Genomic DNA, 72,089 nt, shown 5'->3' with positions numbered 1-72,089 from the left:
TGAACGTACAATAACAATATCAATTGCAAAGAACGCCCGCAGTACCAGATTTTTCATCTTTTGTTGAATATACGTACCCTTGGATAAATATATCATAGGGATAAATCTTTTAATCAAAAGTTACGTAACCAAGGATTAAAGTTCTGTTTTTCAACCTCTTTCAATCTTTGATTATGTAACCTCTGGTGAAATTTTCACTGAATGTTTTTTTATAAACGAATAAGCATGCAAGCCTTTCCATGATGAATCCTAGAAAACTGGTTTGTTCGATACATATGATAATTTGCCTCAACACCGTTTTCGTCGTCAAAGTACATCATTTAGTTCAACTGCAACGCTGATGTTTCAGAAAGCACCTTTCGTTTTGAATTGTACTTATCTCTAATAAATATATTATTTTACTACACCTGCTTCGTTTAGCTGCAGAAATTAAAAGAAAAAACACAGTAGGTAATAATGTCTACAAAGAGGTTATACCATTGTATGAAGAGGTCCAGTGGAAGCAAACATAAGACATTGAATGTTAAACGTAATTATCATTTTCTCTGCTGATGATCAGACAAAATCGAAGAATATGTTATAGCAAACTTTTAATGTCCTTTTAAATCTTGTTAGTACTGATATGGAACAGGTAATAGTACTGAAAGACATTACGATTCCCTGGTTTTATTATAAATTCTGTTAATGTGCGATAATCATTTTTGTATTATAATTTGATGTCAATACTGTAGTGAGCAATTTTTTTTCAAGTTTATATGAGTTGCCCTCAATTACGATACAAAATCAAAAGTATTTGATGCGTGAATAGTTGAAAGAAAGCTCCTAAACTGTTCTTAGAAATATTGCCCGAATTATAGAGTCATGGTTTTTTTTTTCGGGAAATGTACTTTCAGTGTTTTCAAAAGCTTACCTTCCGACGGATAGCACTACAAACATTGGCCATATATTCAGACATTTGAAATGCATTTGTTCGGAAACACTAAATTTATAAGAGTTTTATTTTCATTTTCTATCTCTGTTTCGATACCACTGTTTGCTGACTCTTATTCTCCGAGGGAATCGTCAGCTATGTAGTCGGTGCGTCTATACTTACATGAGTTTCAGCATATTTTCTGTTTTTAATTTCCCGCTGATATTAAGGTTTAAACTCCCTTAGACAAAATTAAGCTTAATTGAATTTGGCTATTCTTTTATTTTCCTTTTGCTAATACAGTTCCTAACGTTTCCACGTATCTTTATATCCCGGACTTTCTAATGTTAAACTTTGTGTGTTCCTGATGAAGGTTAGTTAAGAAGGGCGCTTCGGACGCACGAAATACAACTTTTCATTAATAGCTCTCATAGGAAAATATTATGTCAGAAATATCTAATTCAAGATCCGATATAACGTTCATGAACCAGATCGGATTATCCTAATTTCAGTCATAACTCAATCAAACACGTCTTATCACACTTAAATGACTTGCTTCGTTGGCGTAGGTACGGAGATAAATTATGATTAATATGATTGTAACGATGACATCTATAACAGGCTTGCAATTATAAAAATTACTACGTTGTTATCTTAGTTTTGGAGAATATTAAAGAAATAATACTGATTGGTATATTTTGGTAACAAATGAATTTGGTTCAGTCAGAAGTAAAATATTTACTTACCATTAGTGAAAAAAACAGTAAATAACCATATTGCCTGGGGTATCCACTTTACCATTTTCGATTGAGAATTCAAAATATATGTGCTGAAACAATTAACATAAACAAATGAATGATATCAATCAACATTTCACTGCAAATAAAAGTTCTTCTCCTACTTATTTTTTGTATTTGTTTTGTGAACTGTTTTGTTTGAAACTTTTATATTGTCAAATAATATGTTAAAATATGGTATTCGATTCTAAATTTGCATTTATTGTTACTTTCAATACTTTTGACGATTTAATATTTGACCTAGTAGTAACATTCCTTAATTTCAAATAATTTTGCAAATATAAAAAATGAAAAATTTCAATAACACAATAATCCATATTTGGATGAAAATATCAGAATGATTATTTACAAAATAAAAAAATGTGGTGACGTTGCGCACGATGTTGGTACTACTTAGCGTTTCACGACGTTCCTCAAAATAAGTCGATTTCGACGATTTCAAAGAAAGTTTCAGGCGTTCAAGCATATTATTGATACTGTTGTGAATTTGGTAACCGATTTCGGTTTGTCTGAAAAAATGCATAAATTTACAAATAAAACTCAAAGTGGTCGTATAGATATTTTATTAATGAAATTCATTTACAGGAGTTGTCAGTCTTTCCAGGCCATAATTGATAATTTTCATTTCGGCAGCAGTTCGCATTAATGAATCCGATACAATAATGTCCAAATTTACACAGATTTATTTTTAATATAAATTAGATTTTTAATTCATATTCTCCTATTTTTTGCATATTTATTCCTTTTGTTGCATTTCTTCCCGTTTCCGTTTCCTTTCTATATTTTATCATTTCCCGATGCTTTCTTTGTCGCAAAATATTTAGGAAGTTAAACATTCGGGACTCATGTTTTAAATTTTCTCATTTCCGTATTTTTGTGGCATATCCTTTGTTTGTTATAATTGCCAGCAATGGGGTTTCTCTATTTTATTTTCTTAACAAAAAAATATACATGTTACTTTTGACGATTTAAAACTTGCAGATAGACAATGTTCCTTATACAAAACAAATATGCTATAAAAAAAAAACTAAGATCCCGATATTTTTTTTATATCGATCTCATTTGGTCAACATTTGATTTTAAACTTAAACTATTCCTTTCTCATACATTGGTTGTATTGTAATTTATACATGTATTTTTATTTTCATTCGAATTAAACTGGAAACAAATAATTACGATATAAAATTAAAAACCAGAGCATGACATCAATTACGTTTTGCGAACATTGGGACAAAACGGCTATATTTTTTAGACACGATCTAAAAACCTTGTTGCCTAACGAAAAAATATTAAACACTATATTGTTTAAAAAGAAAAACAGAAAAACCTTTACCGCCAACTTTTATTTTTTATGATTTAACTATGCTTATTTGATAGACAGCTGGTTAAAACCTCAATTTTAAAGAAAATACAGCGTTTTTTTCGTTGGGACAAGATGGCTATACTTTTTGAAGTCATTGCAATAGAAACTATACGCATGGTTTCCGGCAAAAAATATCATGAACCAGGAGAAAAGTAAAAAAACTTTCAAAATATAATAAATGTTTTTTCTCTCAGCTTTTTCAATTTCACGGTATAAATGCGCAAACCCGAAATATACTTACTTTGCATACGGTTGGACATTTTTCAGACCGTTTACAAAAATAACATTTTCCGGATTACGGTTTCAGTGATATTGATTTTGCTTTAACACGCGAATAATTATAACAATAGCAATATCATTGTTAAGTTTTACGATGATCAGAGAAAAAATACCGTAGGAGAGAAACGGAACTCTGATCTTTTGCACACAAAATGAATACTTTGGACATTACGTTTTTGCGTAAAATTGGGATAATTAAGTGTTATAATTCCTGGTATTTTAAATTTCGGTTCCTTTTTTTCTTTAATTTCAAGTCTAATGGAATGAATTCAATCAGAAATCACTATATTTTTATCGAACTGACCAGTCTACGTATTTATTTTTATGCTAATCTATAGCAAAATGAAATTGGTACCAACATCGTGCGCAACGTCGGTATGATTGACAATGAGACAACTAATCACCAGACACAAAATGACATAGACGTGAATAACAACATGTCACCAAATAACCATTAACAATCAGCAATATCTATTCCGTATAATAAGCCATAAAATTCGTAAGGGTTCCGCGGAACCTAGTGTCTCGCCTACTTTTGCTGTTAATCGCAGGCTCAACAAAAATGAGGAAAAAAATTAATAAAAATATTCCTCTCTATACTATCTTTTGATTGTAAGTAGCTTCTGTCCAAGTTTGGTAAAAATCCAGGATAGTTTATGAATCTAATAAATGTTTTAAAAACTTAAACTGCAGACTGTATGTAATGTTAACTGGAAGAAAAACTAACTCCATTTATAAGTAAAATACGGAAAAAATGGAACAAAATTTTAACAAAATTTCCTTCTCGATACTAGCTTTTAATCATATACAAGCTTCTGTCCAAGTTTGGTACAAATCCAGGGTAGTTTAAGAAAGTTGTTAAAATTTTAAAAACTTTAACCACAGAGTGAATGTAATGTTAACTGGCAGAAAGACTAAGTCCATTTATAAGTAAAATACGGAAAAAATGGAATTTTTTTTTTACAAAGTTTACTTCTGGATACTATCTTATGATCATAAACAAGCTTCTTTCCAAGTTTGGTAGAAATCCAGGACAGTTTAAGAAAGTTATTAAAATTTCAAAAAATTTAACCACAGAGTGAATGTAATGTTTCCTGGCAGAAAAACTAAGTCCATTTATAAGTAAAATACGGATAAAATGAAATTTTTTTTTTACAAAATTTACTTTTGAATACTATCTTATGATCATAAACAAGCTTCTGTCCAAGTTTGGTAGAAATCCAGGATAGTTTAAGAAAGTTATTAAAATTTCAAAAACTTTAACCACAGAGTGAATATTTGTGAACGCCGCCGACGACGACAACAACGACGACGGAATGTAGGATCACTATGTCTCGCTTTTTCGACAAAAGTCGAAGCCTCGACAAAAAGGTCCCGATATAACAAAATGTAAAAACTATTTAATCGACAAAATTATATACAAAACGATAAAAGAACAACAAAAAATATAGACAGTGTTCATCGACAACTACTAAACTGTGGGTTCCTGTGAAGAAAAGCTTGTCTCATCAGATCGACACATCGTTCAGAAACAACGCACAAAAAGACTTAAGACAGAAAAAGAAATGTTGCTTTCAGGGAATGCAAGGATTCCTCTATGCTATTATTTTATTTATTTATTTTCAATTCGAATTGAGTTTTAATGCTAAGTTGTGTAGATACCGTTTGTTATTTGACTTAAACAGATACGAAAGGGCGTCAACGAACATTTCAAAGGGATAATGTAGAAGTACTGTTCATTTTTTCCGAAGTGATTACTTCAAAAAAAGAAGACACATGCCGATTACGTAATATTAATAACATTAAATGAAAATGACGAATCGATCATTTGGATCGGTAAAATGGGGGTACATGTATGGATTTCAAAATTTTTAAATTAAAAAAAAAAGAAACGAAAAAAAAAACATTCAAATCAGCTCGTAATCTGTCTACTATTTCTAGTTTTTATCTTGATTATTTGAAGAAACTTGTATGATGGTACTTCACAATATCAATATATTTTGGTCGATTTCTCCTTTAGAATCCATTTAGGGTCATCTCTTTATATATACTGAAGGCTTTATGCGAACTTTTACCACAAATTACAAAAAAAAAAAACTACTTAGCTGTTTCATAGATACAAAGATTTGTATCACTTTCTATTTTTTACAGTGATGTTGTTTATAGAGCTTGTCAATATAGATACGATCTGCCATTATAAAAAGTAAAATAACAAAAATACCGAACTCTAAGGGAAATTCAAAACGGAAGTCCTTTATGAAATGGCAAAATCAAAAGCTCAAACACATCTAAGGAATGGAAAACAACTGTCATATTCCTGACTTGGTACAGGCATTTCCTTATGTAGAAAATGATGGATTAAACCTGGTTTTATAGCAAGATAAACTTCTCACTCTCATTATATGTTTTGTTTATTGTTTTGTCTTTAAAAAGTTCGTTGGTTTTCTCGTTTGAATTGGTTTACAATTTTGTAAAATTTATCGATTTTTAAAGTCCTTACGACGACATTGAATTAGTTACATCCACGAAATTTGGACTCTTTGTTGGATAATTGTCTCGTCGCAATCATATCACAACTCCTGTTTGTTTATATCATAATACACCGATGCTTATTTGTCAAATATCCAATGATCCATTGCGTTCTGATTTCACCATAGCTACAAACAGAACGTTTTATTGTCAGCCTTTCAGGAATGGCAAATATTCTTTGAAAATTGAAATATTACATATTGTAAAGTGATAATATGTCAATATTTCAATAATTTCATATTCTTTATCAAAGTTATTTTGTTCATGCATTTTTTATATCAATAAATATGTGTTGCACATTCAACATTAATATGGTTGACTCTCTCGATATCTGACACTAAGTCTTCCTTGTGCTTATAGAAAGATAAGTGTACAGTATTTAGTAATCTTAGCTTTTCGGATTGATTAAATTAACTTAAAATTTGATATTAAATATGTTTAGCACCCGCACCTTCATACTTACATCTTTCAAAGATTTACATTCAAACAGTTTTAAACCCAAGAATATTATATTTAACGAAGCCATATGTATAAGTTGATATTTTATTGGGATAATACGGAAGCCCATTAGTATCATACGTAGTTTTATTTTTAAGTCGTTATAACGACTTAGCTAGCATGTTATATCGAGTTTAATTTTTAAGTCGTTATAACGACTTAGCTAACTCGTTATAACGACTTACTTAACTCGTTATAACGACTTTAATTTTTTTAAGTCGTTATAACCACTTAGCTAACTCGTTATAACCACTAAGCTAACTTGTTATAACAACTTAGCTTATTCGTTTTAATGACTTTAATTTTTAAGTCGTTATAACCACTTAGCTAACTCGTTATAACCACTTAGCTTACTCGTTATAACCACTTAGCTAACTCGTTATAACCCCTTAGATAATTTGTTATAACCACTTAGCTAACTCGTTATAACCACTAAGCTAACTCGTTATAACCACTAAGCTAACTCGTTATAACCACTTAGCTAACTCGTTATAACCACTTAGCTAACTCGTAATAACCACTTAGATAACTCGTTATATCCACTTAGCTAACTCGTTATAACCACTTAGCTAACTCGTTTTAATGACTGTAATTTTTAAGTCGTTATAACCACTTAGCTAACTCGTTATAACCACTAAGCTTACTCGTTATAACCACTTAGCTAACTCGTTATAACCCCTTAGCTAACTCGTTATAACCCCTTAGCTAACTCGTATAACCACTTAGCTAACTCGTTATAACCACTTAGCTAACTCGTTATAACCACTAAGCTAACTCGTTATAACCACTTAGCTTACTCGTTATAACCACTTAGCTAACTCGTTATAACTGATAATGTCAGTTTCAGAGAATATTTTGTTTGAATCAGAGTGATTTTTTACAAAGTACGATTTATCCCTCCCTAAGACAAGATACTTGTATCTACGTTGGCCACTCTTTTTTATGAATCAAAGCAGTACCAACTCTTCCAATTTCTCTTTTAGTTTGAAATGTTGAATACTTGAGTAAAGTGTAGAAGAGTCAAATGTTTAAATACTATTGCAAGACGAAAGAGTTTTAGATTGAATGTACTCTAAAAGATCTTTGGATTTTTTTAGTATCCACATCTGATTCATGCCACCTCTAGAATAGGTAGTTTCACAATAACTTTGATGCCCAGCTTTGTTTGCTGATAAAATTGATGTTAATAATTCACAAAGAGGTTTCGTGGAGCACTTGAAAGACCCAGCAATATAACGTTGTTTGTAAGAACATTTATGTAATTTAGATATCCAATACAGTGAAGGAACATCCAGTTCTTCATCTTTGGTTGAAATTCCATAGGGAACATAGAACAGAACTATGGTTATCCAGGATTTCCTCCTGTGTAAGTGTCGTGGGGGGTATATGTTGAGTTCCCAAGTGAATGGTCAATACCTAATTCATTTATCAAGCAGTTTATGTAATGTGATTTTCACACAAAAACGATGTTGTTTGGAGCTTTATCTGCGGGGACAACAACATAATTGTCATGGAGGTAGGCCAGGTGTTTTGCAACATTTGGGTCTTTAAAGATTGATGTAGCATGTGTATTTTAGACCCATTCACTTTTTTTTAATTCAGATTTGTATCAACGACCTCACATCTTAAGTGAATTTGGGTAGGAAGACCTTCAATTTTTCTCTGAACAATTAGTTTTAAATTACATAATGTTTTTGTCACCACACTCAAGTACATAATATATACATATTATCGTTGAGGGTAGGATCTATTATTTTGTAACATTCTTGTTTTTGGAAGAGAAAAAAAACATGACGTCAACATTCTGTGATTATATCAACTTAGAATATAGCAAAGTGCTCTCGACCAATGAAAGTGTAGAATTTGGTGTTCCTTAATTGTGAAGAATCAATGTAAATCGTGTTCTTAGTAAGGGATTATCCTTTTGTTTAGGCCTATTTACAGTTCAAAACAAAGAATTTCTATCAATGAGTCACAACTGCCCGAAGCACATTTATTAGGACTACTGATTGAAAGTTGAATTTTGAAACAAACAAAAATGATCAAAAGAAGTTTGAAGTTTACTTGTGCAGTACAATTGATACCGTTTGTGGTACTATGTGATTATTTAGAACTTTCAAATTACAAAACAAATAAGTAATATCAAAGCAATGCTAAGATAACATAAAGAAAAAAAAACTTAAAATTAGATATAACCTAAATCCTTAGCTATTACGCTTATCAAAACTCAGATTACTGTATTCGCAGTTAGTAAGAATAGTCATTTCCAATATACCAGTACATACAGGAAATTCAATTTACTTTTAAATTTCCTTTGAAAAGCATTTGTTTTCAACATTTAAATTTTAGTTAATTAAGTAGTACTTGGTGTGAAGAGCTGGAATAGAATTGGCTGTGGAATACAATTTAGTTGTAACTCTGATTTTGAATTCATTAAATTGAACTGTAGATAAACAAAAAGATCATTCCTCACTAAAATATTACATAATTTACACTCATACTGACAATTAGGAAACTTATACAATTTCTACAATTTCATTGTAACGTTGTGTCATCTAATGTCTAAAACACAATTTATTAAAATTTCCCAAATTAAAAGTAAGTCCTTACATCACTAAGACCAATACATAAATGAAATGCCTAAAAGGGAAGTCATCCATTAATTATAAACATTACACTGGCAAAGAAACAAATTCTTGAATAAAACCAATCAAGAGATCATTTGAGCCTTGAGCACTTTACAATATTCTAAGTTTGTAAGAGAATGATAATCCCTTTCATCATGATAAGTACTCGCTAACGCTCGTACTTGATCATGAAGAAAGGGATTATCATTCTCTTACATATACACAGAAATTACGTTATAGAGAAAGTCCAAATAACTGTCCATTCCTGGGAAATTGGAGCGGAGGCCCGTAGGGCCGACGCCCATTATTTACCAGGAATGGACAGTTATTTGGACTTTCGCTAACTTAAAATACACCTTAAATTTTAAGAACGAATCTTCAGATTATAACATTTTAAAGAATTTTATTCCATTTTGTAATGGATTTATATTCATTTTCCCCGTGTTGTACCTAATAATCCGCTGGCAAAATTTAAGATAAAGCTGACCATCTACTCACTTAACGAAGTATTTATGAACAGTAGAATAATTACTATAAAAAGATCTTGAATAAAGTTCACCAAGATTTACGTTTTAAGTCATTGGATACGCACGTCTTTCTAGTAGTGGGATTGATTTGTGTCTTTAAGTGGTATTTCGGGAGAGAGAAAAAAACCTAGTATTTATGCATATTTGTTCATGGATTATGTGTAATTTTCGTTTGATAAATATTGGGTGTAGAATCGTCTGAGAAATAGGAAATGGTACAACTAGAATAAATTTCCAGGTATGTAACACTCTAGTCTATGTTATTTAACTAACAAGGGTGTGCTCGATTATAAGTCATATCGGAAACAAAATGTGATTCTATATTTCAAACCATTCTATTAGATGAAATAAAATAAAACAAGAAAACAGTGTTTCATGCATAACCCAACAATTTTTCTTTCCCTTTGCTCATTACAACGAACAAAAATTTTATGCATTTTTAGATGAGTCTTAAATAGCAATACAAGCAAACTGAAAGTATTTTTCATTCTTCCCTATTATCAGAAAGGAAGCCAAAAAGTTTTAGAAAAAAACCCGCATGACTACAAATATTTCTGGATTCCGTTTTGTATGTCTTTAACTTAAGTGGAAAACTACTTTTTAATTTCATTTAAACATTACAACATTAACGCCGTCATTTGCACTGTCGATATAAATGTTATATTTGAAACTGGACATATAACAAGAGTGAATGAATTTGATTACGTTACGCGTTTCTGTTGAAAATTGAATAAAAACCCCGCCCAATATTTAACACAAGCCTTATTCAAATGTTATTTATACCCACTCAAATTCTATTCATTAGTACTATATTCAAATTATAACAACGAACAATCAAATAATATACCGAATACGCCATTTTGACCATTTAAGGTTTCTTGAACTATTATTTATTCTACTAAACCACAATATTATTGTAGAAACTATCCGAGTAATTTTTCTGTTTTTAATGTATATATCAAAATGCAACAAACGATTTTTTGCTGTACTACGGAAGCCCATTAGTATCATACGTAGTTTTATTTTTAAGTCGTTATAACGACTTCGCTAGCATGTTATATCGAGTTTAATTTTTAAGTCGTTATAACGACTTAGCTAACTCGTTATAACGACTTACTTAACTCGTTATAACGACTTTAATTTTTTTAAGTCGTTATAACCACTTAGCTAACTCGTTATAACCACTAAGCTAACTTGTTATAACAACTTAGCTTATTCGTTTTAATGACTTTAATTTTTAAGTCGTTATAACCACTTAGCTAACTCGTTATAACCACTTAGCTTACTCGTTATAACCACTTAGCTAACTCGTTATAACCCCTTAGATAATTTGTTATAACCACTTAGCTAACTCGTTATAACCACTAAGCTAACTCGTTATAACCACTAAGCTAACTCGTTATAACCACTTAGCTAACTCGTTATAACCACTTAGCTAACTCGTTATAACCACTTAGATAACTCGTTATATCCACTTAGCTAACTCGTTATAACCACTTAGCTAACTCGTTTTAATGACTGTAATTTTTAAGTCGTTATAACCACTTAGCTAACTCGTTATAACCACTAAGCTTACTCGTTATAACCACTTAGCTAACTCGTTATAACCCCTTAGCTAACTCGTTATAACCACTAAGCTAACTCGTTATAACCACTTGGCTAACTCGTTATAACCACTAAGCTAACTCGTTATAACCACTTAGCTAACTCGTTATAACCACTTAGCTAACTCGTAATAACCACTTAGCTTACTCGTTATAACCACTTAGCTAACTCGTTATAACCACTTAGATAATTTGTTATAACGACTTTAATTTTTAAGTCGTTATTTCCACTTAGCTAACTCGTTATAACCACTTAGCTAACTCGTTATAACCACTTAGCTAACTCGTTATAACCAATTAGCTAACTCGTTATAACCACTTAGATAACTCGTTATAACCACTTAGCTAACTCGTTATAACCACTTAGCTAAATTGTTATAACGAATTAGCTTACTGGTTTATTTAAGTGATCCATAGATCACAGATACCCCCGCTTAAAGAATGCTTTCTAAAAGTGTAATTACCCAGTATTAACATTGATTAAATGTTAACTGTTTTTCATGTTCAGTATTATTAAACACTGTAAATGATCACAAAATTGAAAGGCAACTATGTTCTATAGATGAGAGTTGGAATACCAAAGGATATTCAAACTGATAAGTCGAAGACAAATGACAAATATAAAAAAAATGATTTGGTGTAATTGCCAATGAGACAACTCTTCACAAGAGACCAAATGACACAGAAATAAACAACTATAAGTCACCGTAAGGCCTTCAACAATGAGCCAAGCCAATTCCGCATAGTCAGCTATAAAAGGTCCCGAAATGACAAATGTAAAACAATTCAAACGAGAAAACCAACGGCCTTATTAATGTACAAATAAATGAACGAAAAACAAATATATAACACAGCAACAATTGACAACCACTGAATTACAGGCTCCTGACTTGGGACAGGCACATACATAATGTGGCGGAGTTAAACATGTTAGCGGGATCCTAACCCTCCCCCTAACCCGGGAAAGTGGTGTAACATTACAACAAATGAACGAACTATACAAATCAGTTGAAAAAGCCATGGCAAAAACAAAAAAGACGTAAAATTGTCAAACAATATTCAATAAAACACCGCAACAACATAGAAACTGAAAAATTAGCAACACGAACCCAATAATAAAAACTCATAGTGATCTAATGTGCTTAGAAAGGGTAAGAAAATCCTGCTTCACATGCGACACCGGTCGTATTGCTCATGTTTATTTACCAATCGATAAAAATGGACCAATACATACAATTTGTCTAATATATACATATCAAAAGTACCGGGCTTTTAATTTATATTGCGCCAGACGCGCGTTTCGTCTATAAAAGACTCATCAGTGACGCTCGAATAAAAAAAATGGAAATGCCTGCCAATTCGTGGTAAGATTGCCAATGATGCCATTGGAATACTTGTAAAAGTGAAGAATAGTTTAAATTTTTTTTTTTAATTATTGCAAAAGAAAAGAAAATTAAACAGTATTAGAAGTTTATTTGGAATACCTGATTCACAACACCTCTAGAATGGCTAGTTTGTGTTGAACACGGCATTAACTGCTGATACAATTGATTGTAATAGTTTGTAAAGCAAATCATTATTATATGAACTGCTCTTTTGTAATCCATCTCATGGTGATAATGTTTTTAATGATTTTATCAAGTGGACCAAATACACTTTGTGATGATCAGTTTAATATAAAAAAGAAGATGTGGTGTGATTGCAAATGAGACAACTCTTCACAAGAGACCAAATGACACAGAAATTAACAACTATAGGTCACCGTACGGACTTCAACAATGAGCAAGCCCATACCGCATAGTCAGCTATAAAAGGCCCCGAAATGACAGTTGTAAAACAATTCAAACGAGAAAACTTAGTTAACGGTCTAATTAATGTACAAAAAAAACGAAAAACAAATATGTAACAGAGCAACAAACGACAAACACTGAATTACAGGCTCCTGACTTGGGACAGGCACATACATACATAATGTGGCGTGGTTAAACATGCTAGCAGGATCCCAACTCTCCCCTAACCTGTGACAGTGGTGTAACAGTACAACATAGGAACGAACTATAAAAAACAGTTGAAAAAGTCTTAAATCATCGGATGAATACAAGTAGTAGTACATCTAACAAAAACAGAGTGGACGTGGCTGGGCACTTATACATCACAACAACAAAAAGACAATAAGTACAGATCTGAGAGTACTCGCAGTTAAAGCTGTTAATTTTCTCCAGGACAACATGTATATTTACGTTTCGGCGATTAAGTTTATCAACAGGTTGTACATGTAGGCATTTCTTTGGGCACCACTTTCGTCCTTTATATAGCAGACTTGTTCCTATATTGCTATGAATCACATTTTATGGCCAAACTCAGTAAAGACCCGTCTACATTACATTTAATTGATAAATTCAACGATTCTTACCGGTTTCTTAATGATATGTTTTCTTTAAATAATCTAGAATTCTCCAAAAAAATATACTACCGAAACTTACCTAAAGGAGCATACTTTAAAACCGAGTATTAACAGCAGTAGTTTTCCTTTCATAGATTAAGGTTTTTCAGTTTCCAAAAGGAAACTCTTTTCTATGGTTTATGACAAAAGAGACGATTTTGCATTCTTTACTGTTAATTTTCCTTTTTCGAACGGTGAAGCTCCATCGGCTCCATCGTAGGATGTTTATATATCCCAACTCGTTCGTTATACTCCTGTCTGTAGTGAGGTTATATATTTCAACGTACCTAATCATCATTGGTAAATTATTAAGTCAGGGATTTCTTTACCTTAAATTACTACAAACATCTACAAAATTCTTTATATACACAGACGTTTGGCTGTACCTTATTAGAAACGCTATTTTGCATCCTTAAACTCATTTCTTAACCTTATCTGATCAATATTGTAATAAGATCTATAAATATTGTGTTTAATCGGTACTTACATCGACTTTGTCATAAAAGAATTGACATAACTAAATATGTACTTTCTATTCAAATGTTTTTTTGGATGTATAAATACAAAGCCACTTCAGTAGTATAGATGTGGTTTTTCAGTCGTATTTGTGGTGGTGGTGTGAGGTGGTGGTGCCGTGACGTCATAGACCGGAAGTGACGTGACCAGAATAGACGTGACCCAAAGTGACGCAACCGGAAGTCATATGACCGGAAGTGGTTCGCGCGCATGTACGACCGGAAGTCGAAGATCCGGATGTGCGTAGTGCGCGTGCGTGACGAAAATCTCGTGATCCATGGGCCGCCATCTTGGATGGCGACAGACATTGCGCATACGTGACTCGAAGTCACGTTTGGTTTCCCGCCTTTTTTTCCAAATTTTCCCGCCAATTTTCAGTACGTGTTCTAAAATGGTCCCGACATTTTTCGTTCTGAAATTCTCGTATGGGTAGGTTGGTAAGTGTTCTCGTGTTTTAACCTTAGATTACAATGGTATATAATTTAGGATTCGGGTTCGGACTGGATCCGTCAATATTCTGAATTGGGGTTCGGGACTGATCAGTTAAAATTCCGGATTCGGGTTCGGAAATGACCAGTTTATCTTCCGGATTTCGGGGTCGGAACGGATATGTTCAGATTCCGAATTTATATGCTTTTTTTCGTGTAACTCACGTCTGCTCGCGATATTTTGTTAGTTTCTCACAGCTGCACTTGAATTTTCTCGAGATACTCACGCCTGCTCTCGATATTTTTAGCTGCTATTTTGCTGCTCTCTTGTAGCTCTTGTGGTTATTTCACTATTATGGAGGGTTTTCTGTTGATGTTGCTGCTGCTGTATGATATAGGGCTGTTTTTATTAGTTTCTTTGATAATCTGGGAAAAGTTCCGAAAAATATTCCCGCGTTTTTTCTGTTTGCTTGTATCGTGTTTCAAGGGGAGATAACTTCATTTTCCCGCGATTTTTATTCACATGAAGTGACGTCATAATGAAAGTGATGTCATGATATTATATGACTGGAGGTGATTCATGAAAGGGAAGTGACGTCATCGATCACGTGACCGGATATTGCGTCATCAATTATGTCACTTTTGTTGACTTTTGAACCAGAAGTGACGTCATCAACCACATGACCGGACGTGACGTCAGACAGTTGTCATGGTTTCTTAACCAACAAAAAAGACAAACCCATAAGTCCTTAAAACGAGTAAGCTAAGTTGTTATAACGAGTTAGCTAAGTGGTTATAACGAGTTAGCTAAGTGGTTATAACGAGTTATCTAAGTGGTTATAACGAGTTAGCTAATTGGTTATAACGAGTTAGCTAAGTGGTTATAACGAGTTAGCTAAGTGGTTATAACGAGTTAGCTAAGTGGAAATAACGACTTAAAAATTAAAGTCGTTATAACAAATTATCTAAGTGGTTATAACGAGTTAGCTAAGTGGTTATAACGAGTAAGCTAAGTGGTTATTACGAGTTAGCTAAGTGGTTATAACGAGTTAGCTAAGTGGTTATAACGAGTTATCTAAGTGGTTATAACGAGTTAGCTAATTGGTTATAACGAGTTAGCTAAGTGGTTATAACGAGTTAGCTAAGTGGTTATAACGAGTTAGCTAAGTGGAAATAACGACTTAAAAATTAAAGTCGTTATTTATAACGAGTTAGCTAAGTGGTTATAACGAGTAAGCTAAGTGGTTATTACGAGTTAGCTAAGTGGTTATAACGAGTTAGCTAAGTGGTTATAACGAGTTAGCTTAGTGGTTATAACGAGTTAGCCAAGTGGTTATAACGAGTTATCTTAGTGGTTATAACGAGTTAGCTTAGTGGTTATAACGAGTTAGCTAAGGGGTTATAACGAGTTAGCTAAGTGGTTATAACGAGTAAGCTTATTGGTTATAACGAGTTAGCTAAGTGGTTATAACGACTTAAAAATTACAGTCATTAAAACGAGTTAGCTAAGTGGTTATAACGAGTTAGCTAAGTGGATATAACGAGTTATCTAAGTGGTTATAACGAGTTAGCTAAGTGGTTATAACGAGTTAGCTAAGTGGTTATAACGAGTTAGCTTAGTGGTTATAACGAGTTAGCTTAGTGGTTATAACGAGTTAGCTAAGTGGTTATAACAAATTATCAAAGGGTTATAACGAGTTAGCTAAGTGGCTATAACGAGTAAGCTAAGTGGTTATAACGAGTTAGCTAAGTGGTTATAACGACTTAAAAATTAAAGTCATTAAAACGAATAAGCTAAGTTGTTATAACAAGTTAGCTTAGTGGTTATAACGAGTTAGCTAAGTGGTTATAACGACTTAAAAAAATTAAAGTCGTTATAACGAGTTAAGTAAGTCGTTATAACGAGTTAGCTAAGTCGTTATAACGACTTAAAAATTAAACTCGATATAACATGCTAGCTAAGTCGTTATAACGACTTAAAAATAAAACTACGTATGATACTAATGGGCTTCCGTAGTACAGCAAAAAATCGTTTGTTGCATTTTGATATATACATTAAAAACAGAAAAATTACTCGGATAGTTTCTACAATAATATTGTGGTTTAGTAGAATAAATAATAGTTCAAGAAACCTTAAATGGTCAAAATGGCGTATTCGGTATATTATTTGATTGTTCGTTGTTATAATTTGAATATAGTACTAATGAATAGAATTTGAGTGGGTATAAATAACATTTGAATAAGGCTTGTGTTAAATATTGGGCGGGGTTTTTATTCAATTTTCAACAGAAACGCGTAACGTAATCAAATTCATTCACTCTTGTTATATGTCCAGTTTCAAATATAACATTTATATCGACAGTGCAAATGACGGCGTTAATGTTGTAATGTTTAAATGAAATTAAAAAGTAGTTTTCCACTTAAGTTAAAGACATACAAAACGGAATCCAGAAATATTTGTAGTCATGCGGGTTTTTTTCTAAAACTTTTTGGCTTCCTTTCTGATAATAGGGAAGAATGAAAAATACTTTCAGTTTGCTTGTATTGCTATTTAAGACTCATCTAAAAATGCATAAAATTTTTGTTCGTTGTAATGAGCAAAGGGAAAGAAAAATTGTTGGGTTATGCATGAAACACTGTTTTCTTGTTTTATTTTATTTCATCTAATAGAATGGTTTGAAATATAGAATCACATTTTGTTTCCGATATGACTTATAATCGAGCACACCCTTGTTAGTTAAATAACATAGACTAGAGTGTTACATACCTGGAAATTTATTCTAGTTGTACCATTTCCTATTTCTCAGACGATTCTACACCCAATATTTATCAAACGAAAATTACACATAATCCATGAACAAATATGCATAAATACTAGGTTTTTTTCTCTCTCCCGAAATACCACTTAAAGACACAAATCAATCCCACTACTAGAAAGACGTGCGTATCCAATGACTTAAAACGTAAATCTTGGTGAACTTTATTCAAGATCTTTTTATAGTAATTATTCTACTGTTCATAAATACTTCGTTAAGTGAGTAGATGGTCAGCTTTATCTTAAATTTTGCCAGCGGATTATTAGGTACAACACGGGGAAAATGAATATAAATCCATTACAAAATGGAATAAAATTCTTTAAAATGTTATAATCTGAAGATTCGTTCTTAAAATTTAAGGTGTATTTTAAGTTAGCGAAAGTCCAAATAACTGTCCATTCCTGGTAAATAATGGGCGTCGGCCCTACGGGCCTCCGCTCCAATTTCCCAGGAATGGACAGTTATTTGGACTTTCTCTATAACGTAATTTCTGTGTATATGTAAGAGAATGATAATCCCTTTCTTCATGATCAAGTACGAGCGTTAGCGAGTACTTATCATGATGAAAGGGATTATCATTCTCTTACAAACTTAGAATATTGTAAAGTGCTCAAGGCTCAAATGATCTCTTGATTGGTTTTATTCAAGAATTTGTTTCTTTGCCAGTGTAATGTTTATAATTAATGGATGACTTCCCTTTTAGGCATTTCATTTATGTATTGGTCTTAGTGATGTAAGGACTTACTTTTAATTTGGGAAATTTTAATAAATTGTGTTTTAGACATTAGATGACACAACGTTACAATGAAATTGTAGAAATTGTATAAGTTTCCTAATTGTCAGTATGAGTGTAAATTATGTAATATTTTAGTGAGGAATGATCTTTTTGTTTATCTACAGTTCAATTTAATGAATTCAAAATCAGAGTTACAACTAAATTGTATTCCACAGCCAATTCTATTCCAGCTCTTCACACCAAGTACTACTTAATTAACTAAAATTTAAATGTTGAAAACAAATGCTTTTCAAAGGAAATTTAAAAGTAAATTGAATTTCCTGTATGTACTGGTATATTGGAAATGACTATTCTTACTAACTGCGAATACAGTAATCTGAGTTTTGATAAGCGTAATAGCTAAGGATTTAGGTTATATCTAATTTTAAGTTTTTTTTTCTTTATGTTATCTTAGCATTGCTTTGATATTACTTATTTGTTTTGTAATTTGAAAGTTCTAAATAATCACATAGTAACACAAACGGTATCAATTGTACTGCACAAGTAAACTTCAAACTTCTTTTGATCATTTTTGTTTGTTTCAAAATTCAACTTTCAATCAGTAGTCCTAATAAATGTGCTTCGGGCAGTTGTGACTCATTGATAGAAATTCTTTGTTTTGAACTGTAAATAGGCCTAAACAAAAGGATAATCCCTTACTAAGAACACGATTTACATTGATTCTTCACAATTAAGGAACACCAAATTCTACACTTTCATTGGTCGAGAGCACTTTGCTATATTCTAAGTTGATATAATCACAGAATGTTGACGTCATGTTTTTTTTTCTCTTCCAAAAACAAGAATGTTACAAAATAATAGATCCTACCCTCAACGATAATATGTATATATTATGTACTTGAGTGTGGTGACAAAAACATTATGTAATTTAAAACTAATTGTTCAGAGAAAAATTGAAGGTCTTCCTACCCAAATTCACTTAAGATGTGAGGTCGTTGATACAAATCTGAATTAAAAAAAAGTGAATGGGTCTAAAATACACATGCTACATCAATCTTTAAAGACCCAAATGTTGCAAAACACCTGGCCTACCTCCATGACAATTATGTTGTTGTCCCCGCAGATAAAGCTCCAAACAACATCGTTTTTGTGTGAAAATCACATTACATAAACTGCTTGATAAATGAATTAGGTATTGACCATTCACTTGGGAACTCAACATATACCCCCCACGACACTTACACAGGAGGAAATCCTGGATAACCATAGTTCTGTTCTATGTTCCCTATGGAATTTCAACCAAAGATGAAGAACTGGATGTTCCTTCACTGTATTGGATATCTAAATTACATAAATGTTCTTACAAACAACGTTATATTGCTGGGTCTTTCAAGTGCTCCACGAAACCTCTTTGTGAATTATTAACATCAATTTTATCAGCAAACAAAGCTGGGCATCAAAGTTATTGTGAAACTACCTATTCTAGAGGTGGCATGAATCAGATGTGGATACTAAAAAAATCCAAAGATCTTTTAGAGTACATTCAATCTAAAACTCTTTCGTCTTGCAATAGTATTTAAACATTTGACTCTTCTACACTTTACTCAAGTATTCAACATTTCAAACTAAAAGAGAAATTGGAAGAGTTGGTACTGCTTTGATTCATAAAAAAGAGTGGCCAACGTAGATACAAGTATCTTGTCTTAGGGAGGGATAAATCGTACTTTGTAAAAAATCACTCTGATTCAAACAAAACATTCTCTGAAACTGACATTATCAAGATGCTTGCTTTCTTGATTGACAACATATTTGTTACGTTTGGAGTACGTGTTTTCCAACAAACAATCCGGCATCATTCACATGGGAACCAACTGTGCACCTCTTTTTGTCGACTTGACCTTTATTCATATGAGGCTTATTTCAGTCAGGAGCTCCTTAGGAAAAAAGAAAAGAAGTTAGCATCAACCTTTAACTTCACTTTCCGCTATAAAGATGATGTTCTCTCATTAAAAATTCAATGACGACGAATATGTTCCAATTGTCGTAACCACAATAACATCTTCTTTTCCCTAAATGTGACCTAACGAACAAGACTTATAGCCAGGTTTGTACTTTCTTGAGCAACACGACGGATGCCAAAAATAAAAACATTACCTAAGACTACATCAGGAGATTTATATTTTTCATGAAACATGCAGAATTTAATAGTAGGGGCTTCATACTTCCATACGGGAGGTTCGGTTTATGCGTTCTTTTCTAATAAGGAGACCTATTTTGTTTTCGAAAGATTTAAAAGCCGTTCGGCATCTTTAAGCAGCCGTTAAAACCCTATGAGTATAGTAATTAGGTAAGTAAGTTAGTTAATTTTTCTAGAGTTGACACATTTGTACAGTTAAAAACTCTTACAACCAAGTATATCGTGTCTGAAACAACAAATCTAGTGTAACTCCACTTTTCCCCCCACATAAGATTTAAAATGCCTCATTTCGGGATTCATTGAGACATTCAAGTATTAAAATGACAAAGTAGCATATTTTACATCTTTATATTTCATTTCAAGTTGGAAATTATCAAAACGTCGTTTATTTAATTCCCGGCACTTTGACACCGTAAAGGGAAATGATTCGGATCATAATCATTTGGGTGTTTAAATGTCGTCACTAAAGAACTTGCGTTCATTTATAAATATGGCATTGGCACACCCCGTTAATGTTCAATGATCTCTCTAATACTTGGCATATTTCTCCTTTGAAAGCGTATGCATATCGAGATTGCTGTTTCTTGTTTTTTAAATTAAGTCAGCAAAAAATTGACAATTAATTTGGCTTTTTATATGGGCATTGTAGGATTGTATGTCAATTATGTTATTTTTTAATAGAAATTGGAATATATTAGGAAAGAAACATCTATTACAGGAAAGATGATATCTTTATCAATCAAAAACAACTTTACTTTTATTCATCGATGTAGTTCTTCAGAAGAAGGGCGTTTGAGGTTGAATGTTGGCATATTTCTTCTTTAAAAGCGTATGCATACCGATATTGCTGTTTCTTGTTTTTTAAATAACGTCAGCATTTTCAAAATTGACAATGAATTTGGCTTTTCTTAAAGGCATGACATGATTTTTTGTCAGTTATGTTATATTTTCTAATAGAAATTGGCATATATAAGGAAAGAAACAGCTATTACAGGAAAGATAATATCTTTATATCTTTATCAATCAAAATATTTTACTTATATTCATCGATTCATAGTTCTTATGGGTTTGCCGGGGGTTTGAAGCTAAGTTGAATGTTGGCATATTTCTTCTTTGAAAGCGTATAAATACCGATATTGCTGTTTCTTGTTTTTAAAATTACGTCAGCACTTTCAAAATTGACAATGAATTTGGATTTTTATATGGGCATGACAGGATTGTATGTCAGTTATGTTAGTTTTTAATAGATATTAAGAAAGAAACAGGTATTACAGGAAAGATAATATCTTTATCAATCAAAACAACTTTACTTTTATCTTTTATTCATCGATGTGGTTCTTCAGGAGAAGGGAGTTTGAAGTTTAATGTTGGCATATTTCTTCTTTAAAAGCGTATGAATACCGATATTGCTGTTTCTTGTTTTTAAAATTACGTCAGCACTTTCAAATTGACAATGAATTTGGATTTTTATATAGGCGTGACAGGATTGTTTGTCAGTTATGTTATATTTTCTAATAGAAATTGGCATATATTAGGAAAGAAACATCTATTACAGGAAATATTATATCTTTATCAATCAAAACAACTTTACTTATATTCATCAATGTAGTTCTTATGGGTTTGCCGGGGGTTTGAAGCTAAGTTGAATGTTGACATATTTCTTCTTTGAAAGCGTATGAATACCGAGACTGCTGTTTCTTTTTTTTTTAAATTACGTCAGCACTTTCATAATTGACAATGAATTTGGTTTTTTATATGGGCATGTCAGGATTGTATGTCAGTTATAATAGTTTTAAATAGACATTGGCATCTTTTAAGAAAGAAACAGCTATTAAAGGAAAGATAATATCTTTATCAATAAAAACAACTTCACTTATATTCATCGATGTAGTTCTTAGGGGGTGTGCCGAGCGTTTGTAGTTGAATGTTTGCACGCTATCTTTGAATGTCGTCCTCTACCATGGTAACCAGGTGGGCAGGTCGTAGACATCAACATTTTTATTTTGGATGAAATAGAGGGTGATCAAAATTGATCCTGAGTAAGAAAGTTTCTTGAGAAAAAGGCCAAATAATTTAAAATTCTTATTATTCTTTTAATAAAAAGATATCCAAATTACCGTAGAGCAGCATTAACCTACCTGCTCATGTGTATTCCTACCAAATGCAAAAGACCCTTTGGCTTTATCATGTATCAATATGAAGTCATAGCAAAGGTCAAAATCTGAAACGTCAAATTACATTTGACCTTGACCTCAATTTCAAGGTCATCAGACAAGGACCTCATATCAAAAGACATTAGGTCTCGACTATGTATAATAATTGTTGATAAATTATATTACCATACATCTTATTTTAAACATTTCAGGGGAGAAAATTCCTAGTAATTATCATCGTACTGCTTTGAAGAAAGAAGTTCCTATTACGACAGATCGCTACTAATAATTTAGTGAAAATCTTTTGTCGATATATATTACAGTTTCTTAGGATTATCATGAACAAGCAAAAGCAAAAACATAGAACATGACCATGACCTTGACCTTTTGACCTTGTTCTCATTTTCATTTTGATGGACTGAAGAACTCAAATCAAAAGACCTTAGGTCTCTTATCACTTATGGTTTATGAGTTACTAATAGATTTTACTTATGTCGAATACATAAAGGGAAATAATTCTCAAAGTAAGTCAGTTTTAAAAGCGTATAAACTGTTTATATCATAAACATTTTTTGAAACAACAATACAGGGGAAGCAAAAGGGTTTTTCCGCGGAAAAGTGGAAAGCTTTGATAATCAGAACGCATCATAAAGGTCTTTACACGGAAAAGTGAAAATACCAAATATTCAGAACAAAATAAATAGGCCTTTCCACGGAAAAGTGGAAAGACCTAATAATAATCAGAACGAAATCAAAAGGGGTTTCCACGGATAGTTGAAAGACTTAATAAAAACCAATTCTTCAGAGAACAATTGAAATCGTTTCACCCGAATTCAATTAAGATAAGAAAATTTCGATAAAATAGTATGTCTGATGTAACAATATAGCTTATCTCACATTGATTCCGAAAATGCAATGTTTAAGGCACTTTTTACATAAATCAAGGGAGATAATAAGCAACTTCCAGGTTCATCAAAGTCACTTTCAGTGTCAAATAATAGCTTACTTTACGCTGATTCCAAAATATATTGTTTCTACATACGTATGTTCGAAATATGATAGATAAGTTGCTATTCTAGTTTACAAAATTTCACTTCTGGTATCACCAGATTACTTAACGTTAATTCCAAAAACTTATGGTTCCAGGTACTTTTGAATGAAATCAGAGCAGCACATTGCTACTTCCGGTTTCTACTAGGTCACTTCCGGTTGACCTTTTCAAGATCATATGCCCACTAACCGAATGCAAAAGATCCTATGGCTTTACCATGTATACATATGAGTTAAAGCAAAGGTTGAAAACTAGAACGTCAAATTTAGCTAGGCGTTCTACCTAAATTTCAAGGTCATAAAGCAAGGACCTCAAATCAAAAGACCCTAAGTCTTTACTATATATGGTTAATGAATTATATCACAATACAGCTAATTGTAAACATAAGAAGGGAGAAAACTCCCATTAAATGTCAACGCCCCTTTATAACCAAAATAGATATGTTACGACAACTAATAGTTTAGTAAAAATATTTTGTCGAAATCGAAATTTCGACATTGACCCTTGACTTTGACCTTATTTCCTTTTTGGTGGACCAAGGACCTCAAATCAAAAGACACTAAGTCTCTATCACATATGGTTTGCAAATACATTATAAGTATATCAAATACAAAAGGGGAATACCTCTCATTAGGAATCTCTGTATCAATTCGGTCAATATTTTTCAAATTTTAAAGGAGAAGACATTATAGTCCAGCGGATATATGAATAATTGATCACTTTATGGTAAAAGCATGAAAGGTGGCATAGTGAAAGATTAAGGGGTATAAACAAAATTCAAATATGAAGCCACGAAAAAAAATCCAACATGGCCTCCAAATTAAAGATGGCCGACATAAGGTATTGGGAATACAACATCATATACTTGAGGAAGTCTACCAATATGCAAGAGTTCAGCAGATATCACAAATTTAGGGAAATACATTTAAGATATGCCAATAATTATTGTTTCCACTTTATAAATACATAATTGATTAAGATGTCGTCCAAATTCAAAATGGCACCGTCAAAAATGTCAGAGTTTGAAGGTATTCACATACATACACTATCAATGTGGTTTAAAATGTCAGATTGGTGAAACTGATCATGTGATGTAGACACAGGCCTATAATGTATTAATTTTACCTGGAGACATAGATTATGTTTTCAAAATGGTGGCAAAATTCAAAATGGCGCCGTCAAAAATTTCATTTTTTTTTTTTTTTTGTAATAATGTGGTATAAAATGATATAAGAATAATGAACCTATTTTTGGATACCAATGCAAACCAACATATTATTTTTTTGTAAGCGGTGATATAAATTATGAAATAAAAATGGCCGATACAATTCAAAATGGCGCCTCTGAGAAGGTATACATTTTCACAGTTATAGTTAATGTTTACATGACTTCAGAAAATCTACCAATGAAAAATATGTATCAAACCCTACAAAAATACAAGATAAGTATTTCCTTTTTTTTCAAAATGGGAATGAAAATAAAACTGGCGCATCAAAAGTAACTATTTGGCATAACAACTTTGTAAAACATATTCAAATTATTGATAATTCAAATAAGATCCAAATGCAGAATAATCAAAATTTAGCATAGTCTCAATCAGTTTCTCTCTCACAGTCCGGTGATCAGTTACATAATGATGTGCATTTCAATGCTGTTCAAGCACTTGTATGCCCCTCGACATCATTTCTTACAGCCACAGTGGGCATGACATTGCAGCTCCTGCAAGCACTGACCAGAATGGCACCCACGTACCTTCAAGTTTTTGCCAACCAAATAAATCTGGTGATGGCATACCGGGATTTGCGACTAAAAAATGACCCCCAAATAACACTAACTTGGTAAGCTGCACGTTTCATATGTTGTAGTAGTGCATCTCGTGTCGGAGGAATATTGTCAATTGTTCTTGTTTTCTGTGTGAATAAATGTTTTCTTCTGACGATTCTTCATATACGGACCATATGTCCCAAGCTGATTTCTTTCCCTTCATAGAAATAGCTGACACTGTGTAACAACAGGTGATGGAATGGAACAGTGGTTAGATTTTGATTTTAATTGCCCTAGAGCACGGCATAATCAATGAACTGAAATATAAGTTAAATCTCTTAAAACGGATTTCCAAGATCATCAATTACATCATTAAAGGACACAATGTCATTTCTGAATGCTTCTTAAAATGATAATGTTTGTTCATGATGAACTTTATTAGTTTCATTACTGTTCACAAAAACATTCAGGCACATTTTCAAATTCATTTACCAACCAAGCCATTTCAGACACAGCAAACATCCACCTACGAAGTGCTCCTGATTTTCCGTTAATCCAACAACACCACCATCTGCTTTAACACACGCATTATTTTGTTCTTGTTCGTGGGCTTGGTCAATAGCCATACAAGATAATTTCTTCTCTGTCTTGTTAACCACAAAATTTCTGTCAACGAATGCTCTGTGAATTTCTGGATTCGTTTATTGTAAATGAAGCATATCACGTAGATGAATTGCCAACCATCTTGAAATAGTTGGTGTTATCCAAAGTAAAGAACCAAGGGATGATCATGGCGAGAGCTTCTAGATATAAGAAGAAGTTAGCCTCACGTATAAATCTTACAAATACCAAAAATACTGTCAATTCGAATTGCAGTATTACATACCAGACTTTAAAATGAAGAGATTCTTTAGATCTTTCCAAACACCACTTTTCGAATTCTAAGATTACCTCATAATCATTCAAAGAATCTATGTACTGGCAGTAAGAATTTGACAATTAACGGTAAAGTGAGCAGGCTGTAAATTTGGTGTGCTCTACGTGAATATGTAACATGCGAAGCCTGCAGAATTTAATCTGCTGTACCGGGTGATGTGATCTGGGCATGTGCTAAATATTAGTTCATCTACTATCTTCACGATTATCACCAAGTGCTTTGAACGAAGACATTTCTATGTGTAGAATGACAAAGTTTCCCAAATCATACATCTGATGCAATTTCAATTGTATTAGTTTTGCTACTGTGAAAAGTGGTTGGTCAAAAGCAACAACGGGAGTTTGACCTCGATTAAGATTTCTTACAGCGCTACGACTAATGTTCAACGAATGTCGTTTCATTGCAACAGGTATAGCTTGCTCGTGAAAAAGAATGGCAGACATTGCTGGTAGTTTATTCCCATCTGGCAATGTTTAAGCATGATAGATAGACCATGAAATGGTTGTCCCAACTTCAGCCTTAACACTTGAATTTTCCGCTGATGTTTGAGCCAATTGAGTTCCCCTTTTAATGCAGATGTGAATGGAGAAATATCAATTGATAGTTCTCATTTCAATTATGGTATATCTGGTTCGCTGAATCTCATTACGGCTGGTGGAAGATTCGAACCTTTCTGGTGAAAGGGAGACTGTCTTTGCTTTGACTGGCATTTTAAATTAGCTTCACATTAGTCAAATGTTTGTAAAACTACTTGAACATCCTTCGGAATATGTTGGAATAAAGATAAACTGGTACCATGCAATAAATCTTTTAATGAAAAAACTGCTTGAAATGTGGTCAATGTTGTCTGCAGCAGACGAAGTTAATACATTTTGCAGTAGATGGATAGGGCAAACAATACCTTTCTGGATATAACGACGAAAAGCATCAGTTGCCATCGAAGCAGAAATTTCTAACACTCTGTCGTAGGAAACAGATAGTCAAAGACGAAGGCAGTGTCTACTAGATCACGTTTTCTAGTCTTGCAGTGGATAATGATTCCCAAATAAGCACACACTGGAGGTTCTCGACCTTTCATATGACGATTGGATTGTTTCTTTGTAAAACTATATATACACCAGAAGCTGTGATATTATTAATGTCGACTTAGAATATGAACTATCCTGAATATCGGGTCCAAACTGAATAGAAATGACCAAAGAAAGCAATGACTGGGGTACCATGGGTACAGAAGCTTTTTGTGTATTTTTATGGATGGCTTCATATTCAAAAATGTTCATTAGCATCATAACTAACACTGTGCAAAGTTTCATGTTTTTACTAAAAAGTGGTCAATTATACCAATATATTGGACTAAGTCTTTTAACTGTAAGCGGCCATTTTGAATTTGGCGGTCATTATGGATTTAGTTTATGGCTTCATATTCAAAAATGTTCATTAGCATTATAACTGACAATGTGCAAAGTGTCATGCTTTTAAAATAAAATTATCAATATATTGGACTTATAGCCTCCTGACTATTGGCGGCCATTTTGAATTAAGCGGCCATTATGGGATTTGTTTTCAGATGGCTCCATATCTAAAAATATTTATTAGCATCATAACTAGCTCTATGCAAAATGTCATGCTTTTACCATAAAGTGATCAATTGTGCCAAAATATTGGACTTAATCGCTGGACTATTACTAGAAAAACAGTGTTCGAGAGATAGCTATTTCAAAAAAAAGTGTTCGGTTAAGCGATGTTACTTCAAAAGCGCAAACTGTTTGATATCATATACGAAACGAAAAAGTGGAAAGACCTACTAATCAAAACAAAATCATAAGGTCTTTCCATTATAAAGTGGAAAGACCTTATATAAAAGACTCGTCATATTTTAATCAAATGATTTTCTACTCCAGACATATATCTTAACTGAGTGTTACAATTATCAGGGGGATATCCATTTTAATACTATTATAGATGAGTTGAAATCTTATTATTTCTCTATATGAATATATCTTTTAATTCCTTTTCAAAAGAAACTGTGAATATGACCTTGATGTCGAGTAATCGGTAAAACTTACTTTGGTCTTTTTTTATATATTAAACAATCTTAAAGATCAAAAGCAGCTGGCGCAACAAGTCCATACATGAGATCACATAATTGAAATTCTTTGTCAAAGAGAGAGTGTCTGTAGATATAATAATATTACCATTTTTTTTACATAAGATAAGCGGTAAAGCAAATCAGTTTGTTTTTATGTGTTACAATTTATTTTCTGGTTTTGATGGTCATGAAGATGTGGCGCAATATTTCTATTTAATTTCCTATTCAGCATTACTGACGACACAATTTTCATAACTTTTATGAATGACTGCAACATCTCAATTTATCGAAACATATGTGAAGGTCAGGATTTTTACAGTGCAATCACATAAAACGTAGGCCAGTAGCAGTTTGTCTTGTTGCTTTTTGTGTACGGAGTGTGAAAAACGACAGCTCGAATGAACGCGACAGATAGTTTTAAAATAAAATTAACTGAAAACCGATAAGAATTTCACCTCACGGCGACTATAGATTATATGAATATGTTTACACTTCGTGCAAATACAATGCAAATGCAAGAAGAATATATTTAAAACATAATACTACTTCCTACGCATAGGTATAACTTTCAAAATATGTAGAACATTTTGGTATTTTTGGTATTAAATGAAAGCGGAATGACTGGTGATCATAGAAGAATACTTCATGGTTGATAATTTTTGATAATGAAATCAAATGCATGAAATAAAAAAGGAGGACATATTTTGTCTGTTTCCCTGATCTAAAGTATCTGTTTTTGGTATTTCGTAGTTTTCAGGAACCAGTACTTAGCTCTCATATGCAATTAAAGATATGTTATTTTTTTCAGTACAAGACAAGGAAAAGGTAATGTTTTAACATGACATATCTTGCCACTGTATTTGAACTTCAGACCAAAGAACTATGAATGCTTGAAATTGAAAAGTTTAACATAGTGCTCAGAATTAGTGGTATGCCACCTAAAACGGGTGTGTTTGTGACCAAAAGCTCATTGTTCTACTTGATGTTTTATATATGATTTATTGTGATAATGGTCAATATTTCTTTGTTTGAAAATTTAGCTAGAAATAGGGGCCATATTGGGGCTTAATTTGATCTTCTCGTTTGTGTCTAGCCTCAATGAAATTGTAAGGGCAGACTTAAACACGTTGTTTATATGTGAAAGAATTTATATATTTAGATGTTTCTTAGTGATGTATTAACTCATAAAATTATGTATTTGAAAATAGAATAAGGTTTCTCAAGTTACTCTTTCGTTTTATGCAAAGAAGTTTCCCACATATGCTTATTTTATCCTGAACAATGTCTCTTCATATCGATTCTCCCAACACATATATTGGTCTATTTAAATTTGACTTCAACAAACAGATATAATGGATTATTTTTAAAGATCATTTAATTAAAATGTAATTCATTATTATACGGTTATATTCTATTCCATATTATTTCCTTGACTGCATTCATATCGATATGATATTCTGAACACACAATAATGTCTGTCTTATTTAAATTTATGAATCTGTTAATTCGTTTATTGCCATTGTGCTACAGACTTTTTAGACATGCATGATTTTTGAAGATTCTTTCTGTTTTAAAAACTACAATACTGAAAAAACAAAGTGTTATTTTAATATATATTATGTGTTTTATTTGAATCATTTTTTGCCCTCAAAAAGTAAAGGTTAAGTAAAGTAACGTAAACTTTAACATGGAAAACAATGGGGCCAAGAATTAGTGGTATGCCACCTAAAACGGGTTTATTAGTGATCAAAAACTCCCAGTTTTACTTGATGTTTTAGATATGTTTATTGTGATAATAGTCGACATTTCTTTATTTGAAAATTTAGCTAGAAATAGGGGCCATATTGGGGTTTTATTTGATCTTCTCGTTTGTGTCTCGCCTCAATGCAATTGCAAGGGCAGTCTTAGACACGTTGTTAGCAGCGTTGGCAGCGTTAATAATGTATTAGTTTTTTTATTATGTCAGATTAAGGGGAACCACTAGTGGAAGGTCAATGCTATTTGGTATGCAGTGGTATTGCATGTAGCATTTGCATTCTAATTGCATGATCACTAGTGATAAGTCAATGATGCAGTGGTATTAGCACTTGCACTTATCAAATCCAGATGGAGATTATTTGACCTAGCCTCCTCAGTCATAGTCTATCGGTTTGGAAACTTTTGCATAGTGTTTACATGTGTTAAGGTCAGTTTAAAGGGAACCACTTATGATATGTCAACGAAATGTTTTATGCAGTTGTATAAGCATTGGCATCTCTCATTTCTAAGGCAATTATTTTATCTAGCACCTTTAGTCATGGTTCTTTAACTTTGAATGTTTTGCATTGTTTACTTATTTTAAATTATTGCTATTTTAATTTCAACATTTGCATTATACGTTCAAAATAACATACAGAGAAGACATATTATTTGATAGGTAAAACTATTAAGGACAATTCACTAATGTTAATCTTGAGATGTGTCTTTTGAATATTACATGTTATAGTGAAAGTGGATTGTAGTCTTCATTCTAATGGAAAATAATCGCGTTGTTAAGATAAAATGATTTTGACTTTATGAATGGATGCACAAACTTTTAACAGTATATCCAAGAATGTATAAAGGTAGGTAGAGAGGCAGGACACGCCACGATATATTTTATGTCTTCATTCTGATGGAGAATAATCGCGTTGATAAGAACAAGGTAAAATGATTTTAAAATACTTTTCGAATATTTTACATTGACTTTATGAATGAATGTGCTAAACTTTTAACAGTATATCCAAGAATGTATTAAGGTAGGTAGAGAGGCAGGAAACGCCACAATATATTTGTCACCCCATCACTACTACAGGTGCAAAGACTGATTGGCTTAGAGTCAGGCTAATGTTTGACAAATTTGAAATTGACAAATTTTACTTTATCTACATTTTGATCAAAATGTCAAAATAGAAAGTTTGGTTTTAGTTACTTCTTTGACAATCCTGTCTTGTCATTCATAATATGATCCTATGCAATACTGATGTATTTGCTCTGCTCTATCTTTGTATTGAATTGTATTTCTAAAATGATTTAAGCACACGTCAAGGCAATCATACCTTAAACAGGCAACAATCGTGTCTCACATGGGAGTATGTTCAAGAGCGGATTAAAGGGGCTACATATATTGTTAATGTATACCCTTTTTATTAGTCCCACTTCTTGTGTTGCCTTGTTGGTGCCCATCCCCCTTTTATCATAATCCTGCATCAGAATCTTGTATTCTTTGCCCAATCTTTGTTTATATATAGGATTGCTTCTGGCTTGACAGTTTGAAAAGATATGTTGGAACTATTCATCATCTCTTTTTACAATAACATTTTACTAAGTTTTGTTTAATGTCTTGATAGTCCAGGAACTGTGCAACTTGAAGTATTAAATTTACATAATAAATAATGAATAAGCTATTGAAAGATTTTGTTTTCCCTTATTTTTTTTTTCTTTGTGTTCTTCTTTTGTTTCTAATTAACTTGTGTACCTGTATGTTTTTTTACTAAGTTCTTTGTTTTTTGGTAGCATATTTTCTGTATAGATATAATTATAAATTTAAAAAATCTAACACGTTAAAAGAGAAGAACATTTTTTTTTTTCAGTTGACTATCGTCTTTTTTTATATTTTTCTCTGTTTCTTACCTTGCAACTGTAGGAAAAATCCGAGTGATCCGAAACATATGTATATATACTGAACATGAACTCCATGGCAACACTTCCGGTCAAACCAATGGCTTATTCAACCATTGTTATTCGTCTAGATAGATGTGAAGGTAAGGATTTTTCCAATACAATTACATAAAAGGTAGGCCAGTAGTGTTTTTTTTCTTGTTGCTGTTTGTGTAAGGAATGTTAAAACGACAGTTCGAATGAACGCGATTGATAGTTTCAAAGTAGTGGAATACCTCTTATGTTGTATCAAGCTCAAATGAACTTCCCTTTGAAACAACACTAAAACCATTTTCAAAAAACTAGTACATATCAAATAAGAATCATTTTGAAACGAAATTGAGCCCGGATTTTCAGTTCAATATTCAACTTTGATTTTTGAAATTAAATACACTTACCCTTTGAGCGTCCTGTATTAGAAGTGAGAAACAAAAGTAGTGGTTTACTGCGCATTTATTGTCACATGACTATTGTAGTCAGACATGGAAATAGTAGGTCAGTTGTTTTTTTTTATATTTTCAATATTGAAAGCATGTGTGTGCATTCTTATATTTATTTTAATGAAAATCATAGTTTATTTCAATCTTATTTTCTTACATTTTATTTAGTACATGTGTTCTTTACTTTGTAGTTTAATAAGTGTATAAATGGTTCATGAAATCTACTTTTTAAAGTATCATGTTCATTTTAAAATAGATTTTTTTTTGTGTTACAACATGTAAATGAATGATTTAAAGATTTGATATATTCTATGCGATAATTTAGTGTCCATGTAGGCTATATCAATGTTTATCTGAGCTCCTTGTTTGTTAGACAAGTATGTAAAGTTAAATTATTGTATTCCAAAACATCCTAATAAACATACGCTAAACTAGGGGTCATATCAGAACTGGTTGCTGTCTGTATCTCTCCTTACATCGAAAAAGAGTGAAGATATTCAGACCGCAATCAAAATCCATAAGTCGAAGAAAGTGTCATTAACAAACGAAAAAAAAAGACATACAGACGAATTACAGTCCTCAAAACATCACACAGAAACGAAAGAATTAACAAAATTTCCACCAAAACAATTTATGCGCTCGAAAAGGTTAGCAGTTCCGGCAGTTATGTATAACTACTGAGGTTTTCAGATTTAATATGATCAGCATGATATCTGAATCTATTTACGCCATCATAGCATAGTTTGAAAGTCACAGAATCTGTATCGCAGACAACGATCCTAGCATAATTTTACCCATTTAACGATATATTCTCTTATCGCTATTTGCAATAAGCTATATGACGGGTGCCATTAAAGATGTAGGAACTACTTACTCTTCAAAAATCTACTGAATGACCAAAAGGCCTTTCATTCAGTATGTTTTGCTAACTCCTTAATTTTCTGCGTAGTGTCTTGTGGATTTTTTCCCGCCCTTTTACTTTTAACCATTGTTTATAAATGATTTATACACTATATTATCTAATCCACATGATAAGCCAAAACACAAGCAATTAATTCTTAAATGAGAATGAAATATGTTAAAAAGTGGATTTGAAAACAAGGTAAAACTTTTAAAACTGCAAATACGGAAATACAGTAATGAAAACGAAATAAATCAAACATAAATTTAGTATAATATTCTTTTAGATTAAAAAAAAATGACAAAAATGTTAAAACAATTTATATATTTAGATGTTTCTTAGTGGTGCCTAAACTCTTAAAATGATGTATTTGAAAACCGAATAAAAGGTTTCTGAAAATTTAAAGTTACTCTTTCGTTTTATGTCAAGGTCACTTGAGTTAAGAAGTTTTCCACATATCCTTATTATATCCTTAGCAGTTTCTTTATATCAATTTTCCCAACACATGTAATGTTATATTTGAATTTAAGACTATATTTAAGGGTTATTTTTAAACATCATTGAATTTAAAGATTTTTCATTGTTATACGGTTATAATCTATTCCATATTATTTCCTTGACTGCATTCATATCGATATTCTGAACACAAATAACGTCTGTCCTATTCAAATTTATGAACCAGTAAATTGGTTAATTGTCAAATAGCTATGGATTTTTAAAACATGGGTGGTTTTTTAAAAATTATTTCAGAACCAACATTATTTCAAAAAAAAACCATACTGAAAAGCGAAGTGTTATTCTAATATATTTTATGTGTTTTATTTGAATCATTTTTGCGCTTAAAAAGTAAATGATTATACAATTTATGTAAGTTTATGCAGATTTGATTATCATAATGACATTAATTTACTGGCAAAAGCAAAATGTAATAGAAAAAAGTATTGGAAAATGCTTGTATCATTGGAGCCATTCATCAATTTATTCTTGATAATTTTTTAATATGTAAGGAACCTTTATCATTATTTCTCACTACAAAATGAGGAATAAAATTAAAGTTTTATTGTTAGTGTTTATTTAATTATCCGGCATAAATGTTTATGACGCTTATTTTTTAAAACATTTTTTGTTTCAAGTATATAAATCTACTGCATAATAGGGTAAAGCTCATTAGATCTGTTTATTTACTTACTTATTCCACTAAACCTTTTCAACACATGGCAATAAAAGGCTGCACTATGAGAAAACAATTAATATCAAACTTTATTAAACGAGACGATTTCAATTTTGAAATTATAAATGTTCCTCACCTTAACACCAATAAACCAACTTCTACCGCGTATGGAGTATACATTTCTCAACTCATACAATATTCAAGAGCTTGCAGCTGCGACTTAGACTTACAAAAAGTTCATCGAAAGTACCAAGACCTAAAAAATAAATATTCAGTGTCCACTTCACAAATAATACAAGATGACCTTGAGTTATAGATTCTCTACATCACTGTCCCAAGTAAGTTGAGGCTTGATAGCACACAAACAAGTTTAATTCCGTCATATTTTTAAGGATCTGTATCAAGCCAATGACTTGTAGTCTAGTGGTTTTCTCACTTATTGTCTGTCATAATTGTTTTTTTTTTCTTTTATTGAATGTCATGAGCTTATACATTGTATCAAGACGTTGCTTTCCTGTTATGAATTGTTTCACATCTTAAAATCTCAGAGCCTTTCATAGCTTACCATTCGCTTTTGATCATTGCTTAGGGTCATACGGTGACCAGTAGGTTACATCTTATCTTTTTGTCTTGGTGGTTCATTTTCTAACTGTTCTATAAACTACGTAAATTTCTGTTTCTGAAGACAAACTGATCATCCTTGGAAATGTGCTCAACAGGTTGTATTTATCGGAGTAAATCCACGTCAAAAGATGAAATAATCATCTCGCTTTGTGAAAGAGAGAGGCGAAAGATACCAAAGGGACATTCAAACTCGTAAGTCGAAAATAAACTGACAACACCATGGCTAAAAAAGTAGTGGATTGTATATTAAATATGGGGACACGGTATTAAGTAGGGGACAACCATGTATATTAATCAAAACTAAATGAATTTAAATAATATTAATATTTAGGAAGAAATTGTAGAACTAAGTATACATTAAATCGTCCCCATTAGGAACGCACGGTGATAAACATTTAGTTTATTTGTAAGAATTGATATCTGAGAATTTTGTCAACTGCATAGCGACATGTTAACTACGTAACGATATTTACTGAAATGTTATGTAGCGGACTGTTGCGTATCAAACGCATTTGCATTTAAAATTATTACTTCTTATTTTAAGATAAAAAGATGTGGTACGATTGATGATACAGGTATCCACCAAAACCAAATGACTTAGAGTTCAGGAAATATAAGACACAGTACGGCCTTCAACAAAGAGAAAACCCTATACCGTATACTAGTAAGCTATAAAAGGCCTCGAAAAGACAAAATGTTAAAAACAACACTTTATTCAATGCCGTACATCCAAAGTGCTTTACTTGATTTACCTATATCAGGACTGCTCAAATATAAACATTTAAAAGCCGGGGACATGTACATATGTAGAACTGTTTAAGCCCTAAATAGAATAGCCAAAGTCATCGAAGGTAAACTTCCTCTGTGGGAGTTAGAACCTTAGTCTCGTAATAATTTCTAAATAATTTCTTAATTTATCAATGTGGAATCTTGATTAAGTATGCTACAAATCATGTCAGAATCGACGCCTTTATAACTGAGCTGACGATAAATATTTCAAATGAGAATATCAACGGCCAGATTAAGGTACAAAACAATTAACGAAAAACAAATATGATAGACAACAACAAACGACAACTACTGGAATACAAGCTCTTGACTTTGGACAGGCAAATACAAAAGGTGACAGTGTTTAACATGTTTACAAGCGTACAAGGACCCTCCCCCATCTCCCACCGAACTGGGGCAGTGGTGTAACAGCACAACATAGGAACAAACTGTAAAAATCAGTTGAAAAAGGCTAATTCTACCTAAAGCAACTTTTTTAATTGTCACAGAAATTGTGCATGATGTCAATCTTCTATAATGAAGAACCAAATTGAATATTTGATATGGGATTTAACATGTTACAAAATGAACCTGTTCCATAAATAGGATTGTATCATAGTGCAGCTTCCTGTTTTGTTTCAGTGCCTTTATCTTAAAACGTGTGAAGTGGCAATTGTAGGTAACCACATTTTGATATCAGGATGATTTATATTTTATCAAACTCCTATTTGATTTGTTTATGCGGTGGACACATACACGAGATAGAGCCGATAATTTGAAAACTTTTACGTATTCATGCTTCAAAATTACTGAACAACTACCATATCATGATTCAATATGAAACATGTAATAATGACAAGATTTCATAATACATTACTTTTTGAAAATACTGATGAAACTTTATGAAGCATCGATAAGGAGTTTACTAAAAAAAGGCAGTTTTCTCTATACTGCTGTTCACATTTAACAGTTTCCAGTGAAATATCTAGATTAGGATTCTTAAATCATTTTCAAATATTTATTTATTGCAAAAGTTAATACGATTCTAGCAAATAAAATGTTACTAGATATATGGCTACGACACAAATATGCATATTTGTTGAAAAACACTAATATGCATTATATGAAAATTAAAACATTGAAAATCAATAGTAGCGGATATTCAAGTCAAAATATTGAACAAAGGCTAAAATATGAATTAAGATAGTAATGGTTATACAAAATCTGTTTCTCTATAATTCTTCGTGAGATCGGTTCTTTCCAGTTGAATATATTTGCTAAGAGTAAACGTTTTTTCCCGGCCAGATCTATTCAGCACTTTTCTACAAATATACTATATGGATCAGTTCTAACCTTTCTATGCCCCCTGAACAATAATGTCGGGGCATATTGTTTTACCCCTGTTCTTCCGTCAATTCTTCTGTCTGTTCTTCCGTCAGTCCCACATAGGGTATATGGTTTGTCCGGCTAATCCCTTCTACGGTTTTCAAGCAAGAACTGGTATATGATGTAGGGTATAAGTACTTATACTAAAGGCGTGCATATTGTCAGGTTTTTTATTTATTTGAATTGCCACCAATGACAGGTTTTTAAACTTGTCATTTTAATGAAACATAAGGCATGTAGGGTATATGGTTTGTCCGACTAACTTCTCCAACAGTTTTCAAGCTAAAACTCTTTATTATGTAGAATAATACTTAAGGTGTGCATAGTATAAAGACTTTGATTTCTTTAAAATTTCCGCAAATGATGTGTTGCTGAATATTTTTTGGCTAATTTTGGTAATATAAGGCATACAGAATACATGGTTTATCCGGCTAATTCCTCATACGATTTTCAAGCTAAAATCCTAAATTTATATGAGTTGTTAGAACATATATTAAAGGTAAGCGTATTGTCAGAATTTTTCTTTAAATTTTCCGCAAAAAATGAGTTGTTGAACTGCTGTCGTTTTTGGTAATATAAAACAAACAGGGTACAGGGTTTGTCCGGCTAACTTCTTTAACAGTTCCAGCTAGAACTTTTATATTATGGTCTTAATTTAAAACTTATGGCAGAATGCTTAACTTTTTTGGCCGGGGCATCACATACTGTGGATTCATTTATTTTCAAGGTTATCAATTTCGTTGACTGAAGAAAATTTGTTTTTTCGTGGATATTTGATTTCATGGTTTAGCAAGTCTGCATACAAGCCTATAGAAAGTTCGTGATTCGTTGAATATTTGAAATCCTGATAAACCTGTACCCACGAAATATTCGAAAATTGGTATTCCGCGAATAATAATGAATCCACAGTATATCTTTTAGACACAAACATTTCAAATCATACTTCAACATCACCGTTTCACTAAATCCAATGTATGTGGCATTATACATATGTATTAATGCATGCAACGGGGACATCATCTTTGTCTAGTCTGTTGTTTTTTTTTTTTGTTTTTTTTTGGTTTTTTTTTTGGTATTTGGTGAGGTTCATGTTGCTCAGTATCTAGTTGCCTGTGTTGTGGTTCGTAGACTGTTGTTTATCGTAGACTGTTGATTGTATCTTAGTTGTTTTTTTTTCCGTTTTTGCCATGTCGTTGTCAGTTTGTATTTGTTTTATGAGTTTTGAACATCCCTTGGGATAATTTGCCTTACTTTCACTAGAAAAAAGAATGTTTCTTAACATAATTTTAGATCATATTCACTCTTCTTCTTCTTTTTGTTTTCTTGTTTGTTTGTATGGTTTTGTTTGTTTGGTATTATTTTGTTTTTGTTTGTTTTGGGTTGTTTTGTTTGTTTTTTTGTCTTTTTGTTGTTTTTTTGGGGGGAGGGGGATTTTATTATTGTTTTGATTTTAGTTGTTGTTGTTTTTTAGATTGTTCCATACGTTAAACAGATATCAACATGAGGATCCATGGTGTATTACTACTCTTGCTAGCAGGTATATATATTGATAACCAAGTTTTAGTCCTAAAATGATCTTTGCTAGAATTATGAATGTTATGTCAATTGGTATTAAACATGTTACATGTAGAATTAAAATTTAATTCATTTAGAACTTGTTTATTTTTGGTTTAATAGTTAATAAATATATTGTATTTAGTTATGAATTTACATACATTTACACATATTTGTCATTAAATTTTCTTTTGACATATCTCAATCAAAAAATGAAAACAACACGTTATTAATTTCAGGCGTCAAACGACGCTCATGAATATATGAACTCATTTTGGGTTACTTATCTTTAACACACTATGCAAATCATTTTAATTCATTGTACAGCTGTCGATGTTATATATGGTTGTTTAACATGGGAACTTGATGGACATTCACTTAGATTTATATGCAGATTTGAGGACGACTCAATGACAGTACATTTAGTTGATAATCATGAAAAAGATGTATCAAGGTGTGAAATAAATGGATCTTCTGGCAGCTGTTCCTCGTTTATATTTGTAAAGGCAATCGTTCAACAGAATTTAGTGACATTTGATATAGACATTAATCTGAAGACGGACGTAAATGGAAACTGGACATGTTTACAGAAGGATAATAAGTTCATGTCAGAGGTTTCAACATCAAGAGGCTAGTGATTTATCATAATACTATTATGAAAACTATTTTTTTATAAAATAAATTGATTTTTCACAGCACAAACCATGCAGAGTTTGTGTTAAAAAATCAATGACAACTCCTCCCCCATTCTACAACCTACTTATATACGTTCATCAGTCATTGGTTGTTGGTTAGCATTTTTAGAAAATAAGATTAACTTGAAGGGTGATGTTGAAAAATAGCCATCCACCCTATATTTTTCAACTGGTCATTGATAGGTTCATTATTTTCATCTCTCGGTGGATTTGTTTTAACCTTTTAACTGAAAATTAACTACCCTTTATCATGATCCTATCACTTTTTTAACGAAAAAAGTTAGATTGGTAACAAAAATGGAAGTGTTGCTGATTTTATAGATCATACAGTTCTATTTAGACTAAATTTCGAGCTTTTAAATGATGAAACACAATGATTCATGGTAAATTACTAACCAAGTATTGTAATTATGAATGAGATTTCAACTTTATAAATCTTTGATATGCATAAACCGTCAAATGAACAGTGAATTGTATAGTTAATATTTAAAATTCCGATAGATTTGCGTACTTTACTATATATATTTTCTAAAACTAAAAGGACTGATCTTTATAACGTTTTCTTCAGATTTAGCTGACATTACGATCGTCAACCTGTTTGGCAAAATCATTGAGGATGACGATGTTCAAAGGCTTCTTTTGACATGCTCGTCCTGCAGAATACCCAAAGGAAAGAACACGGAGTTTCTTATGAACAATAGTTCAGTGGACAGTATAACTTTTGATAATGAAACGGGAAAATGTACTCATTTGCATGGAGAATGTATCTCAAGTAAATGCCACTGCAGTCCAACTGGAAATACCTTTGTTCGTATTTTTTTACTGGAGAGATCGTTCAAAACTGCTACATATTTTTCGTGCAACATGAGATTTGAAGACAAAGTAAAATCAGAAGTATTCTCTAAGGTGACAACTGTGCATTTCAACGGAAAAGGTATTACATATTTAATTCAATAAGCCAATATGATTGTTTGTTTAGATAATACTCAAATGATTTACCTTGATCATTGACCAATCATGTGACTCTTGATTAGTTGCAACGCATGTTGAACTACCACGTGTTTTTTACTGACATCAAAGCAATTTTTCACAGATTGTCTTGAACAGATTTCATCTTATTTTATTCTTCTCATGTGCATATATGTACAGACCATGATATAAAGTATTATTTCTATGCTCAGAGTAATCAAGAAAAAAATACACTCGAACCATAGCAACTACCATTATTGATAAATCAACAAATATTTAAGACTTTCGTTTACGAGATAGCCACCAATTGCCAGAAAAACCCAAAAGATGATTAGTATACTTGCATTTAGATTTCGAAGATAGGACATGTAGAAGAATCATGAATTTTTCAGCCATATCGTAGAATAGGGAACACGAGACAGTGTCAAATATCCGTAAAATGCACTTATAATTTGGATTTTGGCATAGAATAGATTTAATTGATATTTAACGTACTTCTGTCATTTCAAAGGTTAATATTTTTTATTTAAATGGATTCGCAACATGTTAACGAAAGCTCGACTGTTACTTTGAGATGAATAACAGCAATAAAGTGCAGTTCCTTTTCTTGTGGTTTTTTTTCTGATGCGCGTTGTGATTTTGTGTTATGAACTAATGCACCGTTGCCTTCATTTTCCTTTTTACTTTAGCTACATACAAATGTAATATCTTTTAAACTAGGAATTTATGTAGATGTGGCGTATTTGTAAAATGCGATAGCAACCAAACGACAAAAATAACAAACAAAAAGATAGCTTGAGGGCAGCATAACGTCTTCAAAAATAGACTGGTGTCCCACTCGATTTTTATAACAAATAGTTTGGAATACCAAATAAGAACAATTTTAATGTAGTAATTATCATAGCAGCTCAAGTTTCTAATCCCATGATGCTTTGCACCTCTTTTCAGAATTTTGGATTTTAATGCTTTTCGTCTTTGATCAGGCCTTCTAACTGTTTTGATTCGAGTGTCGCTGATGAGTCCTATGTTTACGAACCGCGCGTCTCGCGTTCAAAATTATATGTTCTACACTAGATGAACGAAAAAAATAAGGATACGATTCCGAGACACGATACAACAGAACACTTTAACCAAACTCCATGTTTTGTTTAAGTAAAAGTAAACTCGTAGTAGCTCATTTTGCATTGTGGTTCATTGTGTCGATTGGTCAATTTCTCAGCGGCATGTGTACATTTTTTATTTATAAATTCTCTATGCAAATGTATTCTGTCATAATGATTCTAGTGGTCCCGATCGGAAATTTATTTTTGAAACATAAATTGCTGAAATTGGAGATTCTTGTTATCTTGTTCATCTGTTACGAAACAAGGGTATCTGTTTGTAAAATAAAAAAGTTTGTCTTAGCGACCACATAAACAGTTCAATGTAGGATATTAAAAACTTAATTAACAAATTATTGTTCTGACCCCCACCCCCGGCACCCTCGTAACTTTATTTGTATAGTTTTGATTGACCGGCATATGCATTAGTATTGAGAGAATGTTTTTAAATGCAGTTGTGTATGCAGTATTTACGTTGAGTGTTGTTTCCTGACCGGAAATATTCATCAAAACTATACTAGTGCTCTGAATTATATTTTTACATACACAACAGTAAGTGTGGAATCTGCATTTTCTACATGTCCAATATTGGCGTATGTATAGAGTTTGGATGTTGCTTTTGTTATATTTTTTCAATGATAAAAATTTTACTGCACCATATGCGCATTTCGACGAATAACGTCTCTTCAGTGATGTTCGAGGCCAAACTAGACCAAGTCCAAAACCTTATACAAACGTTGAAGGGGTGATAACAACCAAAAGGGCCAAAATTAAAGCCAAAAAGGACAAGTAAATCAAAGCTATGCATGAAACGCTTATTGAATAAATTTTTTGTAAAACTTATGTAGTGACCCATTATTATTTTCAAATGGTAATATGAGTGGACTTTGCAAAATTGCAAATCAATAATTCAAATCGTTTGAATCCGTATTCATGTAACTTTTGGTATGACCTTTAGAGGAGATGGACTGCGCATGTATTTAGCATGTGATGGTCAGCATGTTCATTCAATATTTCAACATTGAAAAGTGAAACTAGGTAGACAATAGGAATAACCATTTCGTTGACTGATCCGGCCTCCAAAAAATCGTTCTGATACAGGTAAAACGATGATTTACATATGTTTTAAACCTATAAAATAAAACCGAACAGACCTAGAAAAATCCGATTGCACGTGCTCGCTATCTATTAATATTAATAAATAAATTTGGTGTATGTACTGTCTTCTGATTGGTTAAAAATATTACCTTTATTTTCAATGTTGTCAATTTTTATGGCGACACGCCCACTCTGACGTTGTGTATTCATACGCCAACATGTGTGTACGTTGTTATTGTTAATAAAAATATTATAAAAAGCTCTTTGAGCCTTATTTTTGATAGAAATTTATTTATAATGAATGACAATAATTTATTTTGAATTTAATGAACAATAAAATTAATTTTTGACTCTTCACATTTTACATAATCCGCTTCGCGGATTATTCAATGTGAAGAGTCAAAAATTAATTTTATGGTTCAATAAATTCAAAATAAATAATAGTCATTCATTAAATATTTATGTTAATATCGGGTTATATGACCGTCGTTAGTCTTTGGGGGTCATCTCGATGGATAATTAGATAGCGTCTGGTCAAAAATACATACGAAATGCGGATACATTATAGCGAACCCATGCACTGTTAATTGTTTCTTTGGGACTTTTTGTAATTTGGATATACGTCTTAGTATGTTATAAATACAATATGAGAATTTTGGTCAAATCGGTGAACATTAATGTCCCTTTAAAAGGATTAATGGTATTACCGTTTGACGGATAAAATTACCACTTTTCTGGGACTGTTTATTATCATTTTTTAATCTAATTTAAAAATAAATTTCTGAATCTATGAGTAGGTATACACAATATAAAAAGTTTTGAAGAGTGCATAGGTTTGAGTTGCAGTGACGACAAAATGAAAGGAATAGTTACATCTGCCTGGATTTTAATAACTTCTAAAACAATAACCCAATTTCACCTAATCAACACATGAACACAATGAAAAATTATCATAAAGATCGTATATCTACAGAAGTAAATACTGTTTTAAGTAAACACGTCTAGCATTTTTCCATTAAAACGGTTGACGTCTCAACTATTTTTGAATGGAATAAAACATTTTGGAAAATAAAAGAACGAAAGAAAGAATTTACATTAAATATACAAACAACATACCAGACTAAAAACAACATATGATACCAATGTTAATAATCCTGACACCTGAATTAATCGAGTCAAAACGTTTTAAAAGAGAGGCGGACGATATCAAAGTGACCCTCGAGCACACAAGCAGAAAACGAACTGACAACGTCCTGACAAACTGTCAAAAATGTCAAACCTGAGAACGTTATTTATATTTTAATCCCTATAAGCATTAATTAAATTCGAGGTAAAGAAACCTCAGAGAGAGACAAATGTAGATTGTAAATTCATGTAATATATAAACAGTATGACAGTTAACAACCAACAATGTTTAAATTTGTTTTTTTTTTTTGTTGTTTTGTTTTTAGGGGGTTTTTTTTTGGAAAGGGGGGAAGGGTCTGGAAGCTGTCGCTGATAAGGAAAGCATTTGCATCAAATATTGTTTTGTGTAATTTTCAGAATTTAAAGATAAAGGTACCCGCACAGTTACAACAAAATTATCTGATGACCACAATAATCCAAACGACAAAGACGGAAATACAGGTAATTGATTATATTACATTATTTACAAAAGAGGTGGAAGATATAAATAGAGCATTCAAAGTTCATAAGTTGAAGAGACACCTACAACATCATGGCAAGCAAAAACAAAACAAAAAACAGAGATAAGCTAAGGCAAATCCATATCATTATTATAACCATCAAAATATTCGTTCTCTAGCAAAAGTTTCTTTTCTAAATCGTTAAATGGAGACAACGCGAGACGAGAGCTGTCATTGATTCGGGAAATCCTGAACATTTAATCATCAGTAAATTTTCCTCCAAAATATATCCTATCACCGATCTTTTCCACTGAGTCAGGATTGTCAATGAAATATAACACTTAATTGATTTCGTGCGTTCATCAGGAAAGCTCAAACTCAAACACTTGAATGCCAAGGATGTATAAGACACTGACCACTGAGGTGATTACCTTTCGGGACAAACAGTTTACCAGCAGTGGTCTCCACCCACTATTAGTCAATTAAAATAACAATTTATATATTTTGTGCGTCCGAAGAGCTTTTCTGGATTTAATTTCTTCAGGAACGCTCAAACCAAAACATTTGAAGTCAAGAATATATAAGTCCTAAACAAAAGAAGTGCGTTATGACCTAAAGGGACATGAAATAGCCAGATTCATTTAGGTCAACTCTGACTGAGGGAATTGGGATCTGAGATTCGTTATAATTTTTGAATTTGTCAATGGAGAATTTAAGAAAATTTGTTAAAAATTATGTCAGTACCAAAGCACTGACAACTGTGCTGATGACACCCTCGGGGACTAACAGTCCACCAGTAGTAGTATCGCCCCAGCGTTAGTAAATAAAAGAATAACACTAATAAGTTTCGTGCATCGGAAGCGCTTTTCAGGATTTACCTCCAAGGCAGGTAATACATTCATAGAAGAAGACATTTATGGTATCATGTGTATGGTCAAGGTATCGTACTGATTGGAGTTCCTTTGATTTCTTCTTTTGCTTGGTATTTTCTATAGTGATTTTTGAGTTTCTGATTTTACCACTTATTTATCCCCTTTTGCATTCTTAGTTTGATATCATCGTGTACCTGTTATTTGGTATATTAATATGATAGTATCTATATTTATCAGAAATGTTTACCTTGGATAGATTTTTTTATTCTTTTAAGGTCTCTTATGGTTATATAGCTCTTGTCGTCCTCGTGTACTGTATATCCTTGGACTAAAATGAATGTTTTTGGATTGAAGCGTTCCTGATGAAGTTATATCGTGAAAAACGTTTTGGACGCAGCAAAATTGTAGAGTAAAATTGTTTTGATTTATACTAGTTCATAAAACTGTATAACTGTTATTTTGTATTGGTTTTTATCAATAAATATTTTATTAACTATCATTCTTTATTCGTATTTATAGATTTATGATTTATTTTCCAGGGGAAGTATTGGTAGCTGTAATCAGTGCTTTAACAGTTGTGGCTTTCATACTGGTCGTAGGAATATGGTCGCATAGGAAACGTAAGACTCTCTCTCTCTCTCTCTCTCTCTCTCTCTCTCTCTCTCTCTCTCTCTCTCTCTCTCTCTCTCTCTCTCTCTCTCTCAATTAAACATTTATACCAGAAAATTATCATTTGTATTTCCATTGTATTACATGTTTTTGTCTAATATGTTTGTGGATTACATATATTCATATTTGCGTTCAAAAACAGTTATTGAAGACCCATTGGTGGCCTTGGGCTGTTTTCTGCTCTTTGGTCGGGTTGTTGTCTCTTTGACACATTCCCCATTTTCATTCTCAATTTTATTTTAATTGACTTCAGTGGTTTGTTGCTATAATAAGTAAATGCAAACATGAAAGCACGAATTGAAATAGAGATGTTTGAAATTCTTTTTGTTAACGTTGGTTGACTGATTACATTTTGGTATTCGTGATGATAGCCGCCAGAATACAATCAGCTTATATAAAGTTGTTTCTGTGACGATATTTACATTACTCTACCCTTAAGAGAATTCAGTATGAAGTTGAACAACAATTGAAAAGACATTTTATCTTTGGTAAATCTAATTTATTTGAAATCAATATTAAGGCTGCACCTCAATCTGGCTGGAAGGTTTGAAGGGACCATTTTAACTGTCTTCCAACATAAATTTCTTTGATTCTCAAAACTATTCATTTGTCTCACACACTTTAGTCCCGGGTGTTCTAGGTGGGGGTTATTCAAGAAAAATGTTTACTTCACAATGAAAATGAATATTATACCATGTAATAATCATACAGTTAGAGGAAGAACCTCGCGTTAAATCACAGATTTGGCATTTTAAGGTGTTAGTTAAATGATTTGGTTGATAAGGGAGAATTCCAAGTTGTAGTTAGACCTTGAATCTAAAGTATGCTAAATACCTACTGCCAAATTATACTAAGGACCTTAAACCAAATTATAGTACGTAACAAATACAAAAATTATAGTAACGACCCAATACCAAATTATAGTAAGGACCTAATACCTAAGTTTGGACATGAAAGATATAATATGCCTTTTTAAAACAAATAGTCACATAGATTCTGATTTGGAAGGTGGAAATCATTTTAAATCTTAAAGATGCCTCATCAAAAATTCATACGACAAAACTCCGTTAAATACTGATTCGATAAAAGCACTGACTTGCATCTTTGCACCCGGAAACAGTATTTTGAGGGAAAGTACTGACAATGGGTAATGATTTGAGTTTGCATAGGTATTATAGTTTACATTAAGGAATGGTTGAGACTACAAGATAGACCTAATCTTTGGATCTTGAACATGCTTCCTTTTAAAATATGTATGGTATGTGTGAATATTTGTCCTAAGTTTCCAAACATTTATAGTTTGCACTTTCATTTAATACTTTAAAGAATAATGAAGTTATTTACTTATTTTTTTAAATTTGCTGCACAACCAATCAGAGGATATATTATAGTATTTTAAATGTTGACAGTAAGGTAGAGTAACGGTTCATCTCTACAACGGCTACCCTTTTTTCATGAGTAATAATTGAAAAGTAAACAGAAGAAATAAATTTCCCTGCAACTGTATGTTTTATTCTGCAAAACCATTTGCAATTACATGTGTAATGGTGAACAATAGTTTAATGTACCGAGAGATATATGTTGAATTTTGATGAGTTCATATTTACCTTTATAGGTGTCCTAAAAAGGATAAAAGAAATATTAGGAGCTTAGTTGAAAAAAGTGATTTGTTTTAATAGTCTTAAATGATCTTTCTGTCTGTATCAGAAAAATGAAATAAATCACCAAAATAAATAACGCAAGTAAAATTTGGACTGTCTCACATTATGAGCATAAGTTATGTCACTTCACGTGGCATCTTTATTAACAATATTCATACTTATTATATGCAGAGACTGTATTAAAGAGAACTTTTTTTATTACTATTTCATTATATATTTCTAAAAGGAAAACATTTAAAACGTGAAAAGAAAAAGAATATTGATGCAATAACTTCAGATATTGGTAAAATAATGTTAAACATATTTACATTGATAATCCTTAATTAAATAAATCAGTGATTGAGTAAATATTTATATAATAACAAGCATCATGAGTATGAAAAAGATGAATCACCTGCCCATCACTCTTTTCTAGTCGACAAAGATTTTTGATATTATAAACATACATTGAACAATTCACCAATCGAGAAACTTTGGTTTCATACCTTGTGGACTGACGGAATCTGTTCGTGACTTACACTGGATTGATACGCCTGATGATGGTCTATTAGTCCCCGAGAATATCATTAACTCCGTAGTAGTAACTTCGGTACTAAAATGGTTTATAACATGCCTTTCTTAAATTGACCGTTTATAAGGTTAGAAATTATAACGAAACTAAGGTTTTAACTCACCAGGAAAAATTAACCTTAGATGAACCTATCAACTATTTGTATGTCCTTTGTGGTCATACAGCGAAACGAATGCTCTCATCGAGTGTATCTTGTATGACTTTGTGCGATTTGATAGTCTGATTTAGCCACACATTTATAGTTAATTTATCATTCCGTTTCAGTTCGGAAATAATATCTGCCTTTTCATCTACTGTGGATTCATTATTATTCATGGGTTGCCAATTTCTGTTGATTTCGAGGAATAAGGTAAACCACGAATTTCAATGTTCAACGAAGAATAAACTGTCTATAGTTCTTTTATGCAGATTCTTTTAAGACTACAAAATCAAATATCCACTAAATACTTTTGTTACCCAATCAACACAACTTGTTACCAAGGAAAACTTATGAATCAACAGTATCTCGTCAAATAAATGTATCTTCTTTTTGGTGTTGTCTATTGTTAGGTTACCGTTTCAATGGCTTATAATGTATATCTTCTATTGTTTATTTTCATTGGTAAGAAAAGTTATTAGAATGACTAAATATACAATAAAATATCAAATATATTAACAATTTACGTTAGATGCTTTATTGTACCTGAACATGCATGTCAGTTTCTGGTGAAAGATATGTTTCTTTTTTATTACATGACATGTGATAATATCCAAAAAAGAAATTGATAATTGAACTCTTACAATTTCCTAGTGAAAATTCTAATCACGCATTGATTCTCAACATATCGAATATCAGTTCTTCAATAAATATGATTAATATTCGACTTTCACCTTTGTTGGGTTTGCATAGAAATCCTTCTGCTTGCGGATATTTTCCTTGTTCATCTATTTCCCTAAGTGCTTTAGGTGCTTTTCAGCTTTCGTTTAAGATATTCTACTGTCTATTATATTATATCATATTTATTATAGTGATGAATTATGAACCATAGTCAATAGATTTGGTTCAATATCTTGCTGCTGATGACAATGAATGACAAAGATTTGAATGTTGTTTATTTTTTTTTTTTTTTTTTTTTTGTGTTTTGCATGAATTAAAAAGTAAAACAGTTAGTTGTAAATGTAATTAGAAATTACACTCTAGTGACAATATTTGACATAAACAAGGAAAACTATCAAATTGCAGAACACAGATGTCATGACGTCAAATGAATATATCTTGTTTTTGGTGTTGTGTTTTGTTAGATTGCCGTTTCAATGGCGTATACTCCATATCTCCTGTTGTTCATTTTCATTGGTAAGAAAAGTTATAAGAATGACTGAATATATAATAAAATATAAAATATATTAATAATGTACGTTAGATGCATTACTGTACTTGAACACCCAATGCCAGATACTGGTCAAATATGCTATATACAATATACAATAGAGAAATTGATTATTGAACTCTTACACTTTCTTAGTGAAAATTTCCTGCACATTGATTTTTAACAGATCAAATATCAGTACTTCAATTAAATATGATTTACATTAAACTTTAACTTTGGTTGGGTTAGCATAGAGTTCTTCGGTTCATCTGCTTGTGAACGTTTTTCGTATTTATCTATCTCTGGCTTTTCAGCTTTAGTTTAACATATTCTATTATCTATTATATCATAAATTATATTTATTATAATTATGATTTATGTACCATATCCAATAGACTTTGTTCAATATCTTGTTGCGGATTTATGACAACGATTTGATTGTTGTTCATTTCATATTGTTTTTTGTGCTTTGCCTGAATTAAGAAATAAAACAGATTTGTTGTAAGGGAAATTAGAAATTACACTCCACTGACAATATGTGAAATGAACGAGAAAAATAATGAACTTGTAGAACACGGGTGGCAGGACAATCATCGATAAAATATATTTGGGCAATACGCCAGAACAATGAATGCCAAAGATTTAAATGTTGTTTATTTTTATTTTTTTTTTTTGGTGCTTTGCATGAATTGAAAAGTAAAGCAGTTAGTTGTAAATGAAATTAGAAATTACACTCTAGTGACAATATTTGACATAAACAAGGAAAATTATCAAATTGTAGAACACAGATGCCATGACAATCGCTAATAAAGTACATATGGGCAATACGACAAAAACGAAAGAAATATAGAGCGACATTTAAATATTGTCTCATCTTTAGCAAGTCAAATATTGCCCAATGATCAAACGTAAAACAATCATACTGATATCAGTGCTAAGGACACGTCGTGTTTCTTGGATACCCATTATTAGGTGTCATTGCTTCTAACGGTTTAGGAAATCAACACATAAAACTATTGATTGATTCATACTTATTTGCTTAACGTCCAGGGGCAAATATGTCATGCTCGTTCAGGACGAGTTAAACTATTTACGCCTCAAACATCAACGTCAACGATATTTTGTTAGAAAAAGGTTAGTTTGCAATAAATGGTGCAATTAATGTTGTAGAAAATTTTCCATACCGAAAGATCTTTAAATAAATGTTGAATTTTAAAGAGTTCATATATTCATTCATAGGTGTCCAGAAAAAAATAAGAGTGATGTTACATGTATAAGATATAACAATGAACAGGACATGAAAAAGATAAATAGGTGTCGTTTACACACAGACTGTTATGAGGAGCTTAGATGAAAAAATGAATTGTTTTTTTAAAGTCTTTAAAATGATCATAGATGATCAAAGCGTTTGAAGTAAATTTCCTAAATTTTGAAAATGAATTGATTCTACATTTTCAATATAACAACGAGTAAAAACTAATATTATAACGTAAGAAATACAAAACTACCATTAACACATAATATCTCTTCACTGTAGATGAATATTCTTTTATTCTGGCAAAGTCAATTCTGAATAACAATAAAATACGTCTTTGGGATATGAAGCTTTGCTTGTACTCAAATGTTGCTATTCAGGAAACAGAATCATGCTTTTACTAGTAAATCGAAATATCACAACAAGGAATAAAGGAAGTGGAATCTGGGCCGTTTAACATTATAAATGCAGTATATGTAGGATCAATACTTAAGTAATGCGTTACTTGTGTTGCTACACGTGACATCCTTATTAACAAAATTTATATTTACTATATGCAATGTCTGTAATAACGAGGACTATTTCTTAATATCTATTTCAATGTATATTTCTAGAAAGACACAAAGGAAGAAAGCGTGCATTGAAAAAAAACACTGATGAGGAAACTGCATTTACTGGTAAAGTTATGTTAAACAGATTAACATTAATAATCCGAAATTGAATAAGTCAGTGGTTGAGCAAATATAAGGACTATGACAAAAAAAATGAACATTTAGAAAATGAAGCGCCCACGCCCTTCTTTCCGATCGAAAAAAAACATTCGTTATTATGATACATAAATTAAATAATTAATCGATCGAGTTCATTGATTCCACGCCACAAGGACTGAAATAACTAAACGAGACTCACATTGGGTCGATAACATTGCTGTTGGATATAAGTCCCCGAGGGTATTATCAGATCAGTTGTCAGTTCATCGATACTGACATGATTTATAACATGCCTTGCTTAAATGTCTGTTCATACATTTAGAAATTATTAAGAAACTAAGGTTTTAACTCCTCAGAGAAAGTTTTCTTTAGATGGATCTATGTTATATGTGTATGTCCTTTTTGGTCATACAGCGAAACGAATGCTCTCCTCGAGTGTATCTTGTAGGGTTTTGTGCGATTTGATAGTCTGAATAAGCCACACTTTTTTAGTAAATTTATCGTTTCGCTTCAGTTCAGACATATCTGCCTTTTTATATACTGTGGATTCATTATTATTCGTGGGGTCCGAATGTTTCTTAATTTCGAGGTGTAAGGTAAACCACGAATTTAAATGTTCAACGAAGAATAAACTGTCTATAGGCTTGTATGCAGATTATTTTTCAAGACCACGACATCAAATATCCACAAAATATTTGGGTTATCCAATCACAAAAATGGTATCAAGGATACACATGAATCCACAGTATCTCGTCAAATGAATATATCTTGTTTTTGGTATAACAGTTGTGTTTTGTTAGATTGCCGTTTCAATGGCGTATATTCCATATCTCCTGTTGTTCATTTTCATTGGTAAGAAAAGTTATAAGAATGACTGAATATATAATAAAATATAAAATATATTAATAATGTACGTTAGATGCATTACTGTACTTGAACACCCATGCCAGATACTGGTCAAATATGTTATATACAATATACAATAGAGAAATTGATTATTGAACTATTTACACTTTCCTAGTGAAAATTTCCTGCACATTGATTTTTAACAGATCAAATATCAGTACTTCAATTAAATATGATTTACATTAAACTTTAACTTTGGTTGGGTTTGCATAGAGTTCTTCGGTTCATCTGCTTGTGAACGTTTTTTGTATTTATCTATCTCTGGCTTTTCAGCTTTCGTTTAACATATTCTATTATCTATTATATTATAAATTATATTTATTATAATTATGATTTATGTACCATATCCAATGGACTTTGTTCAATATCTTGTTGCGGATTTATGACAACGATTAGATTGTTGTTCATTTCATATTGTTTTTTGTGCTTTGCCTGAATTAAGAAATAAAACAGATTTGTTGTAAGGGAAATTAGAAATTACATTCCAGTGACAATATGTGAAATGAACGAGAAAAATAATGAACTTGTAGAACACGGGTGGCAGGACAATCATCGATAAAGTATATTTGGGCAATACGACAGAAAAATGGGGAAATCGAGCGAGATTAAAATATAATCTCGTCTTCAGCATGTCAAATATTTGCCAATGATCAAATGTTAAAGAATGATACCGATATCAGTACTTACAACATGTCGAGTTTCTGGAATACCCATTATTAGGTATCATCGCATCTAACGGTTTAGAAATCAACACATAAAACTATTGATTGATTGATAGTTGTTTGCTTATCGTCCAGGGCAAATATTTTATTCATGTTCAGATCGAGTTAAACTATTGATACATCAAACAAAAACGTCAACAGTATTTTAATAGAAAAAGAGTAGTTTGCAATAAATAGTGCAAATAACGGTGTACAATATCTTTCCATACCGAGAGATTTTTCATAAATATTGAATTTTGGAGAGTTGATATCTACATTATTAGGTGTCCAGAAAAAAATAAGAGTGATGTTACATGTATAAGATATAACAATGATCAGGACATGAAAAAGATGAATAGGAGTCGTTTACACACAGACTGTTATGAGGAGCTTAGATGAAAAAATGAATTGTTTTTTTAAAGTCTTTAAAATGATCATAGATGATCAAAGCGTTTGAAGTAAATTTCCTAAATTTTGAAAATGAATTGATTCTACATTTTCAATATAACAACGAGTAAAAACTAATATTATAACGTAAGAAATACAAAACTACCATTAACACATAATATCTCTTCACTGTAGATGAATATTCTTTTATTCTGGCAAAGTCAATTCTGAATAACAATAAAATACGTCTTTGGGATATGAAGCTTTGCTTGTACTCAAATGTTGCTATTCAGGAAACAGAATCATGCTTTTACTAGTAAATCGAAATATCAAAACAAGGAATAAAGGAAGTGGAATCTGGGCCGTTTAACATTATAAATGCAGTATATGTAGGATCAATACTTAAGTAATGCGTTACTTGTGTTGCTACACGTGACATCCTTATTAACAAAATTTATATTTACTATATGCAATGTCTGTAATAACGAGGACTATTTCTTAATATCTATTTCAATGTATATTTCTAGAAAGACACAAAGGAAGAAAGCGTGCATTGAAAAAAAACACTGATGAGGAAACTGCATTTACTGGTAAAGTTATGTTAAACAGATTAACGTTAATAATCCGAAATTGAATAAGTCAGTGGTTGAGCAAATATTAGGACTATGACAAAAAAAATGAACATTTAGAAAATGAAGCGCCCACGCCCTTCTTTCCGATCGAAAAAAAAACATTCGTTATTATGATACATAAATTAAATAATTAATCGATCGAGTTCATTGATTCCACGCCACAAGGACTGAAATAACTAAACGAGACTCACATTGGGTCGATAACATTGCTGTTGGATATAAGTCCCCGAGGGTATTATCAGATCAGTTGTCAGTTCATCGATACTGACATGATTTATAACATGCCTTGCTTAAATGTCTGTTCATACATTTAGAAATTATTAAGAAACTAAGGTTTTAACTCCTCAGGAAAAGTTTTCTTTAGATGGATCTATGTTATATGTGTATGTCCTTTTTGGTCATACAGCGAAACGAATGCTCTCCTCGAGTGTATCTTGTGGGGTTTTGTGCGATTTGATAGCCTGATTTAGCCACACTTTTTATGTAAATTTATCGTTTCGCTTCAGTTCAGACATATCTGCCTTTTTATATACTGTGGATTCATTATTATTCGTGGGGTCCGAATTTTTCTTAATTTCGAGGTGTAAGGTAAACCACGAATTTAAATGTTCAACGAAGAATAAACTGTCTATAGGCTTGTATGCAGATTATTTTTCAAGACCACGACATCAAATATCCACAAAATATTTGGGTTATCCAATCAAAAAAATGGTATCAAGGAAACACATGAATCCACAGTATCTCGTCAAATGAATATATCTTGTTTTCGGTGTAACAGTTGTGTTTTGTTAGATTACCGTTTCAATGGCGTATATTCCATATCTCCTGTTGTTCATTTTCATTGGTAAGAAAAGTTATAAGAATGACTGAATATATAATAAATATAAAATATATTAATAATGTACGTTAGATGCATTACTGTACTTGAACACCCAATGCCAGATACTGGTCAAATATGTTATATACAATATACAATAGAGAAATTGATTATTGAACTCTTACACTTTCCTAGTGAAAATTTCCTGCACATTGATTTTTAACAGATCAAATATCAGTACTTCAATTAAATATGATTTACATTAAACTTTAACTTTGGTTGGGTTTGCATAGAGTTCTTCGGTTCATCTGCTTGTGAACGTTTTTCGTATTTATCTATCTCTGGCTTTTCAGCTTTCGTTTAACATATTCTATTATCTGTTATATCTTAAATTATATTTATTATAATTATGATTTATGTACCATATCCAATGGACTTTGTTCAATATCTTGTTGCGGATTTATGACAACGATTTGATTGTTGTTCATTTCATATTGTTTTTTTTTTGTGCTTTGTCTGAATTAAGAAATAAAACAGATTTGTTGAAAGGGAAATTAGAAATTACACTCCAGTGACAATATGTGAAATGAACGAGAAAAATAATAAACTTGTAGAACATGGGTGGCAGGACAATCATCGATAAAGTATATTTGGGCAATACGACAGAAAAATGGGGAAATCGAGCGAGATTAAAATATAATCTCGTCTTCAGCAGGTCAAATATTGCCCAATGATCAAATGTAAAACAATGATACCGATATCAGTGCTTACGACATGTCGAGTTTCTGGAATACCCATTATTAGGTATCATCGCATCTAACGGTTTAGAAATCAACACATAAAACTATTGATAGATTGATACAGATGGGTGCAGTCCTAACCTGTACAGCTAGTTAACTTAATAAGCAAACTTTATGACTGGTTAAAGTTAACTTAGGGCCGGTTTTATGACTGCTGTGACCGGTCCTAGGACAGCATTTGTGTTAGCTTAAAAAGCAGACTTGGTCCTATGACTGTTGAATGATTGCCCGAAAAGTTAACTTCAGGACAGGTCCATGTCCAGAATTGAAGTTAACTTTGGACGAAGTTAACTTTGCCACAAGCAGTCCTACACACAAGTTAACTTATGACCATATCTGCTATCAAAAGTCAAACCAGACCTGTTCTTATAAAAGTTAACTTTGGTTTGGTCCATGATAAAGTTAACATGATCCAAAGTTAACTTTGGTCTGGTCTGCTCCTCTTAGATAAAGTTAACTTGATTCTAAGTTAACTTTGGTCTTGTCCGCTCTTCCAAAATAAAGTTAGCATGATCCAAAGTTAACTTGTAAACAGGACTGCTTTTATTGTATGTATCAACGTGGTAAAGAATATCCATAGGACCGATTAAAAAGCAGACCTGTCCCCATGACTGACAAGACTGCTCTGTTAAATACCAAACTTGTCCACAGGTCTGGTCTGTTCCGGTCAAGCAGACCTGTCGACAGGTCTGATCTGGTCAAGCAGACCTGTCCACAGGTCTGGTTTGGTCAAGCAGACTTGTCCACAGGTCTGGTCTGGTCAAGCAGACCTGTCCACTGGTCTGGTCTGGTCAAGCAGACCTGTCCACAGGTCTGGTCTGGTCAAGCAGACCTGTCCAAAGGTCTGGACTGGTCAAGCAGACCTGTCTACAGGTCTGGTCTGGTCCGGTCAAGCAGTCCTGTCCTCAGGTCTGGTCTGGTCTGGTCGAGCTGACCTGTCCTGGGAACAGGTCTGCTCTAGCAAACTTGTCCTTAGGTCTGGTCTGCAGCAGTCCTATAAAAGCAGACATGAGGTCTGGTCTGCTAGGGATAAAGTTAACCTACAGGTCTGCTAAAATTTTCCAAAGTTAACCTATAGAGCAGTCGTAAGGACTGCTTTAAGTTAACTTGTGTACAGGTTAGGACCGCACCCATCTGTAGTTGTTTGCTTATCGTCCAGGGCAAATATTTTATTCGTGTTTAGGTCGAGTAAAACTATTGATACATCAAACAAAAACGTCAACAGTATTTTAATAGAAAAAGATTAGTTTGCAATAAATAGTGCAAATAACGGTGTACAATATCTTTCCATATCGAGAGATCTTTCATAAATATTGAATTTTGGAGAGTAAATATCTGCATTAATAGGTGTCTAGAAAAAGATTAGAGTAATGTCAAAGTTATGAAATATCACAATGAACAGGACATCAAAAAGAGAACTAGGTGTCGTATACACACAGAATGTTATGAGGAGCTTGGATGAAAAAGTGAACTGTTTTTAAAGTCTTTAAAGTGATCATTGATCAACAAACCATTTAAAGTGAATTTTCTAAAATTTGAATATGAATTAATTCTAAATTTTCAATAAACCATCGAGTACAGGTAGTTATAACGTAGAAATATACAACTAACATTAACACATAATATTATTCATTGAAGATGAGGATAGACTGTGTTTATTTACGCCAAACATTTACAAACATGATTTAGAAATGCTCAGTAATTTAAAGTTTTCTTAGATCTTGGTTAAAATAACAATAGAAAAATACTACACTTTTCTACTGTCGATATTACGTGAGAGTTTGTTAAATCGAATTTGGAGCAGTTATATTCCCTTTGATAGCTAGAGAATTTGAAAAGAAGTAACATGGTTCATTGGTTTAGATCAACTTAATTTCTGAACACTGATACAAAAAAAAAGAATAAGGGAAAATTTTACAGTACATTGTTTTTTTTTTCTATAGATAATACAAAATAAAAAAATGCACATTCATACGGCTTTTTTCTATTTTTCTTCATAGCAAGTATAAACATTAAGCTCCTTACCATTATATCATTTTTGTTTTCATTTATGATGTCGTTTTTTTTTTGGCATTGTGAGTTCCAAATAATACAAATAAAACACATAAACTCATTATAGACATCAAGATCTAATGATGATGAAAATTTGATTTAACCCAAATGGTGTCTCTCAGTAAATAAAATCATCACTTTTACTATGTGTGTTTAGTGTTTGGTCTTACATGATCTAGCCTTATATTACTGTTATTTTATTTTTATTTGCTATATGTATGTAAAAGTTAAGATAAAAAATCATCTACTTCATGTATAATATTTTAAGTTAACAGAAACTATATGCACAGAATTTTTTTGTTTATACACAGTTTTGATTTAGAAAAAAGACTGACATGGTTAGGAAATACAAATAATAACATCATTACAAACACAATTCCATTTTAATGTTCTTGTCATGGTTAAAAAATACATAAAATACCACCAGTACAAACTCAATCCCAATTTAATATTCTTGTAAGTGTCTATAAATAAAACAAATCTATTTTATTTTTAGAAATTTACCTGTGATAATATAAACGTCACAAAAAATACGTCACTTTTTGTGACATTGATCCTTCGTGTGACGCGCAGTTTATATTTCGTTTCTGGTATCCTGGTGTGCTGTCGTACACTCATGGGAGGTTTCCGTTGTTATTCTGCGGTTTACATGTTGTAATGTACTATTATATTATTTATGTATTTCTCTGTGCTGAGTGTTCGTGCGTTTGTTTGTACTGTATTCCTGTCACGTAGTGTTGTCATTTTAGCGGTATTTTTAACATTGCCATATAAGCGGGAGGTTTGGCTAGCCATAAAACCAGGTTCAACCCACTATTTTTTTCTAAAAATGTCCTGTACCAAGTCAGGAATATGGCACTTGTTATCAGACAGTCCGTTTCTATGTATGTTGGCGTTTACTTTTGTTGTAGTTCAGTGTTTCTGTTGTTCCGTTGTTTTTCTCTTATAGTTGATGTGTTTCCCTCAGTTTAAGTTTGTTTCCCGGATTTGTTTTTGCTTAATCGAATTATGACTATTAAACAGCGGTATACTACTGTTGCCTTTATTTACTAGACGATACAACAGGAAAAGCGAAATAACTTAAAATTAAATGACACAGAACCTCAGTATCAGACAAAAGACCCATTGATGGTCTTGGTCTGTTTTCTGTTCTGTTGTCTTGTTGTCCTCTCTTTTGCACAGTCTCCGTTTCCATTATCTTTTCTTTATCGAAAAATCACAACATGGAATAAGAAATAACCCAAATGAAATATGGGCCGTCTCCAATTAAAAATGCATCATACGTAGTCTCAAAACTTAAGTAAAGTATCACTTATGTCGCTTTACGTGGCGTTTTTATTAACAATAATCGTATTTTACCTTTTGCATAGTCTGTGTTGATAATAATAACTATTTATATGTATATTTCTAAAAGGAAGAAAGCAGGAAAAGAAAAAGAACACTGATGAAGTCATTCCGTTAATTGGTAATGTAAAAGTAATGTTAAACAGTTTTACAAATATCAATGATCGAATAAGTAGTGTGTGAACTTGATCGCCAGGACCCCATTATGATATTGGCAGTTTTTGTAATTGTTCTTGTTCTTGCAAATTTATAATGATGAGCTGTTGCTTACGATTTAATTTGATGTGGTAATGAATGAACTTTGTTTTGTTTGCAGAATTGACAATAACGTTATATAATATTACAGACGATGAGTGTATTATAAATGTGTCGGCCAAAATGAAACTATCATGAGATACTTTGTTTTACATCTTTCTAACGTCTTGCATACAATACTAATAAAAGCAAGAGCAAATGGTGTAAATAAATTGCAGTACTTGTTTTGCAATAACAACTGAATATATTTGGATTAAATTTCCATGATCCATTTCCTGAAAAATATGCATTCTCTTCGGTAAAAAATATTTCATAATATAGTTTTCCTTAAAATATTAACTAACAATGCAAATAGAAAATAATCGACTATCCGTTCAACCCTGTCATTAAAATGTCTTGATTCTATATAGGCTATATTAGAAATACTTTGAATAAATGGGCTGAAATCCAAATAACCTATACACAGCAACTGATGAATTATTCACTCCAATTAATGCCATCCACTACTAGTATCACAAAGGTAATTAAGGTGTTGGAAGACATTCACTTACTAAAAATATAGCTATGAGTTCTATATGATTAACATGATTGATCTTTTCTTTCAATTTCATCTTTCATTTATTGGTTATTTTCATAAACTACACAAACACCTTTAAAAGATGCATCACATTTAATGGAAATTTCTGGATGTAAATTTTCTGTGGATTGATGTTTTCAGTCCACCAAATAAGACGAGTTTCATACTTTGTAAATATTTTTGTTAAAACACACCTGGTTTTAAGCGGAGTTCGGGTTTCGCAGTCTTGAGTTTTCCAAACAGTTGTCTATTTGTGAGATTGTTTTTCATTTTTGGTATGATGTTCTGTAACTCTTCGACTTATGCAATTTGATCGTCGCTTTGGAATCGTTCACAACTTAAGCTGTTTCTAAAGCTTGGCTCTTTTATTTTCTAATTTTGCTTAGCATTTAGGTTCCTATAAGGCATATACCTCTTGCTACAGTACTGATTTATCTACCCGTTTTATTCAACGATGGAAAAAAAATCTTTTTTGATAATGATCATTTCAGATAATAGATTGACAACTGTCCCTTCATCAGAAGCTAAATTTAAACCTAAAAATTGTTTTTTTCTGAGTGAATGACAGCAGATTTCTTTTTTTAACAATAAATTCTATAAATTCAAACAAAACATTTACATCAGATAAATTTGATACATTTTAAAAGTTTGTATTAGGTTTTGGACTCTTAAATAGTTGTCTTCGATCATCACCGAAGAGGCATCATACATTGTATGTCGAAATGCACATCTGGTGGAGTAGAAATGGGTACCTTTAATGTTATATACCATCTGTGTCATAATGCTGGCTAGTATGTTGAACCAATCACGCACACGACGTTTTCCTATACTATCACCACTCCTACAGCCTCTACAAAATCTCTTGAAAAGAAATCCCTACAAAATCATTTGAAAAACCATCACTTGCGCCAGATATCTTTCTGCTCTACTCTAATAATGGGTGAAATGGTGAACACAAATGGTGATACTGCTGAATTGGAACAGGTCTTAAGTATTAGTTTGACGATGATACTTATATTAGCAATATTAATGCTAATTTATTTATCCCAAGATCAATACTAATACACCTCTGAAGTTCACTTTCATCTGATAAAGGGACTTCCCGTTTTGAATTCTCCTTGGAGTTCGGTATTTCTGTTTTTTTACTTTTTATCTTCTAAACAGTTTTTATTTAATCAGACCCATCCCACATTGCTGGTTCTCTATCAGATTTTGCTCATCACAAATTTGTCAATATCGTTCTCTGGGAAATTATCAATCATAATACAACTAATTTACCATTGATTATAGACTGTGTATAGCTCCTCTCTTGCCTGCTTATTCCGGTTGTATGTAAAGTAGCACGTTAACTACAAGTTTGTAACTAGGCTCAGAAGAATCAGCCGAGTCTACTTGGGTTTAAAACATGTCCCTCGTACACTGTACGCCATCATTTGTCATTCTCTTAATTCAAGCTCTCACTTTTCGTCGTCTTTAGTGAACAATTTATACCCTTATCGTGTTTTTCACTCGCTCTAGTCTGCTTTTTAGCAACAGAAACATACATCATCTTGTCTGTTTTCTCTTTTTGATGCAGCACCTGCATATGCAATGTTTTCTAAATTCACAAATCTCTCTAAAATGTTGTTCGAAACCAAAACAAAAAATAAATTCAATTATTTACAATTATTGTTTACTAATTTCTTATCAAATTAAAACGAAATTTATAACATACATTTAGAAAACTTGTCCACTTATAAATAAGATGATAGTAAAATGACTAAATTAAGTCGAACCTCGTTCAACCTCTACCGTAGTTGGCAGGATATTGAAACTGCACCATCACAATACCATCTTATGAGATTCATCAATTGGTTTACATATATATGACGATATTGTACTAGTGATGAACTCAAGTTTCATAATTGTTGATGAGAAACAATCTTCCGAAAACTGGAGGAAAAAAGTTTTATTTTTGTTTTTGCTAAATCACTGCTTAATATATATCACAAACTAAATAAATGTAATAATGTTCAGATATAAAAATATGTTTTTATTATAAGAGCAACGCAGTATATTTTGTAAGAATAGTAAATGACATTTTGACATTGTCATTTGACATTTGTCAGAAGGATGATTCTTTTCATAGCCAATATTAAAATGTATACTATGAAATGAACACATTTTCTACTAGCCATTAACAACAATATCTGAATTGTTCTTGTCCGTTATAAAGAACATGTTGCCTCTTATAAAAGTTCAAAGATAACATACAGTCATTACCTATAACTCTTTTATATATGCAACTATATTTGTCAGTTCCAAGTGGTGAAGTTGAAATCATCTTTTCAATAAATTTTTACGGACGCCATCGCGAGTTGTTTGACCGTTATGGAATATCTATTTCACAGATGACGACGGATATGTGCCCGTTGTCGTAACTACAATCCCGTTCCCTTACCCCCGAATGTGACCTACCGAATTAGAATTATTACCGAATTTGTATTTACATGAGCAACACGACGGGTGCCACATGTGGAGCAGGATCTGCTTACCCTTCAGGAGCACCTGATATAACCCCCAGTTTTTTGTGGGGTTCGTGTTGCTCTGTCTTTAGTTTTCTATGTTGTGTTTTGTGTACTGTTGTTTGTCTGTTGGTATTTTTTTTAACTATGGCGTTGTCAGTTTATTTTCGACTTATGAGTTTGAATGTCCTTTTGGTATCTTTAGCCTTTCTTCGATCAATATTGAGATATCAACAGTCGACTGCATTTATTATATTGCTGTCGCAAACGAATGTATCTATTTTGTGCAGAAATGATATGTCAAATATCATGAATAAATAAACTTGATAAGTTAATTTCTAGGATTATTTATTTATCAAATTTTCATATTTCACGAAGGTACACGTAAACACTAATTTTCTATAACAAATTTAAAACCTTGTGACATTTTTTGTGTTAAGAATGATAATTTTATCAACTTGAAATGTCAAATTCAAAATGCGATATTTATTACGTTATGTTGCATAATTCTTTATTGTGCATGGTTAGTGTGTCAGATTGGTATAGTCAACATTTTGACAATGACGATAATGGATTCCTGTCAGTTCATATAAAATAATGAAATGTGGTATGATTGCATATGCGATATCTATCCAAAAGAGTAAAAAAGAAGGAGAATTGCCCAAGTATGGTCACCTTGTAACTATGAGCAATACCATATAGTCAGATATAAAAGGCCTCTCAATGACAAAATGAAAAACTATTCAACAAAAAAAGAATAAGCGTCGAAAGTGTTGTATATGATCGGTCAATTAACGTGCACACATGGACGACATTTTAGCTATTTTCCATGTATTATCATATTGAAGACAATTTATTTCAAACCAACATAAATATGTCGCATCTGCCAACCTTGCATTCAGGCTTGCATAGCATATCCATTATTACGTAATAATATCAATTTATGATTTAAGTACATTTTTATTGAGAAAGAAAAGTGTTTTTTAAACAAAATCGCAAAATGTCTTGTGTGTAAACATATATTGATTTCTAGTCGATAGTCACTAATAACGAATTCCGTAACATAAGGATGTATTTTTACAGAAAGAAAATTAAAAAAAGAGACAATAAATGATGCAGACCCTAAGTGTGTTGGTATGTAACTTTGTGAATGTGTTTTCTTTTATAGATTTTGTGAAACATTTTTCACTATACAACTTATATGTACACAAATACACATTAACAATAACGCATTTTAGGTTAACATCCTGCAAAATAGATGATATTAAGTTAGATAGTGTACCAATATCCTACAACTATGTGTACTCTTAATCATTTTTAAAATAATAATAGACTAAGGAAATACTAGAACACTTTATATTTTTAGAAGAGTGGTCAATCGAACCACAATTTGCTTTTTTTTTTACCAAATGGACGATATGGAAAATAAGAAACTAAATCAAATATAACGAGATAAAAAGGTCGTCTGTGGATATTTTGAGTTTTTGAATATCGAACATGAAAAACAATCCGAAATATATGCTCATCAACATATATAGTAATACAATGGACAAAGTAAAATTGAACATATCAATTAGTTCTATATGGTAATTACTAAGTAACCCTAAAAGAAGAGAACAGTCAAGATGTAATGCTGTCTGCTTTTCTTGTACTCGTTAATCTGTGTTAGAAAGTCCAATGCTCAGCGGTGCTCTCGAATATGTTATAATGTGGTACGATTTAGTAATGTAAAATAGTATTACTGTCAAGAAAGTTTTTTTCGTTTATCATTATATGAGAGAATATTTATTATTAGTGTATGTTATATAGATATAGGAAGATGTGGTATGATTGCCAATGAGACAACTCTCCATCCAAGTAACAATTTATAAAAGTATATAGGTCAAGGTACGGCCTTCATCACGGAGCCTTGGCTCACACCGAACAGCAAACTATAAAGAGCCCCAAAAATTACTAGTGTAAAACCATTCAATATATATAGTATTAATAGCTAATGTAATAAATACTGAATTTGTTTTATTTGATAGAAAACTATTTGATAGAAAACTATTGACTTTTTTAGCCTTCTGCTTACCGGGCAGTTCGATTTACTGTAAACGGGGATCTTTAGTCTGCATCCTGAGAAATTGAGGAAATTGTAAACAGGACAGTTTTGAATAAAAAAGTATCTGTTTAAAAGAAAAGATGACTGTTCTAAAAACCTTTTCGAATATTCTTTTTTGCTTTTTGTTTTTTTTTCGGGGAGGATGGGGTGGAGGGGGTATCATGAATACACTTGCATAATTTGACGTGTTTAATTGAAATATTTACTGTTTAGCAAAGAACTGAAGTTTAGCGATTTTTTTTGGATACGTCCTGATTACATAGCTCGTACTATCAGTATACATGTGACTTATCAGTATAAATGTGACTTTTCAAACTTTTGGCTGATGAATTTAAATTTAGTAAAGAGTGTAAAAACTTATTTCAGTGCAGCAATTGCAATATATTTTGACTTCTCATATAACACTAAATGTTTAAACTGTTAGATTTAAGGTTATATGCTGTTAATTTGTTTCCTCCAAAATGTTATTTAAATCCAGTTGTTGACAAAGTCGAAAAAGAGTTATTGAACAATTGCGGATTCATGTTATACAATGACTAAAACCATCATTTAACTTCATTTAAATATCTAAATTTGAAGAGCCTTGTCTTTATGACATTGTTTTACACATTTGTCCTAAAGCAAGTAATATTTGTTTTACGTCTTATGCATATTACTTCGTGCAAACAAAAACGAAAGGAAATGGATACATATTATACATTTTTTTTTTATTCTTGTTTTTTATGATGACTTTTAATTCTTTGAACCAGTTCAGGTCAACAAAATGAAATTGAGGAACAATTATTACTATTCAAATTACATGCTGATTTTAATACCAAATTGGGTTCAAAACAAATAGTCAAATCTGGCTGAGGCCATATATTTATCTTTTAAGAAAAAGCATTAATGTATCGAAAGACTTTATCTCATAAACAATAAATCTACAGAGAATGACCCTTCAATTATTGTTGATATCAGCACATTATATGGATCACAAAATGATTTCATATATCAGTGTTAAAACGATTTGTTGTTTATCCATTGTTTTTTTACACAGAGATGAAAGACCAAATCATTCAAGTAAACCTTGACGAACCAAACATGTCTCATGGAAATAGTTTAAAACTTTGTGGGAAAGAATCATCTACTAGAAGAGGTATTTTATCTGAATTGATACTAGTTCTAATGCAACATTGTTTGTAATGTTCATTTTGATTGGATAACGTCACCAATTTTCATGGCATCAATTCACAATTGATGCTATAAAAACGTACGCGCAAGCGCAGGCGACGTATGGCAGATTTTAAATGTATGATTTAACGCTGTTTTCTGTCAGTTTCATTAGAATGGAGATAACAATATTGTATTTTAAGCTCCGACGGCATCAGTTGGTGATTTGATGGTCGCAAATACCCGTTTACTGACTCCGCTAACGCGTCGCCAGTAACCTTAATTTGCGACCATCAAATCACCAATTGATGCCGTCGGAGCTTAAAATACAATACAGTTATCTCCTAAATATCATAAACGTAACTGCATTTTTACATATTAAGTTATTTGCTATTTGTAGGAACATATTAGAGTTATCTAGCGTTGCCAAGGAAGAAATAGCAAGTGTAAACATGTTCATCTAGCGTTGCCAAGGAAGAAATAGCAAGTGTAAACATGTTCTACATCAATTGCAAAGGAACAATACTTAAAGAGCATGTCATTATTTCTTTACTGTTACTTTCCTTTCACTGAACATATGACCTATCACCGACTATGACTTATTACTAGAATATTACACATCACATTGTGGTTGTATTGCTCCTTTATTCTTTTTAGGACAATATTTGTTACGTTTCATTCTCAGATATAATTTATAATGGGTTATTATATTCCGCTTCACAGCTGTATTCGTCACTGCACAGATGTAAAATGATCGACATCTAGAAAAAAAACTCTACTCATGCAGCTCATGCAGGTGCTAAAAGACATCTTACACTTGCAGTGTGGTGATATTTTTCCCTGCGTATTGAAGACTTTGACTTTGAGAAGACAAACAGCATTAAAAGGCTGTTCCTTAATTTTTTTTGTGCGAATTGATTTTTATGTCATTAATTGATACACCCTATCCTTCAATCCTTTTTTCATAAAGTTCTGTTGATCATTTCTTTTTCTTTCTTTTTAGCTTGTTTTTGTCGGTTCTTCAATTTTGTGGTAAAGTTTTGCATTATAGATATATTCTTACTTAACTTCTCTTTGATGCAGTGAACATAGAAAAGGGTTAAGGGAAATATGATTTATTTATTAGTTGTAATTGACTTTGAACTAGCTTCAGTAACTGCAAGTTCTCTGAGTACGGTGCTTTGTGTCTCTTTGTTTTATGTTTAGTGGTTTCTGTGCATCTTACCGATCTTTTGAGTTAATCCAATTGCAACTGATTTTTATGGTTTGTTCTTATGTTGAGCTATTATATAAAGTCCCAAGTGATGAAAAAAGTTTACGCGCTCACAAACATGTTTAACCAAAACAGAATCTTTTCGTGTAGTACTGTGGTTGTCGCTGGTTCATGTCTGTCGTATTTGTATTTCGTAAATTATTTTGTAGAAAATTAGGCCGTTATTTTTTTCTCGTTTGAATTATTTTACATTTTTTCTTGTTTTTGGCCTTTTAAAGCCGACATGAGCTTCTTTTCATTGTTGAAGGACGTTCATTGACCTATAATTGCTTACTACCACTTCATTTTAACTCTGATGGATATTTGTCTCAATGGCTATCATACCACATCTCCTCATTTTTATATTAACAATGTTTTACCCGATTTTCCGCTAAATGTTTAACAATTATACCCTCATACATATCATTATAAATTCTAAGAATATGTCGATTTCAGATAATATGGTAAGATAATACAGTATAGAAAAGTTTCATTGATAAATTGTTGTTACTGAATTTGATATTACTTCAGCCGTATGGATACATTTCAGAAAAAAATCTAAAATAAATACTAAAATCTGTATTTATGTTACACTTGATTTCATCTCAGCGAATACAAATTACATTATCCAAAATAATTTTATAAATCAAAGCAATATAGTCAAATTACCATTTGAAGTGTTTTAGACCATGCAATTTTTCTTTTTTCAAACGACACTGAACTTCAAAACAGCTAAAAGGATTGGAATGTGTTTTGTAGATATAACTGTAATGACTGCAATCCCTCATAGTGATGAAGAAACAGGTGGAGGAGATTTATTTATTCCTCTGCTGGTGGACTATCAGTCCCCGAGGGTATCATCAGCTCAGTAGTCAGTACTTTGGTACTGACATGAATTATAACAAACTTTTCTAAAATTGCCCGTTTATAAATTTTGAAATTATAAAGAAACTAAGGTTTCAACCCCCACCTTAGATGGATTTGGCTATTTGTTTTAGGTATTTTTGTCATATAGCTCTTCAACTGTATCGGTACTTATACATCCCTCGGATTTCAAATGTTTGGCTTTGAGCGTTCCTGATGAAGGTAAATCCAGAAAAGCGCTTCGGACGCATGAAATTATTAAACGTGTTGTTTTCAATTTTTTATCTTTATCGGTCAAAGATCTTCCTTGTTCTGACATCAAGGGAGGATCAATTTCCACAAATGGTATTGTATTGCATAATCTTAATTAATGTTTCAATATATTTAACTGCGGTCATTAGGATGCACTAAATACTATTTTTATATACATATGCACATTCATGGCTCTACAATCTGTCGATACCTGTATCTTGGCATTGCACAAGGTTATGTTTTCTCTGACTGTTAATGACGTCTTTACACTAAATCCATTGGATGTTGGATGTGTACTGATTCATATTTTAGTCCTGGATGCATGATATTTTTTATTAGTTATTGGCTTCGAACTAACTGTCAGTAACTGCGAGTACTCTCAGATCTGTACTTTTTGTCTTTTTTGTTGTGGGGATGTATAACTACCCTGCCGCGTCCACTCTGTGTTTTTGTTAGATGTATTTCTGCTTTGTATCGATCTGATGAGTTAAGCCCTTTTCAACTGATTTTTATAGTATTTTCTAATGTTGTACTGTTACACCACTTTCCCAGGTTAGGGGAGGGTTGGCGCGCCTTCAAACTAGTTTAACCCCGCCACATACTGTATGCGCCTGTGTCAAGTCAGGAGCCTGTAATTTAGTGGTTGTCGTTTGTTGCTGTATATCATATTTTTTTTCGTTCATTATTTTGTACATAAATCAGGTTGTTAGTTTTCTGGTTTGAATTCTTTTACATAAATCATTTCGGGGCCTTTTATAGATGACTATGCGGTATGGGTTTTCTCATTGGTGAAGGCCGTACGGTGACCTATAGTTGTTAATTTCTGTGTCATTTGGTCTCTTGTTGAGAGTTGTCTCATTGGAAATCATACCACATCTTCTTAGTTTTATATATTTAGATAATTGGTTTTACACAAGTAATCATCGGTCTCGATCTAGTCCATAATTTTGGCATCCAGTACGCTCCTTAAAATGAGACTCATCAGTAGAATTTGAAACAGAACAGTTGTAAGAGATATTCTGATACGAAGATGTTTTGATACCCGTAGTGAAGTGTGTTTAATTCCTATTCTAATTGACAACAATTGCCCGTTTTTCTGCCGAAGGTCTGTTGTACTTTGCGGGTACTCCGGCTTCCTCCATCAATTAGGAATAGCCACCATAATATAACCTTGAGCTGAAAGACACGTTAATACACAAACAAGAATTCAGAAAAGACAATGTTCATTATGGGGCCTTTTTGAAATATAACTGTGATATACAATTAAAATATTTCAAGTTTTATTCGATGTACCTTATATGCATCCAAACAATTCAATTCTAGTTATGATGCCAGACACAAAGTATAAGAAATCCAAAAGTAGCAACAGTTCTTGCATAGCAATACAAAAATAGAAAAACATTGAATTTATGTCAACTCAAATGTTCTCGAGTATCAATATCATTGTTCTATAGGTAGCATGTCAGGACAAAATTAGTGGTTACATGTTTATAAGAAGTGCTTCCCTTCTGAGACCTGCATTTTAATAAACCCATTGGTAGGAAGTTTTAAAATATACTGATAACTTTTAAGGAAAATCTTTTAAAAAGGCCTCATTTAAACAAGTTGCGGTTAACTGGTATGGTATTCAATTCAAACAGGCACTTTCGAAATATTTCTTTTTGCGTTGAACCAGTATGTCAAACTGATGCGTTTAAGATTATTATTTATTTTTTAGCTGCATTTTATACATGCCTGCTAGGTGATATACCATAGAGCTTATCTCATTGTTTCTATTCTTGTCTGTTCAATTATACCTTATATACTTTTCAGTCAAATGTCTGTACCAGAGTGTGGTAAAAAAATCATCAATCCATTATAAGATTGTCATGTCAAGATAAAATTTCTTTTTTTCTTCTTCAATATTTAACTTATTTTTAATTCACAAAAATAAATTTCAACTTTTATCTATATCCAATATAAAATATACAGCTATATTACAGTATATGAATCATATATATAATTGTGTAGAAAACGCTATTCTTCACTTAAGAGATGAATGCTTCTTTTTGTAATTTTATTGGGATGTAAAAGTATTGACCGAAGCACGGAATGCACTATCATTTGTATGCCAATAAGACCATAAACAAAAGTTGTATCAAGTTTTTCTTTTATTTACCTGTGCACTTTTTTGTGGAAGCACGTGTCTTCACGAATGTAACATTTCATTTTGATATGAAGGTTAATTTTTGAATGACGCACGATTGTTTTTAGTCAATCAAAATAACGGATTCTCGTGAAACATACATGTAATGTAATTATCATAGCAACAAGATCTCTCCTCGTCTGCTTTCGTTTCGTTCATTTTAGTTTATAAAGAGAAACCGTCTATTTTACTTACTATAAGTCTATTATCTACGCATTCAAAGTTAATGAGAACCTTCTTGCTCCATTGAGAAGTAAAAACCATTCAAAAATACAGTTATATTAGAAACAATCAAAATCCTTCTTTGCATGCAGTTGTATTAAATCATTTGACTTCTCCACTCTGTAAACTAGTACTGTTATTACTCATAGAAAGACACAAATAATTAGTCAAACTTTATTTCATACGAATAGAACGATAAGATCTGATACAAATATTCTACTTTAGGAAGAACAAATAATATATCAAAACCTTCAACTGTTTGGATATTTTGACTAGAGAAATTCAACAATTAAGGAAGTCAAATATTGCCATAAAGTTAACTCTAGTAGGAGCATTAATTTTACAATTTGTAGGATGCATTTCTTTATAACTAAAGGCCCGTACGAGTTCTCATTTCGTATTCACTACAATAAGAAGTTTTCTTATTCAATTTAAAAGTTCTTCAATAAATCTGGGTATAACTTTTTCTTTGTATTCGTTACAATTTTTTAAAATGATAAATTGTGTATGAAAAATTAACTGAGTGCTCGTGAAGATAAAATGTGACATACATTAGTAAGGCCAACTGTTTATATTTCGTAAGGTTTATGTTCGTTTTAGAAATCAAGCATACCTTCAAGTGATATGTATTACAAACGTTCACTTTTATTGTAGATTATACCGTTACTGTATGAATTACAGTTTATAGCAAAACCCTAATAAAAAATATATATAGAATAACTTGTAGAAAAATATTCAATGAGTGAACGAACAACACGTTAATTCACGAATGAGTGTAGCGCATAAGTTACTTATCAGTGGTGTTTGGTCATGATATTTGAATTCTTGTATTAGTAATTCTTTTTATTACACTGACCCTGTCGTTTTTACTGGAAATAAGCTATGAAATGCAATGAACTATATCTTTTTCTACGCATACTCAATTCGTTTTGAAGCAACGTCATCGACAATGTATTGACAATACTTATTGTTTTATTAGACGTCAGAGGAGTGAAATTATTTGATTTTTTTCACATGAAAAATCATCGGGTTGTTTTTTTTATTTCACTGGTAAATCAAGGCATTCCTTTGCAACCAATGTAATAAAACACTTTTATTAATCGATAACTTTTTTAATTCCTAAATTTCTGCTGGTAGTGTTCGAATTCATACAACAGATCAACGTAAAAAATGTTTCCTTGTTATTGCCTGTTTTTCATATCTTTAGTGGTAAATTTCCGTTGGCTCCTTTTCGGGAAGTGATGAATATTTTAGTTATTTGATATGCGAGTGTTTGCAATGACGTCTTAGATAAGTAATATATACATTTGTAAATACTTTTACAAAAGAAATAAGGATATAAGTTTTGATCCAAATATAGATGCGTATGTATATTTTAGATGTCTTTTGGATATTTTTGGTTATTGGGTTACTGTTTCATTGAAGTATACTACTTTTATATCTTTTTTGCAAATTTTATCATAAAGATAAAGATTTTTGGCGGAAATATTATTTTATCTGCAGATTTTTGTCTCATTGAGATATACCGCGCATCCACTTTTATATATATTTCTTACAGTTGTATTTTTTTTAGAATTATTTTTTTCATTTATATTTTTGCTCCTTTAGCCTACTTGAATGACGAAGACATTTATAAGAAGAAAGTAAATACTCTAGCATTATTATTGTACATTTCAATGACTTTTCATCGAATAATAGAAGGTTCATCAATATCGCCTTTTTTCTATAG

At 31.9% G+C, this 72,089-nt stretch overlaps 1 protein-coding gene across 1 annotated transcript; it reads left to right on the top strand.

Annotated features, from left to right (window-relative positions):
• The first annotated feature begins 40,075 nt into the window (after nt 1-40,075).
• Nucleotides 40,076-51,368, top strand: LOC127705748 (uncharacterized). The gene is made up of 4 exons (XM_052210097.1): nt 40,076-40,415; nt 44,191-44,274; nt 45,685-45,765; nt 51,262-51,368. Exons 1-4 carry the CDS (start codon nt 40,172-40,174, stop codon nt 51,366-51,368), a joined length of 516 nt encoding a protein of 171 aa, XP_052066057.1. The 5' UTR covers nt 40,076-40,171.
• Nucleotides 51,369-72,089: the final 20,721 nt, after the last annotated feature.

This window comes from Mytilus californianus, unplaced genomic scaffold (assembly GCF_021869535.1).
Source record: "Mytilus californianus isolate M0D057914Y unplaced genomic scaffold, xbMytCali1.0.p SCAF_6, whole genome shotgun sequence".
Lineage (NCBI taxonomy): Eukaryota > Metazoa > Mollusca > Bivalvia > Mytilida > Mytilidae > Mytilus > Mytilus californianus.
Note: the sequence above shows the minus strand (reverse complement) of the source record. Positions and strands in the feature narration are given on the sequence as shown.

What these genes read in the sequence shown, in the direction of transcription:
- LOC127705748 (XM_052210097.1), top strand. Translation starts at nt 40,172, where the DNA reads ATGAACAATAGTTCAGTGGACAGTATAACTTTTGATAATGAAACGGGA. An exon ending in TGTGCATTTCAACGGAAAAG is followed by an intron (nt 40,416 to 44,190) that starts GTATTACATATT and finishes TGTAATTTTCAG; the next exon opens with AATTTAAAGATAAAGGTACC. An exon ending in AATATGGTCGCATAGGAAAC is followed by an intron (nt 45,766 to 51,261) that starts GTAAGACTCTCT and finishes GTATATTTCTAG; the next exon opens with AAAGACACAAAGGAAGAAAG.